Raw genomic sequence first — 72,089 nt, 5'->3', positions numbered from 1 at the left:
GGTATAAAAAGTTTGGTGGATGGCTGTAGTGGGTTTTGACGCACTTCATCCCCATAAGAGACTTCATCATGGATCATAGTACATCCGTTAGTTCATAGTAAATATCATCAACCGGTTTCTTTTCAAATGTTAAAAAAATCTAAGAAAGAGAGGCCGAGGTTGGTTGAATCCAGACTTCCCCCTTGCTTCATGGAAATTACTTTTGCTGTCGATAGTGTGGAGGGGCCACGCAACACCATGGACAGCTGAGGTAATTTCCATGGAGCGAGTGAGTAGTCTGGATTCCAGCAACATTGCCCTCTCCCTCTTAGATTCTTTTACTGCTACCAGCAGTGATTGGACTCAGAATCATAGGAGAAGAAACCAGTTGATGATATTCAGTAAAAACTAACAGATGTACTATGATCCCTGATGAAGTCCCCTATGAGGACAAAGCACATTGGCTGGGCTGTTATTGTCTGTTTTAAAGAAAAGAAGGAGTGAATTATAAAGATTGATCATGGATTTTTAATTAGTGATATCTAAGTCTCCTTATTGGATGTTATATGTTGGATAACTATGCCTCAACATTATTGACATTTGAAAACGTGTTCTACATAATATGTGATTAGTCAAGAATTGTATTAGACTCTTGAGTGTTTCCCCTTTGTGTAATTATTCTTATATGTGAAACAGGTAGTTGTAGAACAATTTGACCCTGGGGTCTAAGCACAGAACAGATTGAAATTCTTGACGTTATATTTGTGTGGTATAGTGGAAGCATTTCTGCCACAGGCAGTGGGTTCTGAAGCTTTGATTCCATCACAATGGCATTCAGATGTACCATCCATTTGTCATAAATACAGAATGTTAGCACTCTAATTGTTCATCAGACCACTGTGGTGAAGAAGCAGTAGAACACTGGGTAATCAACTGAGAGGCTGCTGCTGGTTTTAGAAGGACATGTTTCACTAAGCATACAAGACTTGTTGTAAAAATCCAGCCAAAAGTTTGATGTAAAAATAAAGTATATTTATTTCCTGGCAGCACAGTACACCTTTCTCTTTCAGCCCCCCAGTCTCCTAATGCCACCACCCGTTCCTTCCCTCTGTATTCCAGTCTCCCCATTCCAAGTTCTACAATCTTAACATTCCTAAAAGGCCCAGAACAAAATACATTAACATGAAACATATTTCCCTTCTTTCAAACAAAACAAAAAAAAATAACATATAGCTATACAATATATACAAAATCCTTCCCTTGTCAAAGGTTAAACAGTTCTGTACAAAATCTACAAACCTGGTGGGGACACATCTTGTTCTAGCATTTGATTTCACTCATGAAGCTACAGAATCATTCTTTATAGCCATATCACAATCCTTATTGATAGTCTTGGTGGTTTCTTCCTCACTTCTAAGTCCGTTCTCCAACCTAAATTGTTCTTGACACATATTTTTTCCATTACATTCAACCGACGGCAACTCCCTTACATCAATTCCCATACCTACTTTTACCACAGAACTACCATCCCTTCCATCCCTAAAACACTCACCAACACCCCTGCACTTAGCCAATCTCCTCACATTCCACACTTTCCCATCCTGTGTAACAACACTCTTGTTGTATAACTTGATTACTCTCAAAGCTTTCCCAAACCTGGATGTGCCTTTCCTGACAAATCCCGGCTTACATATTTTGACCCAATCTCCAACCTCAATCACAGGTTCCTTCACCTTCCATCTGTTGTCATACGCTTCCTTGAACTTCTCCTGTTTCCTCCTTACTCTTTCTCTAACTTCCTCAACACACATGTTCTCCCAACCCTTTCTTTGCTTCTTCTTAAACCACCATGGACACAATTTAGACAAAAAGATGTCTTCCCTTTAATAGTTTCAAGGGACTCACTTCTGTAGTACGTTGAGGAGATATAAGGTACTGCCATAATGTCTCCCTCAGTTTTTCCTTCCATTGTCCACCAAACCCATGTGTCCAGCAAATACTTTCTTTAAGAACACGATTGAACATCTCAACTTGACTATTACCTTGAGGATCATAAAGTGGAGTGGTGACGTATCTAATATTGCTATATCTAAGAAAACATTGCATTTCCTTTCCACTAACCGAACACCATTGTCGGATATCAACACCTCAGGATACCCTTTTCTAGCAAATACCTCTTTGAAGAATTCAATTACAACACCTGATGTAACTTGAGGAACTAACTTCACCTCAGGCCACATAGAATGATAATCAACCAAAACCAAAGCATAACGAGCTTCAACAGCCAGAGTGCAGTACGGACCTGAAATATCAAATCTTAATTTCTGCCAAGGTGAATCCAGCCATGGCACTGGCAGAAGTGGAGCTGGCACTCTCCTTAAAATCTTCTCAGCATTTACACACACACCACACTCTCTCACCACCCTGTCTGCCATTTTATCTAACCCCGGCCACCAAACACACATACGTATCAACCTTTTCATAGAAGACATTCCGGAATGGCCCTCATGGACAAGTTTCAAAATGGTTTCCTGCATACCTTTAGGAGGAATACATTTCCCATTCTTAAACATAAGTTCATTCTCTACCTCTAATTCATCCATCACTTTCTGAAACGGAGCTATTTCTGCTTATATTTTCTTCCTATTGGGCCACCAACACCTCAAATACTTTTTTACATCTTGCAAAACCAAATCTTCCTCATCACATTTCATCCACTTTTCCTCTTCTATACCACTAAATTCACTAGACATGTACTCTGATACGACTGATACTACATCAGCTCCCAAAATGTTACAATGTGCATCAACCTCCTTTGCCCCATCTTGTGGAAGACACGACAAACAATCTGCCACAGCGTTACTTTTACCAGGCACTTATTCAACCTTATAGCAATACTCCTGCAATCTAGAAACTAGTCTCGCTATACGAGCGGTAGCATGTGATCCCCCACCTAGAGAAAGGTTACCAACCAATGGTTTGTGATTGGTTTGAAGAATAAAACATGATCCCCAAATGTAGTTCCGAAAATGTACGACTGCCCAAATACAAGATAGCAGTTCCTTCTCTATCACAGCATACCTCCTCTCTGCATCCGTTAATGTACGAGAAGCAAAATAAACATTCCACGTGTCTTTACCATACTTCTGTGACAATACGCCTATGCCATACATGCTCGCATCCACCGTCACAATACATTGCGCTCCCACGCTAAAATGCCTAAGTGTGGGAGCTTCTACAATCGCTCTTTTGATCCTTACAAATGCACTCTCCTGTTTTTCCGTCCTCACACACTGGACCCCCTTCCGTGTAAGTTCTCTCAGTGGCTCCATTTTAGTCATGAAATTTGCAATGAATTTACTGTAATATTCACAAAGACCTGCAAATGACAAAAAATGTTCTTGATTGTCAGGAGTAGGAGCATTGACAATAGCATTCAGTAAAGATCGTTTAGGTATCACCCCATCTCCTGATATACAGTAGTATGACCCAAATATTCCACAGACTTGGAATAAAATTGGCATTTCTTTTCTTTTAGGGTCAACCCACTCTTCTTCAACACCTCACAAACATTTTTGACATGCTCATTGTGTTCCCTTTCATTTTTTGAAAATATTAGAACATCATCTTGGAAACATTTCACATATTTATCCATGTCTTTAAATAATTGAAACATCGCTCTTTGAAACACTGATGCCGCAGAGGCCAATCCAAAAGGCATTCTTTTAAATTGGAACAATCCCTGTGGCTTGATAAATGCTGTGAGATGTCTAGAGTCTGTCGTCAGCTCAATTTGATGGTTCGCTGACCTAAAATCCAAAGTGGAAAAAATGTTTGCACCTACCAACATGCTGATCACCTCATTTATGTTGGGCAAAGGATGACATTCACCACTCTCAGGTCCACACACAACCTCAAAGATTTGTCCGATTTCCAGGCCAACACAATCGGAGACACCCATTCAGAAGACTCAATTTCTTCTATTATATCCTCCTTAATCATTTCCGATAGAATCTGTTTCAATTCTTCTCTGACCGAGATGGGAACGTTCCTGAGTTTTTGCACCAGAGGTTTGGCATTCGCCTTAACCCTAATCTTGTGACTGTAATTTTCCAACTGTCCCAATTTATCAGTGAAAACTTCTGGAAAGCTAGATGTAATCCACTCCTTTGCCTCCCCATTCTCTATCACCAACACAGGTTCACAACTCCTTGGATTCAATATGATTCCCAATTTCCCCTGGTCTCTCCATCCCAAGACATTAAGGCCCTCATTATGACCCTGGCGGACGGCAGTATTTTGGAGAAGAGTACTGCCAACAGGCTGGCGTAATCTTCCCCAAAATATGGCACAATGTACCACTCTGTCCGCCAGGGCAGGAACAGCCGCCGGGCTGGAGACTTCAGTCTACAGCCAGGCTGCTGTCGCTGTCCCACCCGCGGAATTATGACCCTGCCTACCGCCATGGTTTTTGTGGCTTCCTTACCGCCACGAAAACCATTGCGGTAGGCACTATCAGTGACAGGGAACCCTTTCCCTGTCACTGACAGGGGTCTCCTCCGCCTCCCTTCCCCTCCCAAGAGTCCTACCCCACACTCTCCCTCCCAATCCAGACCCCCCCACGACAGACACGCACCATCATACACACGTGTACACACACTCATACTCACATTCACCCACGCATGCATACATCCATTCACACACACATTAACATACATACAAGCACCCACGCATTCACACAACACAACATACACGCACACTCACAACCATGCATGCACACACACATTCCACATGCCACACACCCGCATGCACGCACACACAAACAGACACCCACACACACAACACCCCCACCACCCTCCCCTGTCGGAGCACCCGACTTACCTGATTGCAGGGGGTCCTCCAGCAGGAAACGGGACGGAGCCCTGCTGCCAGCAGCAGCGTCTGCCAGCAGAACACTGCCGGGCCGTATCATGTGTCATGATACAGTCTGTGGCGGTATACTGGCGTGACGCTGCTGCTGGCAGCAGCTCCACCTTACCGCCATCAGCCGCCATGGCTGAAGCCAGAATTCTGCCATCCTTCTGGTGGAATTCCGGCTAGGGTCATAGCATGGCGGACGGTAGGTAGCTGTGGCGACAGTGTATTGCTAGCTGTCGCCGCGGCGGTAGGCAGTCAATACCGCCGTTGACATAATGAGGGCCTAACTCCTTTAACTGCAACATACAATTTAATATCGGCACACCTTCCTTTAAAAACTATCTCAGTCTCAACAAAACCAATAACATCAATAGACGTGCCATCAAAACTCTCAGCTATTATGCCAGGTGCTTTTAAATCAGTTATTTTCCAAACTCCATTAAATATCCGGGTAAAGTACTCTTGCGTCACAATTTCCCAAGGTGACCCTGAGTCTACCATAACATTTAAACTTTTTCCCATTATCTGCACATCACACTTATGTTGTTTTATAGTTACACAAACATCCACTTCCTCCTCACCATTTTTAAGTGACGAAACCATACCTCTTTGATCTTCCTTCCATCACACCTTTGCCACCCTTCATCATTTCTTCTACTACTCATACAGGACGCTTTTCCTATAATTACTTTTCTTAAAGTCCCTGCACACTCGAGCAAAATGCCCAATCCTACCACATTTCTTACACTCCTTCCCAACCGCAGGACACTGAGGAGAAGTTGCAAGGTGATTCATATTTCCACAGCGATAGCATGATGCCCTTTCCATCCTATCATGTTTATCCCATTTCCTACTGAACATATTACTTCTGGAGTTAGCATTACTATTAGAATTACTCCCTCCTATTGCACTCACATCACATTCCCCATTTTTATGTTTATCCGATTCTTGTACTGACTTAATCCACTTCTCTGACTGGTCCAATGCTTTTGCTGTGGTAATGACATCCTGCAATTTTCGGTCCCCCATTACCCACAATTGTTCATGAATTTTCCTACTTTTAACATGCACTATAATCTGATCACGAATCATTTCATCTGTCATTGTTCCAAAATTGCAATGCATAGATAATCTCCTCAATGATGTGAGAAACTCATCAAACGTCTTATCCACCTGTTGTGTTCCTGTATAGAATTTGAATCTATTCAACGCTATACTTGTTGTGGGTTTGAATCTATTCTCCATCCTCAGTAATGCCTCCTTAAGTACATCCATCTCTCCATCAGGTTGCCCCTGTACTACTACTTGTGGCATAGTTCTGAAAATCATTTGTCCTTCTGAACCTAAATAGTGTAGTAAAATATTTTTCTTCCTGTCCTGTGACATTTCATCATCGTCAATAGCTTTCATGTAAGTCAAAAACTCTTCTTTCCACCTGGTCCAAGGTAGAGGTGGGTCCCCTTTATTTTGCAAACATTTTGCTGGAGGTTCGAATTGCATTTTCCCCCTTTTTAAAGAAAATATATATGTATATTTCATTGCACCAAACATACAAAATTAAATATGCAAATCACAGTCGAATAACACAAGTGCCAGATAAAAGATGTAAATTAATCTGCACAAGAATTGCACATAAAAAAATGTACAACTCACTGTTTAATAATATATAAATATCCCAAACCTCCTCTAACACACTGTTTTACAAGTCTGTCACAAAACCAAATCTTCACTTCTTTCCGTCTTTATATCTCCTTATATATTCTTTTTTAGAAGTCCTTCGTCTCTCCCTATGTCATCTTGAACCAGGAAGTAATCCGTAAAAAAAAAAAACGGAAGAAAGATAACCGGAAATAATTGAAAACAACTTGGATCACCACTATCGAGTTAAGATACGTTGCTGTCCTTTCTTGTTGCCAGGTAACATGGTTATTTATATAGGAACATATGCGTCAGATGCACTCGTCTTTAAATCCTCCATTGAAATGCTGAAGTGTATCACGCGATGCCTCGCATGCACGCGTTTTTAAGCCTTTCGTTGAAATGCCGGCAATAAGGTACGTCGCGCAACACGCGTCCGTAAATTGTTCAATGGAGTGCTGGCAACAAAATGCAATAAAGTAAGTCGCGCTTCGCGTCTTTCAAAAATCGCGTTGGGCGACAGCCAAACAAACTTCTAACGGCAACAGCTACGCGCATTAAGGCCCTCATTACAACCCTGGCAGTCGGTGATATAGTGGCAGTAATACCACCAACAGGCTGGCGGTTATCACCGCCAAATTATGACCATGGCGGTGAGAACTCAGATAGACAGCCACTTTACCACACCGACCGCCAGGGCGGAAACAACAGCCACCACAGCGGTAGCCTCCTACTGCCAGGCGGAAGCCAATGTCCCGCCCACCGTATTAAGAGCCTGCAATCCGCCACCTTTTCTGGGGCAGTACCAATGACATCAAAACCCTGGCGGAAACACTGCACAGAAGTGAAAGGACTCACCATTGGAGACACAGGGAACAACCATGCCACCATAGAGCCCAAACTGCATGTCTTCCCCATGCTCTTCTAGGTGCTGCTCCACCATGAACACCAATGATGGCGAAGACGACGACAGTGAGTACAGCCGCCTAGCACAGAAGGGAGGGGCTGGGGAAAAAGAGAGTAACACACACACGCACAACACCCCCCCCCCCCCCAACACTATACACACAATTAGCTGCAGTAATAAAACATATATACCCTGTACCTCGGATGAATAATGCAATGACAACAGGAATTTACTAAAGTGAGTGTAATAAGATCAACACAGTATAAATAAGAAATATGCAATGTAACTGGTATATTCAAATGTACAGTCCAAGGGACACTGCCCAGTCCTCAGTGTGCGTGGGCCACAGGGCCACAGGCCAAAGTCCAAGGCCCCACTTGTCACCTGCACCAACACGGAGAGAACACTGCAGGGGCATAATTTGGAAAATAGGCAGGCACATAGGGGGACGGGAAACAGGGGGCACCTCAACGGGCAGATGGAACAAGACCACTGGCAACATGCCCCATGCTTGGTTCTGGGGAGTGCAAGGCCACAGTCTATCAAGTGGTTGACTTGCCCACATGCTCTGGAGGGGCAACATGCTCTGTGCTTGGTCCTGGGGAGGCTGGGGTAGGTGGGTGTCTTACCCACTGGTCCTAGAGCGGGCATCGTGCCCTGTGCTCTTGATCCTGGGGAGGCTAGGGTTGGTGGGTGTCTTACCCACTGGTTCTGGAGGGGGCATCGAGCCCTGTGCTTTTGATCCTGGGGAGTGCAAGATCACAGTCTCTCAGTTGGGTGTCATACCCACTGGATTTGCAGGGGCCAGGCCGCACAGCAGCCCATGGAGGCAGGACTACAGCCAGCGGTGACGGGTGCTCAGTGGTGGTGGTGGTGCTGCTGCAGCTGCTGGTGGGGGGAAGTTCCAGCCCATCCCCTGCAACCTCAGATGGCTGCCCACTGGTGGTGGTGGTGGTGGTGGTGGTGCTGCTGCTGCTGATGGGGGGAAGCTCCAGCCCATCCCCTGCAGCCTCGGATGGCTGCCCACTGGTGGTGGTGGTGCTGCTGCAGCCGCTAGTGGGGGGAAGCTACTGCCCATCCCCTTCAGCCTCGGACAGCTGCACAACCATGGTTGGTGGTGGGGGCTCCGTCTGAGTCCCTGCCCCAGACCTCTTGTCCTTCCTGCCTGCTGGTGCTGGCTCCTTACCCTTCCTGGCTGCAGCTGGTGCTGGCTACTTGCCCTTCCTGGTTGCAGCTGGTGCTGGCTCCTTGCCCTTCCTGGCAGCAGCTGGGGCTGGCTCCTTGCCCTTCCAGGCAGCAGCTGGGGCAGGCACCCTTTCCTTGGTGCTGCCTGGTGCAGGCTCCTTCACCCTCTGCCCAAGTGCCCTGGATTCTTTCCCACCACGAGGGGGTGTGAAGACTACTGGGCCCATGGACAGGGTGGCTGAGGTGCTTGCCTGGGTTTTTGCCACCCTGGCCAGACGTGAAGGATGGGGGGGGGGGTAGGGAAGAGGTCAATGGTGGAGGGGAAAAGCTTCTTAGGGACATTGGGACGGGAAGAGGGAGAAGGTTTGGGAGTGGAGGAAGAGGGAGTGATTTTGGGTGCAGGTGCATGGGCTGGATGCTGTTGTGAGGTGGATGTCTGTTGGGTGAGGACACAGGGGACGTGTGTATGGCTGTTGTGGAGGTGTCTGCCAGTGAGGTTTGTGTTCTGCTAGGTGTGGTGGTGATGCTGGTAGTGGATGAGGATGTAGTGCATGCAGGTGTGAGTGTAGACGCAACTGGGAGGGAGGTGGAGGAGGAGGGGAGACAGTGGTAATAGTGGATTTTGGTATGTCTGCATCAGGATGGTGTTTGTGTGAATGCCTGTGGGATGATGTGTGGTGCTTGTGGTTGCCAGTGCCACTCTTGTGTGTTGTCTTGTGTGCATGCTCGTGCATGCTTGTCTGCCTGTGTGCTTGGGATAGGTTGGGGCTGAGGGGAATGGGATTGGGAAGTGGAAGTTGGAGGGGGAGGGTGGAAACAGGGACAATGGCTGCCATCAGAGAGGAGGCCATAGCCTGGATCGATCTCTTTTGGGCCGCCAAGCCTGTGCTGCCAGCCCCTGGATGGCCTTCACAATGGTTGACTGCCCTACAAAGATGGATCTCGGGAGGTCAATAGCCTCTTCACTCAGGGCAGCAGGGCTCACTGGGGCAGGGCCTGAGGTGCCTGAGACGAAGGAGATGCCCACCCTCCTGGGTGAGCGGGCACGGGAAACTCTCTGAGGGGCTGCTGGGAGGGTGATGCTGGTACGGGGGTGGCGTATGTACCTGTAGCTGGGGTGGTCACAGAGGTGTCCTCCACCACCAGGGAGCTTCCATCTGAGGAGGTATCTGTGTCTGAACTGTCCCCTCCACTCTCTGCCGCGGTGTTCCCCTCGCCCTCCATCCCACTGGTGCCCTCAGTGTCGCTGGACTCCACCTCCTGGGTCCTGTGGGATGCAGCTCCCTCCATCGCCGGTGCCTCTGCTCCTCTGCTAGATGATGCACATAAGGACAGGGTGACAAAACAAAAAGGGAGGGGGAGAGACAAAGGATACACTTGGTCAATGGCTGCACCAACACCACTGTTGGCGTACACACCACTCTCACACACAGAGAACAGCCCTGCGCACTATGCATTGCACTACCAGTTATTTTTCTAGCCACCAAGGCATGGGGAGGGGCACACACCGCCAAATGCAGAACACCTGGGGCCCACACAGCCCTGACCAGTTGTGGATGCCTACGAGTTAGGTAGCAGCATTATCCCTTCAGGACCCTTGCCCCAGGGGACCTACTCTGCAGTGTCAGGCCTGGGCTAGGGGCACCCACTGACACACATCCCCCACCTGGATACCACCCTACCAAGCGTAAGTTTTAATGATGGGCACTGTACTCACCCCCTTGTGGCTGCTGTGATGCCCTCAAGTGCCCATCCAGCTCAGGATAGGCCACCGCCAGTATGCGGGCCATCAGGGGGGTCAGGGTTCGACGGGCACCCCTTCCTCATTGGGAGGACATCCTCAGCTGAGCCTCTGCCATCTTCCGTGCCCAGCGTCCCAGGTCCTCCCACTGTTTCCGACAGTGGGTGCTCCGCCTGCCGTATATCCCCAGGGTCCACACATCCTTGGCGATGGCACTCCATATACCCTTCTTTTGATGGGCGCTGACCTGCAGAGGTAATACACACAGGAAAATAGTATGTCAGAGTCCTGCCTGTTACACTTATGGTCCACCATACCCCTTCACATCACCATTTGCACACACATGGCCCAGCACACAACCAATATGCCGCCCAGAGGACATCCACCCACCCCCCTTACAAGAGACCTTCACACACACTACTCCATGCATTTGTGCTCACAGTGCACTCACCTGTTGGTCTGGAGGCCCATACAGCAGTCTGTACTGGGGTAGGACCCCATCCACCAGTCGCTCCAACTCTGCCGAGGTGAAGGCAGGGGCCTTTTCCCCAGTCACACGGGCCATGGTAGGTTCCAGACACAGGTCACAGCAGCACATGCAGTGTAGGTCCTCTCCTGTTGAATGTCAGGTAGCAAGTGAGTGATCAGCTAGAAAATGGCGGTCACGTCTGCGGTGGTGCATAATGTCACCACCGGCGTAGATCACCATTGGCCACTGTACCCCTTAGGGCCCTATGTTAACAAATGGGGAGTTGCACGGCGGTTCCAGACCGCCTCCAGTAAAGGCACACAACGTCAACGGAAGTACTTCACTTCCACCTGTCCCTCCACCCAGGACAGGCGGGCGCCATTTCGGGGGGGGGCAGGCCCTTGATAATAACTGCGTCACAGTTAAAATTTGGACATACAGGACAAATCCCACTTACCCATTACAAATTGACATCATGCATTGTGCTGTTGTGGTTCCAATGTTCACTTTGTGACCGGCTCCTCAATCCTTTGTCCCTTAGATTGCTACCACTGCGAAATGAATAGTAGATGGAGACATACCCCCGTGTACAGACCCATGGTGGACTTCGCAACACTGGAGGACAGGCACATCATCCTCACCTAAAGATTTGACAGGGCCACAGTCACAGAGCTGTGTGCCCAATTGGAGCCTGACCTGATATCTGCTATCCATCACCCACTGGGATCCCCCCTTCTTGTGCAAGTTCTATCAGTGCTCCATTTCCTGGCAACTAGTTATTTCCAAGTTACAGTGGGCTTGGCAGAAGGAACGTCACAGCCAATATTCTCAATAATGCTGACAAGAGTGTTGTCTGCCCTGATTAAACACATGTGCAGGTACATTGTTTTTCCCCAGGTGGAGTATTTGGCCACAGTGAACTTCTATGCAATGGGACATATACCCAACATAATTGGGGCGATTGATGGAACTCATATTGTATTTGTCCCCCCCGTCACAATGAACAGGTGTTCAGAAATCGTAAGAGTTTCCACTACATGAATGTACAGATGGTGTGCTTGGTGGACCAGTACGTCTCCCATGTCAATGCTAAGTATCCTGGGTCGGTGCATGATGCCTTTATCCTGAGGAATAGCAGCATCCCAAATGTGATGGCCCAGCTACAGAGGCACAGGTTGTGGCTAATAGGTGAGCCCTGGTTCCCACCCAGTAGGTATTGGTGTATGGGTATGGTGTGGGCCATATGGGATAGTGTGTGGCTAAATGTTGTCCCTCGATATTTGCAGGTGACTCTGGTTACCCCAACCTATCATGGCTACTAACCCCTGTGAGGAATGCCAGGATAAGGGCAGAAGAACATTACAATGAGGCACATGGGCAAACAAGAAGGATAATCTAAAGAACCTTTGGCCTCCTGAAGGCCAGGTTCAGGTGCCTCCATCTAACAGGTGGATCCCTGGTCTACTCACCCAAGAAGGTCTGCCAGATAATCGTGGCATGCTGCATGTTGCACAACCTTGCCTTGAGATGCCATGTGCCTTTTCTGCAGGAGGAGGAGGCTGGAGATGGCCGTGTGGCAGCAGTGGACCCTGTGGACAGTGAGGCTGAGGAGACAAAGGATGAGGATGAGGAAAACAGAACAGCAGTGATACGACAATGACACACAGGTAAGACAGTGTTACTTCACATTTCATTGTCAATATTTTGTATATCTTTGGCACTGGCATGCTGTTATTTCCCACTTCTATGCAAACTTACTGTACCCTTTGGCAATTCATTTTACAGATGTTGGTGCCCCACTATCACTCCTGGTATGATCACTGCAGCCACATACAGGTCTTTCCTAGATGCACAATTACTGTACAGTTGAATTGCAATGTTTGAACCTGGTTAAGCAAATACATTAGTTAAAAATTTAACATACTCCTCTACTTGTTTTTTTCCCGAGGGTGTTTATTGAAGTGCTAAGAAGAAGAGGAGCAAGTGCCAGGGGATAGGGTGATGATGGAGGAAAGTCCAGGGTATTGTTCCAGTCTATTTGTAGCACAGGTGTATTGTCCAAGGGGACATAGGAAGGAGAGCAATGGCAGTTCAAGGTGGACAGGGTAACTAAGTGGGACACAAGAGTGACAATCAGGAGAGTCTCATTTCCTGGCGGGGGTCTTGGCAGTAGTCTCTGGCTTCTGCCTGGATCGCAGGGAACATTTGTGGGGTGGTTCTACTTCTGCAGGAGGGTGCTGGTGGCCTGTGAGTCCTGTGGTGAGGCGTCCTGTCCACTAGCGGCAATGGAGGTGGAAGGCAGTTCAGATGTCTGGTTAGTGGCAGGGGCCCGCTGTTGTGAGACTGCCTCCCTCATAATGTTGGCCATGTCTTCCAGCACCCCTGCAATGGAGACCAGGGTGGTATTGATGGCCTGCAAGTTCTCCCTGATCCCCTGGTACTGTCCCTCCTGCAGCCGCCTGTTCTCCTACACGTTGTCCAGGATCTGGCCCATCGTGTCCTGGGAATGTTGATATGCTCCCCGGATCTCAGTGAGTGCCTCCTGGAGAGTCGGTTCCCTGGGCCTGTCCTCCCCCTGGCGTACAGCACTTCTCCCAGTTTCCCTGTTTTCCTGTGCCTCTGTCCCCTGAACCGTGTGCCCACTGCCACTGACCCCAGGTCCCTGATTGTCTTGGGTATGAGGTGTGCCCTAGTGTCCCTGTAGAGGTTGACACACTGCTGATTGACGTGCCCTGGGGACAAAGGTGTGGGTATGCTGGGTGGGTGCTGTGGTGGTGTTTCCAGATGGGGGAGGCTCTGTGGTGATGTGTGACTGTACCTGGGTAACCGACTATCCAGCGGTCCCTGATGGGTCAAGTTGGTCATCCAGATCCAGGCAACCAGAGTTGCTGTCATCACTGAGGGTCACTTCAGTTGGGGGACTGGGGCTGGGGCACCTCTTCTCCAGTGACATTGGCTGGGATACCTGTGGGGATGTAAATGAAGTGTTATTGTTTCTGTGTGTGACATATTGTGCATCAGTGGGTTGCCCTATTTAGTTGTATTTGCCCTGGCAGCTTTCACTTGTGTAAGTTGGTATATGGTGGGCTAGCTGATTCTCTCTAGTGTGCATGTTTTGGTGATAGGTGTCCATGCAGGGCTGTGAGTGATGTCCATGCATTGGTAGTGCATGCAGGGCTTGACATTGGAATGAGTGGGATGTGATGGTGGGGTGTGTGGAAAGTGGTGGAGTGATGGGAGTGAGGGTTAGGGTGAGGGTATGTGATGGTATGCAGGTAGGGGGGTAGTAATAGCATAGAGTTGACTTACCAGAGTCCAGTCCTCCTACTCCGGCCAGGCCCTCAGGATGCATGATTGCCAAGACTTGCTCCTCCCAGGTTGTTAGTTGTGGGGGAGAAGGTGGGAGTCCACCGCCAGTCCTCTGTACAGCGAGCTGGTGTCTTGCTGCAATGGAACGTACCTTATCCAGTATTGGATCTTTCATAAATTCACATGCTTGAATCATCCCCGTCGTCGAAGTGGGAGTCCCACAGTACATAAAATAGCAATAATTAACAAATACAATTTTTTCCCATAGGCTATAATGGAAATACCAGCCACTCATATAGCCTATCCAAGTCCTTTTGTGAAAAGGACCCAAACCTGCCTGCTGGCCAATCAGGCACCTGCACCCTCTAGAACACTCTCCAGAGAAGCTCCTTCCCTCAGATTTTCTACCGCACGTCGTGTGAAGGGAGTCTCCCTGAGCTCTGCTCAGTTTTCTACATCTTCAGAAGCATTTTCTCTCAGAGAACTCAAAAAATGTCGGATTCTTCTAGAAAAGGCCTTTTCCGCCCTTGTACGACCTGTGGAAAGAAAAGGCTCCATGTGGATGATCCACATAAGGACTGCTTGTATTGCCTCTACCCACAACACCAGGTGAAAGACTGCAAGATATGTTGTACTTTCTCCACAAAAACAGACTCTTGACATGGTTACACGCAAAATCCTGTACTTCAGGTGAGGAGAGTGGGTCAGAAAGGCCACACAAAAGGTCCAAATCTGAGGACCTGGGCCGGGCAGAAAAATCTAGAAAGAGGCAGAAACTACATCATGGAAAAGACTTACTGACTTCAATTTCCTCTAAGCCATCCTCTCCTCTTCAAAAGAAGGAGTCGTACCGTCTTTCTCCTTCCTCGGAGCCTTCTACCTCTAGAAAGGTAACCATTAAAATTAAGTAGACGACGACACCACCGTCGATGACCGTGACGACGACGACGGTGTTTACATTTACCGTCTCCACCACCTCGTCGACGAGACCATCGTCGGCGACGACTACATTGACGTCAATGGTAAGGGCCCCTATTTCCTCTAGCAAACCTCCGTCGACGAGGATTCCAGAATGGAGTGCATCGTTAGCAACATCGACTCCTTCGACGACGACAACATCGTAGTTGATAACACCGTCAACGAAAGCCAATTCAACTATAACACCACCAACGACAGCGTCGTCGGCTGTCTCACCGTTGACGAGACCACCGTTGACGAAACCATTGTCGACGAGACCACCATCGACGAGACCACTGTCGTCGACACCATTGTCGACACCATCATCGACGAGACCGTTGTCGATGGAAAAATCGTCCTTGATTACAATACCGTCGACTGCACCATCATCATTGACACCATCTACTATGCCAGTGGTGCCTGTGAGACACATAGAGGCTACTCCTACCTCTTCCAGGCCTCCTGATCTTCGGGCCATGGTCAGGATCCTATCTCTGCACAGATCAGAGATTCATCCTACAGACACGTCGCCAAGCAAGGTGTCAACTTTAGTACCCAGTCATCTACTGGACTGGGAGGAATCGGATGAGGGTCCATTCGGAGATGCGCACAGCCCATCACAGCTACACGTTAAATACCAGGAAGAGGACGACGATGATTAGTATGACCAATACCAACCATATTACTCACATCAAGAACGTTATTACCAACCACCTCAGCCAAGAGACTCTATACAGATGCCTTCCTCCTTAATCCAGGACTTACAATCAATGTTACAGGATTATAGGAGGAGGTTCCCAGTTACAGCAGAAGATCAACCTCCACCGCCAGCTTCTCCTGCTACACCAAGAAACGTCCCTACTCCCAGGATGACACCTCACTCCGTTTTAGCTGCCCCCCCTGGAGATGAAGGTTCCACTTCAGGGGAAGAAGAGGAAGAAGGAGAAATTTCTACCCGCAACATCCCACTGAGGAATGGGATGACTACTTAGCCCCCACTCCTTCTCCACCACCTCCTCGCCCTTCAGATTCACCACCCGAGGATATAGGTGGTTTCCACAATCTAATGGACAGGGCTGCCGCATGCTTCCACCTTCCAACATCTGTCTCTCAGTCGGAATGCTTCCTTCATGATTTTAAGGAGCTGTCAAGGAAGTCTGTAAGGTCCATTCCCATTATTGACTTTATATGGAGCGAGGGTACAAAGATCATGCACAACCCGGCAACAGTCCCACCAGTGCCGCAAAAATTTGGACAAGAGATACAAGGCAACTCAGGACTCTCCGGCATGTCTTACTGGCCACCCAAAGCCTGACTCGGTTATTTCGCAAGCGGCTCAAAGGCGTTCTAAGAACCCGTCGACGCCTGTCTCTACTCCTCCAGACAGAGAAGGAAGGAGATTAGATAATGTGGGCAAAAGATTTTCCTCCATGTCAGCAATCACTGTTAGAGCAGCAAATTCATTGGCAATCCTGGGTCGTTATGACCGGCAAATGTGGCCAGATATACAACCTTTCATTGATCTCATCCCTGAAAGCAAGCAAGCAGAGGCACGGAAGATCCTCCAAGAAGGTGAGCGTACGTCGGAGGAGATAATCGACTGCGCTCTAGATATAGCCTCCACCGGCTTCCGTCAGCTGGCTGGTGCCGCGGTGTTACGCCGCCAAGGTTGGCACAAGGCCACATCTTTCAGACCGGAAGTGCAGTCCAGAATCCTCGACATGCCCTACGATGGGGAATCTCTCTTTGGCAAGCACGTAGATGACGCGCTCCAGGCCATCAAGACCGACACAGACACTGCCAAGTCCCTAGGTACCCTGCAGAACCAGAAACAGCCCTTTCGGGGTGCAAGAGGAAGAGGATTTACCTTATTTCGAGGTTCCTTTCACAGGCAGTACCAGCAACCCCAATATAGGCCATCCTATCAACAACAGTATAGGCAACCATCCACGGCCTCATACGCCAGACAAGGAGGAAAGAGAAGACAGGGGTCACAAAACAGAGATCAATCCAGAAAGCAAGGCACCGGCTATGCTTCCCCAATGTTCACACTATCAACAAATAGGAGCAAACATCTCCAACTACATCCAGGAGTGGAAGAACATAACATCAGACAAATGGGTGCTGGATATAGTGACAAGAGGTCATAACCTGGAATTCATACAAAAACCACCGCATCATCCACCAAGAACATCCAGACCGTTCCATCTTTGTCTGCTACAGCAGGAAGTTTTAATTATGCTTGCCAAGGGAGCTATAGAAAGAGTTCCAGTTCAGCAAAGAGGTCTTGGATTCTATTCCTATTTTTTCTTGATAAAGAAGAAGTCAGGGGAATGGCGACCGATATTAGATCTCAGGAAACTCAACAAGTTCCTTCGGAAACAATCTTTTTGGATGATCACGCTGTCAGATATCCTGCACCTTCTCAATCCTGGAGATTTTATGACAACAATGGATCTCCAGCTTATTTCCACATACCAATACATCAGAAACATCGCAAATATCTCTGCTTTACTGTAGCCGGTGCCCCTTATCAGTTCAAAGTTCTCCCATTCGGTCTAAAGTCAGCTCCACGAATCTTCACAAAATGCCTTGCCCCAGTCGCAGGTTTCCTCCACAGCAGGGGTTTCCAGGTGTTTCCATACCTGGACGACTGGCTCATAAAAGCTCTGTCTCCGCTACTAGCCTCCAGGGCTACAAACGCTTGCTTGAAGTTATTCCGCAGTTTGGGGCTAACAGTAAATCTACAGAAGTCGGTCATACTTCCCTCATGCAGAAGAGTCTTCCTGGGTGCAGAATTAGACACCATCAAGAACAAGGCATATCTCACTCCGGCACGGCAGCAAAAGCTAACCAACTTAGCTGTCAGAATTTCCACAAAAGAGTTCGTTTCAGTGCAAATGTTCAAGTCACTTCCGGGCATGATTTCCTCAGCCATCGTCCTAGTTCGACTGGCAATGCTGAGAATGAGACCGTTACAAGAAGAATTACAACTCCAATGGACCCAGTCGCAAGGGTCCTTCAACGACTTAATAACTGTCACGCCAAAAATTCGCCAGGCGTTGAAGTGGTGGTCTCAGGCCAACCATCTCTCCCAAGGTCTTACGTTTCTAACACCAATGACAGACTTTATCATCAATACAGACGCATCTTTGGAAGGCTGGGGAGGCCATTTACAAGACATGCGCATTCAGGGAAGATGGCTGAATCTTCAGAAAGGAATGCACATAAACCTGCTGGAATTGAAGGCGATCCACCTCCAACAAGCAGGGAGGAACAAGATCCCTCTGTTATGTTATGTTATGTTATAATGGTTTATATAGCGCCTAAACTGCCCAACGGCCTCGTAGCGCTTATACTGCCATGGCGGAGACATACTGTTTATGTTCATACATGAGGTTTAAATTTTAAATAGCCAAGTCTTCAGATCCTTCCTAAAAGACATCTCTTGAGAATTTGATCTGATCTTGAAAGGGAGATTATTCCAAAGCAAAGCACCTTGGTATGCTAGTGATCTTCCTCCCCATCTAGCTTTCCTCGCTATTGGGACTATGGCCAGGTTGGCTGAGGAGGATCTAAGTGGCCTGGCTGGAATATAGACCTGTGCCAATGTTTTTAACATTTCAGGCCCATTATCAAATATGGATCTATGAATGTGACAAAGGGCCTTGAACTGAATCCTTTCCGCCACAGGGAGCCAGTGTAGGGAAGCGATTCCTGTCCGTATCGAGTGCTGTCTAGGAGTATTTAACAGCAGACGAGCCGCTGCGTTTTGTACCCTTTGTAATCTTTGAATCACATATCTCGGTCAGCCTATAAACAAGGCATTGCCATAGTCAATCCGAGAACCTATCAGTGCTTGAATAACCAATCTTCTGGCAGAAAACGGAAGAATCGTTAAAACCTTCCTCAAGGTCCTTAGCAGAGCAAATGCGGTTCCTGCCATTCTATTCGCATATTGGGCCATTGAGAGAAGAGGGTCCAACCATACCCCCAGGCTTTTAATAAGACATTTAGGGGGTGGAAGGGTAGGCACCTCTCTCAGTAGGCTAGAATTGATCAAGGGCATTTTATTTCCAAAAAACATAACTTCAGTTTTGTCGTCGTTGAGCTTCAGTTTACTTTCAGACATCCAAGTTGCAACTGCTTTCAGGCAAGGACCTAGTGCTGTGCCCATGTCTGGGTGGGTATTGGAGAAAGAGACTACCAGTTGCGTATCGTCTGCATATGATATCAGGTTCAATCCAAATGGCTCAACTATTCCTGCTAGTGGCCACATCTAGACGTTAAAAAGTAATGGACTCAGAGCCGACCCCTGAGGAACCGACCGACCCCTCTCCCTCTCAAGGGAAGCTCAGTCTCTTTGGGACTGGCTCACACTGCACAATATTTGCCTCAGGGTGGAGCACCTGCCAGGGGTCAACAACGCCCTAGCGAACTCTCTCAGCAGGACGGACGACAACTGCCACGAGTGGGAACTCAACCAGAAGATACTCGACTGCATCTTCCAACACTGGGGTCAAACGATCCTAGACTTGTTTGCCACCAACCTGAACGCCAAATGCCAGTTCTACGGCAGTCGATACCCACTCCCGGGGTCATCGGGAAATGCTCTTTTGATGAGATGGTCTGGGATCTTTGCCTACGCTTTTCCCCCCATCCCGTTGATCCCCAGGCTCTTCAGGAAAATGAAGTCCGAATGCTGCAGGATCATTCTCATAGCGCCAGATGGCCCAGACAGTACTGGTACACGGAGCTCCTACTCCGGTCCGTGGCCAACCCAGTCCGCCTTCCCTGCAACCACGCCATTCTCACGAAGAATCAGGGTCAAATTCTTCATCCCGATCCAACTTCTCTTCAATTGCATGCTTGGCTCCTGAGTTCAGAGAGTTTCAGGTTATGAACATTGATCAGGAATGCAGACTGATTTTATCTAGGGCACGAGCAGGGAGCACAAATAAGACGTACAAACTCAAGTGGAAGAGATTTTGTGTTTGGTGCTCTCAGAACAATCTCCACCCGTTACAAATTAAGCCTGAACAAATTATTTCATAACTTCTCACACTCTCAAAGGCTGGTCTTTGCCATGCATCAGTCAAGATTCACCTAGCAGCTATAGCCTCTTATAGGTGATCCGCTGAGATGACCTCAATCAGCTCATCCAGAATCATTAAGCAGTTTATGAAAGGCCTCTTCCGCACTTTCCCTCCCGTGCGTCTACCTCCGCCAGAGTGGCATCTCAATATAGTTCTGTCCCAGCTCATGAAAGCTCCTTTCAAACCTATTCACAGGGCGGAACTCAAGTATATCACATGGAAGGTGGCAACCCTGCTTGCTCTCACTTCCACCAGGAGAGTCAGTGATATACAGGTTTTACTACTAAAGAACCTTTTCTGTTTTTTTCGGATGACTTTGTTATGCTCAGGACCAACCCCAGATACATTCCCAAGGTGCCATCTTCATTTCATCTCAATGAGCCTGTGATGCTGCGAACCTTTTTTCCAAATCTGACTACAATCGCAGAAAAAACTCTGCATTCTTTGGACATCAAAAGATGCCTCACATTTTACCTTCAAAGTACCAAACAAATAAGGAAATCAGATCAGCTCTTGGTATCTTATTCTCTTGGACGACAAGGAATAGGGGTCACAAAGGCCACTATAGCCCGGTGGATTTCCTCTACAATTCAGTTCTGTCACACCAAGGCAGGAAAACCGTTGACTAGGCGCCCGAGAGCCCACTCTACGAGAGCAGTCTCCACATCGGCTGCTTTGTTTCAGGGTATTGCCCTAGATAAGTTATGCCAAGCTCCGACATGGAAGACTACGCACTCCTTTACGCAGCACTATTGTTTGGAGTCCTCGCAGAGAAGTGACTCTTGAGTTGGACAAGCTGTTCTACGTCATCTCTTTCATTAAGGTGAGACCTTTTTCCTTGGTTGTTTAGAAACTATTTGATATGCAAATAGTCTATAATTGCTATGCAATATACTTTGACATGCTCTTATATATATATATATATGTGTATATATTTATATATATTTATATGGATGTTCATTATATATGTGTATATGTACATAGGCGGTCATTCCAACCTCGGCGGTAAAAGCCGCTTACCGCCAGTCAGAAGACCGCCATAACACCGCTGCGGTCGCGGTAAACCGCCACGGTCATTCTGACCCACAACAGGCAAACCGCCAAAATTCCGACATCCACAAAAGTCCGCCACACCAAAGGTCAGCGATAAACTGGCGATGACCAAACCTCCACCGTCACGCCAACAGAAATACGCCCATGCCATTACGACCCACGAATCCACACGGCGGTCTTTCAACCGCGGTATTCTATTGGCGGTACACACCGCCGCGGGCGAAATACACATACTCGTACAAAACACAACCACATTGGACTATTCGAAATACGCACACCTGATACACATACACACACCACTCCCACACACCCAATACAATATAAAACACACACCCACATCACCCACAAACCCCTACGACCAGAAATTCAGAGAGAAGGCGAGAGAGAGACACCACAGTCAACTACCAAGCATCCACAGGCACATAATACCAATACCCACAGAACTTCCACGCACCTCACACAACACACCACTAAATAGCACCCCACCTATCACTACACACTCCACCCCACACATCATCCACACCACCCCATGGCACCTCAAAGACACCCCAGGTTCTCAGATGCTGAACTCAGGGTCATGGTGGAGGAAATCCTACGAGTAGAGCCCCAGCTGTTCGGGACACAGGTGCAGCACACCACCATTGCCAGGAAGATGGAGCTATGGAGCAGAATAGTGGACAGGGTCAACGCTGTGGGACAGCAAAGAGAAATAGGGACGACATCAGGAAGTGGTGGAACGACCTACGGGGGAAGGTGCGTTCCATGGTATCAAGGCACAACATCGCGGTACAGCGGACTGGCGGCGGACCCCCACCTCCTCCCCCAGAGTTTACAACATGGGAGGAGCAAGTCTTGAACATCCTGCATCCTGAGGGCCTCGCAGGAGTCGGTAGAGGAATGGACTCTGGTAAGTCTCATCTTCACTACTTCATCCCCCCCACCCCACCTGCATGCCAACTCATGCCCCCACCCCCACCCTCACCATTACCCCCATCACAACTACCCCTTGCAAATGTCTCACCATCACAACCCACCCATCCCAAAACTTAGCCCTGCATGCGGCCCCAAAGCATGGACACCCATCACCAAGGCATGCCCAATGCACATACCCATCACCCCCCCCCAAAATACCGTCACAACAGCGCCCACAAAGGAATGCCAGCACTGGGGTACACGGGCACCCACCCATTGCACGCCATTGGCACACACAGAAGCAATAACCATACTTTTATACCCCTGCAGGACCCGAACGCCAGGTCACCGCGCAGGAGGGTCCACAAATGTCTCCTCCACCCCCAGAAGAGGCCCACAGTGATGACAGCAGCTCTGTCTCCCTGGATCTAGATGACCAGCCCGGTCCATCGGGGACCTCGGGACAGTCGGTTCCCCTCGGACAGGCACAGGCCACAGCAGACCTTCCCCCCTCTGGGAACACCAGCACAGCACCCACCCAGCGGGCCCATACCCCTGTCCCCAGGACACGTCAATCAGCTGTGTGCCCACCACTACAGGGAACCCAGGCTAACCCACCACCCCAACAACAACAGGGACCTGGGGGCAGTGGTAGTGGGCACACGGTCCAGGGGACGGAGGCCCAAGGAAACAGGGGAACTTGGAGGGCAGCTGTGCGAAAGGGGGGGGACAGGCCAAGGGAACCCACTCTCCACGAGGCCCTCTCCTCCATCATGGGAGCATACCACCGCTCCCAGGAGACGATGGCGACGGTCCTGGGCAGGTTTCAGGAAATCCAGCTTCTGCAGGAACAACAGTATATGGGGTTCAGGGAGGAACTGAGAAACATCAGTACCGCCATGGGTACCATCGTAGTGGCCCTGAATGAGTTAATCTCCACATTGCGGACCACTGTGGCACCTCAAAGGGCCCCTGACACTAGCATGGACCAAGAACAGGCTACCACCTCTGCCGGCGCTAGTGGACAGGAGGCCCCGACAGAAGACCAACAGGCCACCAGAACCCCACTCCCTGCAGAAGGAGAACCACCCCGCAAGCGGGCCCTGAGATCCAGGAAGAAGACAGAGTAACATGTCAAGACCCCCACCAGCAAAGGATACCGCCCTGATTGTCATCCCACTGTCCCACATTGTCACCCTGTCCAACCTTAAACTGCCCCTGCTCCACTTCCCACAGGCATTTGGACAATGCACCTGTGAACCTGATAGTCTGGACTCTGCCATGGACAATCCTCCACCATCACCCCTCACCGATTTGCAACCACCCATCCAAATTAGAGCACTTGAATAAACACACTTATTGCACATAAACAATCTGGAGTCTGTCTGTGATTTTAACAAATGTATTAGACATGACAGTGCCAAAATTGTTATTCACATTGTGATGCCAACAAACCGCTGTCACACAGCTGTAGTCCATGGGGTAACAAAGCAGATGTCACGCAGTGGGGCCCACAGCTCTGAAAACGGAAGGGAAAGTCACAACACAGTTACCATACACTGGGGGAAAAAGTCAGACAGTAGAGAGGTAGGAGTCTTTAAGTAAATGTAAAATGCCGGTGTGTACTCTTACCTGTGTGTCACTGAAAATATTGCTCTATTACTGTGTTCCTGTTGTCTATGTCGTCCTCTCCGGCTTCCTCTTCTTCACTCTCCACAGGCTCCACAGCTGCTACAACACCACCATCTGGACCATCCTCCTGCAGAAAAGGAACCTGGCGGCGCAAAGCCAGGTTGTGAAGCATACAGCAGGCCACGATGATCTGGCACACCTTCTTTGGTGAGTACATTAGGGATCCACCTGTCATATGGAGGCACCTGAACCTGGCCTTCAGGAGGCCAAAGGTTCGCTCGATCACCCTCCTAGTCCGCCCATGGGCCTCATTGTAGCGTTCCTCTGCCCTGGTCCTTGGATTCCTCACTGGGGTCAGTAGCCAGGACAGGTTGGGGTAACCAGAGTCCCCTAATAGCCACACCCGGTGCCTCTGGAGTTGACCCATCACAAACGGGATGCTGCTATTCCGCAGGATGTAGGCGTCATGCACTGACCCAGGGAACTTGGCATTCACATGGGAGATGCACTGGTCAGCCAAACACACCATCTGTACATTCATCGAATTATAACCTTTCCTGTTCCTGTACACCTGTTCACTCCTGCTGGGGGGTACCAAAGCCACATGTGTCCCATCAATGGCACCTATGATGTTGGGGATATGTCCAAGGGCATAGAAATCACCCTTCACTGTAGGCAAATCCCCCACCTCAGGGAAAATGATGTAGCTCCTCATGTGTTTTAGCAGGGCAGACAACACTCTGGACAACACCTTGGAAAACATAGGTTGAGACATCCCTGATGATATGGCCACTGTTGTTTGAAATGACCCACTTGCTAAGAAATGGAGCACTGACAGCACCTGCACTAGAGGGGGGATCCCTGTGGGTTGGCGGATGGGTGACATCAGGTCTGCCTCCAGCTGGGCACACAGTTCCTGTATAGTGGCTCGGTCAAGCCTGTATGTCAGTATGACATGTCTTTCCTCCATTGTCGACAGGTCCACCAGCAGTCTGTACACGGGAAGATTCTTCCATCTCCTCGCATTGCCCAGCGGACGGTGCCTAGGAAGGACAACAGCGAGCACAGAGTCAATCAACCCACAGGTACGTTTCCACAGCCTGCACACAACACGATTCACTATGCATTGAATGGTTTGTATGAGTGTTGAGGAAAGGCCTAGGTATGTGTGACGCAGTAGAAATTAAGCCATGTGGGCCCTTGAAATGGCGGCTGCCTGACCTGTGAAGTGTGACAATGGGATGTGAGGTCAATGCGCTGGTGTGGCACACCGTGGCGGTAGGCGGTCGAAGACCGCGGCGCAAAGCCGCATTGGTTAACATAGAATCCTATGGGGCTCCTTACCCTTCTGGTGCTCACTCCCACTATCCCCTATGGGCAGAGTGGCTATAGCAAAGATGATAGTGCTGTCCCGTCTACTCTATTATTTTATGGCATTGCCTTTGATACTCCCGAGCTCATTCTTTAAACTACTGAATAGCTTATTAACGGATCTAATATGGGGTAATGGCCGTAGACACGTCGCATTGACAAAAGTGCTCCAACCGCTCCAGGTGGGGGGACTGGGCGCCCCCAAATTTGAAGCGTACTATGCGGCTGCCCAGATACATTGGATATCCACATGGGGCGGTAACCCACCTGGGGCTGAAGCTCAGAAGGTGCTGTTAGAGCTCGGCGGTACAGAAATAATACAATGCCTCATGAATCGAACCGACCCAGCACACACTAGCAACGTGCTGCTGTACACGGCACATTGGGCCTGGGGCCGATATGCGTTGCAAAGCGCAAAAGATCAGCAGTACTCACCGAGGATACCACTGTTGGCTCTCCTGAAATTAGCAAAAATAGCAGCCAAAGTGGGCCTAAATGCGTGGGGTAGCAGGGGCATACACACACTGGGAGATATTTGCCAGGACGGACAAATCCAAACCTATGAGGCACTAGCCGACAGGCACGCGTTGGGTCGGGGAGGATTCATAGCCTATGGTGCAGTTCGGCAGGTACTGCGAGAATATTGGAGAAAGGGCAACTCTGAACCAGATGTCTCCCCTCTGTTACATGAGCTGTTGGAGTGTACAAACGCCCCATCAAGTATATCGAATATATACAATATCCTCACAGCCCAGGCGGAACACAAACAGGAACAAGCAAAAAATAAGTGGGACCATGTGCTGCCGGAACCACTGTCCCTAAATGCATGGGAGCAGGCGATGAAAATGATCCGCGAGGTTTCACGTAATCCCCGCTTCCGATACACACAGTTTAATTATGTGCATCAGACTTACCTATCACCACACCGCTTAACACGCATGTTCCCCCGATCACCGCAAACATGCCCCAGATGCGACACAGAAGAGGCCACTTTCTATCACATGACATGGGAATGCCCCCCGATTCGGAACACATGGATAGAGATAATAACGTTGCTAGCTGAATGGACAAACACCTCACTAACTTCCACTCCTGAGGTGTGCCTATTGGGTATAACACCCCACCCCAAGAAACGCAAACGCACATATAAATGCATTGCCCTGGCGTTGGTGCTGTACAGACGCCTCATTGCCATGAAATGGAAGGCCCCTGGCGCCCCCAGTATTACCCAGTGGCGAGAAGAGGTAACACTATGGACCAAAGCAGAAATACAGACATAACAGAATTTACTGGATAAGGGTATACTAGCTAAAGGCCTAGAGGTATGGAACTTATTCTTGTTAGCCGCAGAAAACAAAGACAATGAACGCCCTCCCTAAACAGACGAGAATGTGATAATTGACAAACATTAATGACCATAGTAAAACATTATCATATCGATCGATTGAGGTGCACAGAGGAGAAAAAAAAAAAAGTTGAACTAATTTAAAACTTCGGTGCACCTGGCGTATGCCCCTGGGCGCATCGTGGGAGCCCCGTGGTGCACCAATGGGCATGGGGGCCGGGGGGACTTGAACCCTGCTGATCCCTCCTGTTGTGGACGGCTGCCCATGCACGGCAGCCCACGGCTAACGGTGGGCTGGTCCCCTGTGGTCCTGAGACAACAAGGCTGGGCGCCGAGGCGGCGTTATTGCAGGGATGTACGCGCAACTGCTTTGCATAGCTCGTGGAAGGCACCTCTGGCCTCTCTGGTGACCGGCTCTCCCCCCCTTTCTGGGGTCTCCCCCTCCTACTGCTGGTCCCCCCCCCCTCGGAATGGGTCCTCCGGTGCCGCCTCAGCTCCTATCTTACTCTTTCTCTCTATATCTTTATTTTCCTGAATAACTTAGCACACGTAGAATGCACCTCATGTGTGGATGCGCGGGCCTCAAGGCCCAACTCGGGCAACAGTGCACTTGCACTGGGTTCGCAAAATGTGCATACGCAATAATTACAAATATAATGTAAGATGAAACATAATGTAACCTCATGTATCTCAGTTAAATGTTGCCACTTGGCTGATAAAACAATAAAAATATATATAAAAAAAAAAAAACATAGAATCCTATGGGTTACACGAGCCAATGACGATGTGCGCCGGCGGTTGCGGTACGCACCGCCGCGGTACGCACCGCCGCGGGCGTGACCGCCATTTTCTATCTACTTAATCACTCGATACCTGATCTTCCACAGGAGAGGACCTACACTGCAAGTGCTGCTGTGACCTCAGTCTGGAAGAGACAAAGGCTGCTGCGACTGGGGAAAGGGCCCCTGCCTTCACTTCTGAAGAACTGGAGAAACTCGTGGATGGGGTCCTCCCCCAGTATGCGCTACTCTACGGTCCTCCAGACCAACAGGTAAGTACACTGGGAGCATGCTTTGTGGGCAATGCCTGGGTTGAGTCGGGTGGATGAAAGATGGTGGGGAGGGGAGCGATTGAGGCATGCATCAGACGACAGATGAGAGCATGTGCCACATGGCAAGGGTGGGGATGGGGGGCCACTCACATCAAGCATGCAGAAGGTGATGATGTACATGTCACATAGGTCAGCGCCCACCAGAAAGTCGCTATTTGACGTGCCATCGCCCAGGACGTCCGGACCCTGGGGGTCCACAACAGACGGGGCACCCACTGCCTGAAGAGGTGGGAGGACATCCAACGCGGGAGCAGGAAGACGGCGGAGGCTCTGCTGGGGATGGCCTCCCAACGTAGGCGGGGTGCCAGTCGTCAATTGACCCCCTGATGTCCCGGATCCTGGCGGTGGCCTACCCCGATTTGGATGGGCGCGTGAGGACATCACAGCAGACACAAGGGGGTGAGTACACTCTCATTCTGGTGACTTTGCGCGCAGTGGAGGTGTTTGGGTGGGGGAGGTGGGCTGTGAGTATCTCTAGGCCAGGGCGTTTTCTGTAGGCTAGGCCCCTCCGTAAGGCATGGCCCTGTGCCCCCGCCCCCCACCTCTGTAGGGTGCCAAGTACAGCTATTCATGGCCCTGTGTCATCTATGTGTGCAGTCGTCGTCCATAGGCTTGTAGGCCATGTCCCACGGATTGCGTAGTGGACCCCAAGTGCGCAGCGTAGTGCAGGGGGCTTCTGTGTCTGTCCTCTCCGCCAACGGTAGCGGTAATCCATGCACTCAACATGTCTTTATTTCTCCCCCCCCCCCTTTTTTGTGGTCTTCCTGTTCATGTGTGCATTAGCATCATCAGGCGGAGGAGAAGTGGCATCGGAGCACGAGGGAGCTGCATCTCACATGGCCATGGCGGGCCATGCAACTGACTCGGAGTTCACCAGTGAGATGGAGGGCGAGGGGAGCTCCACAGCGGGGACTCGTGCTGATGTCAGTGGCAGCGACTCGTCCTCTGAAGGGAGCTCCCTTGTGGTGGCGGCAACATCCGTGCCCCCCGCAACAACAGGTACAGCCGCCACCCAGCGCACCAGCACCGCCCTCCCAGCAGCCCCTCAGCTTTTGTCCCGTGCCCGCTCACCCAGGAAGGTGGGCATCTCCTTCGCCCCAGGCACCTCAGGCCCTGCCCCTGTCACCCCTGCTGCCCTCAGTGAGGAAGTCATTGACCTCCTGAGGACCATCATTGTTGGGCAGTCTACCCTTTTGAATGCCATCCAGGGTGTAGAAAGGGAGGTGCACCGGAGTAATGCATACCTGGAGGGCATTAATTCGGGTCAGGCTGCCCATCAGCGATCGTTCAACGCTCTGGCCTCAGCACTGACGGCAGCAATTGTCCCTGTCTCTAGCCTCCCCCTCCAACTTCTTCCACCCAGACCCAATCCCCTGTACCTCTGCCTATCCCAGACACACCTACAGACCAGCCTGCACACACCTCAACACCCAAGGGAAGCTCATCCAGACATAAGCACCACACTTCACACAAGCATTCACACAAGCAACATCCACATGCAGACACACCAACACCCACTGCCTCCACTGTGTCCCCCTCCTCCTCATCTCCCTCCTCCCTCCCTGTGACGTCTCCACTCACACTTGCATGCCCAACATCTTCAACCACTACGTCCATCACCAGCACACCCACCAGAACACTCCGCACACGTGCAGTCACCACCCCCACTACCATTTACACGTCCCCTGTGTCCTCTCCCAGTGTGTCTGTCACCCCCTCTTCCAAACCACACAAACGCAGGCAGCCACCCACCCAACAGCCATCCACCTCACGACAGCCTCCAGCCCAAGCACCTGCACCCAAAGACACCAGACTTCACACTCCTACAACCACATCCTCTTCCTCCACTCCCATACCCACTACACCTAGCCGTCCCTCTCTTTCCAAATTGATTTTCCTTTCCAAACTTGACCTCTTTCCAACAACTCCCCAACCCCGTCCATCGAATAAGACTGCAATCAGCACCTCAGCCACCACCAAACCAGGACCTATCAGGACTGTTGTCCAAGGACTGTGGAGTCCCCCACCCTCAAGGGCAACTAGTTCTGGTAGGAGCCAAGGCACGGCCAGCCCACCCCCGGAAAAACACCCAAAGATCACCAGTGCCCGGCGCGAGAGGCCAAGGACACCAGGGACCAAAATCCCTACCCTGGCTCCGCCTGGAAGTGGGGTGCCCCATGGCACACCGACAAAGGTCGGAAAGGGCCACAGACGACCAGGGAAGGGTGGGAAGGGCAGCACGCCCGACAAGTCCGGCAGCAGGCCAGCTGCCCAGGAGGGCCCCACCAGCCCCATCCCAGCTGCCCAGGAGGGCCCCGCCAGCCACAGCCCAGCTGCCAAGGAGGGCCCCGCCAGCCACAGCCCAGCTGCCCAGGAGGGCCCCGCCAGCCACAGCCCAGCTGCCCAGGAGGGCCCCACCAGCCACAGCCCAGCTGGGCAATGAAGGAGCGCCAGCCACAGCCCAGCTGGGCAATGAAGGAGCGCCAGCCACAGCCCAGCTGGGCAATGAAGGAGCGCCAACTCAAGCACCGCTGAACAGGGCAAGGACCGCTGAACAGGGCAAGGACCGCCAAGGCAAGCACCGCTGAACAGGGCAAGAACCGCCAACTCAAGCACCGCTGAACAGGGCAAGGACCGCCAACGCAAGCACCGCTGAACAGGGCAAGGACCGCTGAACAGGGCAAGGACCGCCAAGGCAAGCACCGCTGAACTGGGCAAGCACCGCCAAGGCAAGCACCGCTGAACAGGGCAAGGACCGCCAAGGCAAGCACCGCTGAACTGGGCAAGCACCGCCAAGGCAAGCACCGCTGAACAGGGCAAGGACCGCTGAACAGGGCAAGGACCGCCAAGGCAAGCACCGCTGAACTGGGCAAGCACTGCCAAGGCAAGCACCGCTGAACTGGGCCCTTCATCTCAAGCACCGCTGAACAGGGCACCACCGTCTCAAGCACCGCTCCGCTGGGCCCTTCATCTCAAGCACCGCTGAACTGGGCCCTTCATCTCAAGCACCGCTCCGCTGGGCATAGCCGTCTCAAGCACGCTGAACTGGGCCCTTCATCTCAAGCACCGCTCCGCTGGGCACCGCCGTCTCAAGCACCGCTGAACTGGGCCCTTCATCTCAAGCACCGCTCCGCTGGGCACCGCCGTCTCAAGCACCGCTCCGCTGGGCCCTTCATCTCAAGCACCGCTATGCTGGGCCCTTCATCTCAAGCACCGCTGCGCTGGGCCCTTCATCTCAAGCACCGCTGAATTGGGCCCTTCATCTCAAGCACCGCTCCGCTGGGCCCTTCATCTCAAGCACTGCTCCGCTGGGCACCGCAGTCTCAAGCACTGCTCCGCTGGGCCCTTCATCTCAAGCACCGCTGCGCTGGGCCCTTCATCTCAAGCACCGCTACACTGGGCCCTTCATCTCAAGCACTGCTCCGCTGGGCCCTTCATCTCAAGCACCGCTGCGCTGGGCACCGCCGTCTCAAGCACCGCTGCACTGGGCCCTTCATCTCAAGCACCGCTGGCCCATTGGCGGAAGGGGCAGTGCCGCATCTGTGTCGGGCAGGGCTGTACGAAGCACTCTGGGCACCAGTCCCCCTCCAGAACCAGTGGACACTGTCATCCACTTGAGAGACTGTGGCTTTGCACTCCCCAGGATGGTACAGTGGGCAAACCACCCACTGTAGAGACTTGAGAGACTGTGGCTTTGCACTCCCCAGGATGGTACAGTGGGCAAGCCACCCACTGTATGGACTTGAGAGACTGTGGCTTTGCACTCCCCAGGATGGTACAGTGGGCAAGCCACCCACTGTATGGACTTGAGAGACTGTGGCTTTGCACTCCCCAGGATGGGACAGTGGCCATGGAGGCCCCTCGTGGATCTGGCGTCGTGTACTCATGTGGCTGAGGTGCCCCCCCTTCCCTTCCCCCTGAGGTGCCTGTAGTTATCTATCTGATACCCCTGCAGTGTTCTCTCCGTTGGTGTCAGGTATCCTGTGTGGGCCTTGCCCATGTGATTTGGGCCCAGTGGTCCACGGACAATGACAGCTAAAATTATCGGACTTTTAATATTTATGTATATATTAGTTTTAAATGTGTGATATTTTTATATGCTGATAATACAATATATTCGACTGTTTATGATCATTTCATTTTGTCTTTGCATTCTTCCGGGGGGTTTGGGGGTTGTAACAGTGATGTATTGCTATGCATTGATGTGTGTGTTGTAGTGGGTGAGGGTGGTGGTGGGTGTGTAGCGTATGTGTGCCCGTAATATTTTCTCCTCCCCCCTCCCCTGTGTCGTAGGTGCAGTACTCACCGTAGTCTTCTGCGCCGGCGTTCGTGCTCCTGGTAGAGGAGCAGGAAGACAATGGCTGGTAGGATGTGTAGTTCGGGTTCCATGCTGTCCAGATTCCTCGTGGGGTGTACGGAGGTGAGCGTTTTCCGTTTGAAATGTCTGTTTCCGCCGTGTTTTTGTCGGCGGGGCTACCGCCCCAGAAAAGGTGGCGGATTGGTGGGTTGTGATAGGGTGGGCGGTACATTGTCTCCCGCCTGTCTGTTGGAGGTGACCGCTGCGCTGTTTGTTTGTCCCGCCGTGGTGGTCGGAGTGTTAAAGTGGTGGTCTCTGTTGGCGGTTTCCGCCAGGGTCAGAATTCCATTTTTTACACCACCAGCCTGTTGGCGGGTTAGCCGCCGCTTTAACACCGACCACCAGGGTTGGAATGACCCCCAAAGATCTATGTATATTTGTTTGAAGTTCATAATACAAGATTTATGAGCTAGCTATTTGATACAGGTTATAAAGGATTTTCTATGCTTGCACTCTCCATCCACTGCGAGTATGATGCTTATCAACAGTACTGCTGGCTATTCAGATTCAAGCATGTGAATTTATGAAAGATCCAATACTGGATAAGAAAACAAGTTACTTACCTGTAACTACAGTTATCCAGTATTGGTATCTTTCATAAATTCACATGCGACCTACCCTCCTCCCCTTAGACGCTCGCATTTCCTCTCAGGTTATAATCTTTTCACTCTCGTGCTGGAAAATCTGAGGGAAGGAGCTTCTCTGGAGAGTGTTCTAGAGGGTTCTGATGCCTGACTGGCCAGCAGACAGGTTTGGGTCCCTTTCACAATACAAAGGTATTTCCAGTATAGCCTATGGGAAAACATTTTTATTAGTTAATTATTGCTATTTTATGTACCGTGGGACTCCCACTTCAACGACGGGGATGATTCAAGCATGTGAATTTATTAAAGATACCAATACTAGATAACTGTAGTTACAGGTAAGTAACTTGTTTTCTTCCCCCATAGGTCGTTCCACCTCTTCCTGATGTCATCCCTAGTTCTTGGGTGTTGTCTCACGGCGTTGACCCTGGTGTGTGTTATTTAAATTAACCAATGTAATGTTGTGTGTGTATTTTGAGCGCGGCGGTTTGTACCGCCAATGGTTTACCGCGGTTGAATGTCCGCTGTGGTGATTCGTGGGTCATAATGTGATGGGCGTTGTTCTGTTGGCGTAACTGTGTGGGTTTAGATACTGCTAGTTTATCACTGACCTTTGGTGTGGCGGACTTGTGTCTGTGGCTGAATAGTGATGGATTGGAGTGTGTGTGTCATAATATGGTGAACGGATATCCAATGTGGCGGCGGTATGTTGGCGGCAGTCAACCTGGCGGTAAGTGGGATTTACCACCAATGTCATAATGAGGGCCAAAGTCTGTTAATATAAGATAAAGATGCGCTTCTCAACGAAGAAGAACGAAGTGTACAGATCCTATAAATACATCACCTGCGTTGATCGGTCACGATGTATTTTGCTGTATTCATTCCTTGTATGGGTTTGAAGATGACACAGCTCTTGTGCTGCCCAAACCAGTAGTAACAGGTGTCTCTCCAGCTCATCGCCACTTGTAAAAATCCAGCCAAAAGTCTGATGTAAAAATAAAGTATATTTATTTCCTGGCAGCACAGTACACCTTTCTCTTCCAGCCTCCCAGTCTCCATATGCCACCACCCCTTCCTTTCCTCTGCATTCCAATCTCCCCATTCCAAGTTCTACAATCTCAACATTCCTAAAAGTCCCAGAACAAAATACATTTAACATGTAACACTCGTTCTCGGACATTGATGAGGAAGATTTTTGAGAATATATAGAAAACGTGTCCTCATTTTAACTTTCTATAATTTCTATATCAAAATGATCCCCTCATTTTGTTAATTTCTAAAGGAAATGCTGTCAGGTTTACAGCTTTGATTCCATCAAGATGGTGTTTAGGTGTGCCACAGTTTTGTCATAAATAAAGAATTATAGCGCATTAGTTGTTCTTTAGAACACTGTGGTGAAGCTGCAGTAGGACACAGCGTAATCAACTGACAGGCTGCTTGCTATGTGAACATTATAGTTTGTAATGTCATTGGAAGAAGATATGTTCTTTCCTATTCTATGCCATTGATGTACTTTCATTTTGGAATGTGATATATGTCATAGTGGTGGGATTCTGGAATGTGATTGTTGCAACCTCCCCAGTCCAGTGGCTGGCACAAGAGCACACCACATATGGAGCCCATAGTTAATGTTTCACTCATCAACGTACAGCATTCAACTGAACTTTCAATATCCCTATAACCATTAAAGACCACACATTGACATCTCCCAGATCGATTATATACTTCCTTCATACACCGGCCCCTAGTCACAGGGTCCTAACGCTTACAGTTCTAAGACACTACATTGCCCCCTTGTTAAATAAAAAGATATAAACAAAATATATGAATAAATAGCAGCATTACATTTATTTCATCAGCCATCTAGGTGCTCATACAGGTCCAGACCCTGTGGTGTGAGGTAGGTGAGCTGTACCCGGGTTGGATTCCAGGGGTTCAGAGTCTAATGTATGATCAGAGCCTTCAGGTGGGGCAGTTTCCTCTGAACCTGTAGAGTGCTAATGATCGATGAGACAGATGTCTGAAGTGGGATGAGTCCCTTGTAATGGATTTGCCGGGACAATGCGCCATTATCATATATCCCTCATGGCTCTCCTGAACATCAGCTGGACTTTCACCTGTAATGGAATGAGGAGTTGACCGGTAAGCACAGAGGGCTTGGCATAACGCCTGACTCAGATCAAGTCCCTCTATCGATGAACATTGGATCACCCAGTTCAGGTACCCCATAAATTGCTCCACAACACCGTTGACTTAAGGTCACAATGGTGTGCTTTTCTGATATGTGATGTTAAGACCAGCTAGAAACTCCTTGCTGTTGAATGGTGGACCATTGTCATACTTCAGAATGTCTGGTATGCCCCACATTACAAAGATGTTATCTAGCCAATTAGTTTTTCATGGGTTGTGGATGACATCTCTTCTACCAGAGGATACCAGGAATGTTCTTCAGTGATCACCATAAGGTGTACTCCATTAGCCAAACAAATCAACAGCAATTCTTTCCCACCCATGTGCATGGAGATCAGACATTGTCAGGGGATGCTGGGTCATCTTGGGGGACAGGCAGTTGCATAAATGACAATCCTTTAGTTCCCCAGCCACTTTTCCATCCAAGCAAAGGAACCACACCCGATCCATCAATGCCCCCTTGGTGGCCACAATGCCACAATGACCTTCATTGGTGAGTTCAATAATTTGCTGTCTCAAACTTGCAGGTATAACAATCCAAGATCCACTTAGCACAATACCCTCTTTAGAAACAGACAGTTCATCTTGGACTTCGCAATATTTTTTTAATTTGACATTGTCACTTAAAGGTCGAACACTGATTCCAGGACTGGGCTGCAATAATGTCTTTAAGGGCACACATGTCCTTATCAGCATTAGTAGCAGCAGCAGTCTGCTCAATGGACAGAGCTGCAGGCATTCTGAACTTTACGATGAAGTTGATGTACTCCTCAGCAGTTTTCAACATTGAACTGTGCCACTGTAGGGGTACTCGTTAGAAATAATCTGCAGAGTTTTGATTCTTGCCTGGCTTGTGCACAGTTGTATAGTTGTACTCTTGTACTTGCAATCCCTACCTCTTGATGTGAAGAGGCATCTTGGCTTTTGGATAACTGAAAATGGTGAGTAACACCTGGTAGTCAATGACGATTGTGAAATGCTTTCCATACAGAAACACATGAAAATGCTCATAAGGCCATACCACCACCAGACTCTCCTTTTCTGGCTGCGAATAGGCATGTTCTGTGTCAGACAAACTTAGACTGGTATATGCTACAATGTGCCTCCAAACATTTGGATGTCTCACAACCCCACCAATCTCACATCAACAGTGATCTCAGTATGCAACTTAGGATCAAAGATAGCCATCTCAGTCACATTTTTCAAATGCATGTTTTATATTTTTGAAACTGTGGTCATATTCAGCGGACCATCAGAACTGGACATTTCAATTTGTCAGGTCTCGCAAAGAGGCACTCACTGTAGGAAAGTAATGAATATATCTCAAACAATAGCCACCCATGCCCAAGAAAGACCGTACCATGGTGACATATTGTGGAGGACTGGTGACTGATAGTGCTTGTACTTTGTCAGGATCAGGAGTCATGCTTCCTTCAGAAAATACATGCCCAAAGAACTTGAAATTTGTGTTATGAAATTCACATTTTCCGGCATTTAAGGTGAGGTCTGCATCTATAACTAATTGATACACTTCTTTGAGGGCTTTCTCATGCTCCTTCCATGTTACACCAAATACCAGTATATCATCACTATAATTGAAAGCATATGTCACAGGCTGAATAATCCCACATATAACATCTTGGAATAGTTCTGCAACAGAGGACACTCCAAAGCTTAATCTTGTGTATCTAAATAAAACAACATTAGTTGAATTAATGTACCTGTAGTTCTCTTACAGTTCGAGCTGATGGTAGCCCTTGTTTAGGTCAAGACAGGAGAATACCTTGACTCCAACTGCATGATAATATCCACAATGTGCAGAATGTCTCTCTTTCTCGCTTTGTTGGCTTTGCGCATATCCCTGCAGATGTGCACTGCACCTCCACTGTCCTTTTTCGGCACTACCACAATAGTCGACACTCATGGTGTGGGACCAGTAGAGCGCTCAATAATGTCATGTTTCAGCAAAGCTTCTAGCTCCTTCTTGACGCTTCTTGTAGATGAAACGCTATCCTGCAGTGTCGCTGTGCAACAGGCCTGCTGTTTTCATTAATGTGAAGTTGCACCTTCATCTTTTTGAGCCTTCCTACCATGAAACAGTGAAGGGGAATGACTCACAATTTCAAGTTGCGCATTTAGGTTGTAATTGATGGATATCAGCCCCAAGTCAACAGCAGTTACAAAGCTAAGTAGGCATGCACTAGATGGAGTACCTTGAAGAACGTGAATTAGGGCCTGCACAGACATCTTCTTATGCCACAGGGAATGATCCTTGACTCAACCGTGGTTTGGTAGCAGCCCATGTGTACACCTTTGCACTTCAAACTTTGAGTCATGGTACAGGCGATAAATTGTGAAGTTGTTCAACTGGCATGATGTTGATCGATGCACCGCTATCGATTATAAAAGTTACAGGGCAACCGTTGACTTTAAGTTTGATTTTGGGACAATGTCCATATGAGTTATTTTGCTTTCTCAGCTCACTTGTTTCTGCCTTTCTTTCATATTCCATACAAATGGCAAAGCCCACTTGTGCATGCCGTTCCCTTTTATCTAAGATCATTGCACATTTACCCTCTTCACTGTCCCTCGATGGTGATGTCAAGGAACTCTTGCAGGATGAACTGGATGGCAATCAACTTCGTTTAGTGTTGACCTGTTGTAGTTAAGGTCGTCTTTTGTCTTTGTGGGTGTGGCAGTACTGCTTCTAGAACCTTCTGCCATCCATCTTCTCTTCCTGCCATGACACATTTGGGCCCAGATTTAAGAGGGCCTAGCACCATCTAACGATACATTAGCGTCATTTTAATACTAATGTGGCGTTAGATGGCCAAAAATGCCATGCCATATTTACAAAGTGACGCAATGCATGCATTGCGCCCCTTTGTAACCCCTTGTGCCACATTATGCCTGCGCCAGGCATAATGTACACAAGGGGGGTCTTCTCCCATTAGGGGGACCGAAAAAATGGAGTAAAGAAATCTAAAAGATTTCTTTGCATCATTTTTTTTCCAGCATTTTAATGCCTGTTCAGAGCAGGCGTTAAAAAGGGGCACACACCATTGGTTACAATGGGCCCCTCTGTACTGTTCAGGGTTAGTGCCAAAATGAAGGCGCTAACCATGAACAGTACATCAATAGTGCCAAAAATGTTGACGCTATTGCCCCCTACCCTGCGCCATGGTGCACCGTATTTTAAATACCGCGCACACATGGTGGCAGTAGGGGTGCACTAAGGGGCGCAAGGAAAGTGGCACTGCACTGGGTGCAGCGCCACTTTACTTAAATATGCCCATTGATTTTTTTCCTTCGCTTTACAAACGGTTATAAAGTGGTTCTCCTTTCCTCACCCTTTACATGTTTATTTGATGGCTGAACTTTTATTCTCATGTGGAAATGAAAATCCACATTACAAGGACAGTCTTTCTTTTTTTGAGGATGTTGACTTACGGGAATCTGCGTGGCATTGGTGTCTACTGTTCTTGACTAATGCCAATTCACCTTTTGCTGTTCCCACTTCCATGTCATCAGCTTGCTGATTGGCACGTTCCTCAGCTCTATCAGCCATTAATACCTTTTCTTGACTAAGGGGGTTATTAGAACATTGAAATGCTGGGGGCTCCATTGAAAACAATGGAGTGCTGCGGGCTTTTACTGGCTGGTAAAAGCCCGCAGCGCCAACATTCCAATGTTCGCTTTGTTCACAGCAACAGCTGTGAACAAAGCCTCACGGAGCCCGAGGGGATTTAAATCCCCTCAGGCTCCGTGAACATTTTTTTTTTTAATAGAACATTCTGCCCTGTGTGGCAGAATGTTCTAATAGCCTTAGAGCCCGCCGTAGCGGGCTCTACCGGCTATTAAAGTCCCTCTCCCTTGTTAAATGCCCTCGACTTTGCCTCGGGCATTTAACACGGGGAGCGGGCCTTTAATAGCCGGTAGAGCCTGCTACGGCGGGTTCTAAGGCTATATTACAACTTTGGAGGAGGTGCTAATCCGTCCCAAAAGTGACGGTAAAGTGACGGATATACCACCAGCCGTATTACGAGTCCATTATATCCTATGGAACTCGTAATACGGCTGGTGGTATATCCGTCACATTTGGGACGGATTAACACCTCCTCCAAAGTTGTAATAACCCCCTAAGTGTCTCTTGCAAATTGCGTCTCCTGAACGAGTCCGACAAACAATCATCAATGACTCTGAAAGACATGGCTTCTTCCTCATTAAATTCACTAAATTTGCAATGTTTGATGAGCACATCAAGGCCCATATTTATACTTTTTTAGCGCCACAAGTGCGTCGTTTTTTGACGCAAAATCGGGGCAAACTTACAAAATACAATTGTATTTTGAAAGTTTGCGCCGATTTTGCGTAAAAAACTATGCACATGAGGCGCTAAAAAAGTATAAATATGGGACCAAGTCTTTCACCAAACTCATCCATCATTTCACAAACTTGCTGTCTCACTTGATTGAAAATGTAACTTTCATAGCCTACGTTTCGACGTTTCGCATCAGATTGAACTTGGCTACTAATTCTTCTTAGATTTGACAATATTACATTCTCTCAGTCTGTGAGAGTTTCTTTATTACTTCTTTCACTCCATCACAAGCAAGAGTCTTTAAGTATTTAATGATTTTTTCATAATTTACTTCTTCCAGAGCATCAATGAAATCATCAAAAGTCTCAATCAATGTGGTCCATCTGGTGCCAATATTCTGTTTTTTGGCGATATCAAATGGTGGCGGAGGTTTCAAGAATGCAGCAGCACTATATTCCATGTCTCTTGTGGCAGCTACAGGAAATCTTCCCTATCTTGAAGACCTTATTAGTTGTGATGAAGGCCACCGGGTACCGCCTTCCCTGTCCCCAGCAGCTTCTTTGGGGTCCAACAACTTGTAGAGCACAACCCTTGTGTTCGCTCCCGAGTCACCTTGTCCAGTCTGGGGTCATGAGTAGACTTCACTGTTTTTGACTGGTTGTTGCTGCCTTCTAGAGTTATATCTGGTTGTCGCTGCCTGAGTTGTACCTGGTTGTCACTGCCTTTCATGTTTTCTTTGTATGACTGATGGCTTGGTGTTATGGCGCAGCACTTTCTTTTTTTCTTATCATGGCCGGCAAGTCTTGGCAGCATTTTCCAATGGTGCTCCCTTGTTGGGCCTCAAATTTCTCCACAAGGCCTCGTACAGGTTGGAGTGGAGCTTGCACTCCACATACACCAACTGCAGGCTTCTTCACTTCAGCTTGGGCACATGTGGCATGCACAAGCAGTTTACTATTTCTTGTAAACTCTCAGGGAGAGCACTTCTGTTTCTTCTGGGCTTGTATCCCCTCCTCGCTGCCAGTTGTATGTCCTCAGCAGACCGGTAGCAGGCACAAAAACACACCACACATGGAGCTCGTAGTTAACCTCTTTACTCATCAGCGCACAATATTCAACTGAACTTTAAATTTCCAATAACCATTAAAGGTCACAACTTGACACCTCCCATAATGATTATGTATTTTCTTCATAAGTCTACCCCTAGTCATGGGGTCCTAACGCTTACAGTTCTAGGACACTACAGTGATGACATGCAGTGAGATTTGAAGGCTGAGGAGCTGGAGAGAGGTGTCATGGGTCTTACGCTTGGATTAAATGTTTTGCCTGTGACTTTTGAATCTTCTTTCCAAGAGAATACATCCAACATTTTGGTGGCAAGCGATTTGGGAAGATTTTGATGTGTTACACCCCACCAACAGCATTCAACTTCACTTTTATGTGTTGTCAGCTTGAGTTGTTCTATAGTATTGCAGCATGCTGCCGGAGTAGACAATTTACATGAAGGCAATATTTCACTCATCCTTTTACTTTTACAGGCCTTTTACTCTCATTACTATTACCTTAGTGGCATTTGAAGTTCAATACTGGCACGTGGGAGATCCATACTATTGCTACACATGCTCGCATTTCCTAGACGCTGAAGGGTAGCACGTGCGTGGAGAGCTTTGTGGTCTTCTGTGTCAACTGCGGCATAATGAAGGAAGTTGGATTTGATGCAACAAGCCCAATTTACCTTAGTAACTGTTGTTTAGATACATTTTGGAGGCCATTTTAGGAAGTTGGGAAAAGATTAATTAACCACCTTGGGAGACCGTTTTAATGTACTCTGTAAATGCGATTCTGCCTCATAGTCTATATTTAGTTGCCTATCTGGACAGTGATTGACACATCTTTGCATTTATTACCAGCTGGTTGAAATGTTTTTGCACATAGCACGGTGACAGGCACACCGCTTGTCTGTATTCAACTATCTGTCCGGACAGTGATAGGCACAACTTGATATCTTTTACCTGCCTGTAGAAACTGTTGGCTATATAGTGCGGTGACGGACACACCGTACTTTTATTGCTTTTTCTCGATGTGCTGCTCTACTATTTAATAACTCATATTTATTCAGCTTCCTAATTTAATTGTAATCTTGGTGAATTCAAGTAACGTTATTCAACCACAATCTTTCCTGCAATGCCTTGACAAACCACCCATTTTATGGAAGAAATAGCTCTGGATTTTTGAAAATTATTTGGTGGCAATTGATGCTACAAAATATGATGCTATTCGACATACAGCTTATTCTTTAATCCTTTAGGTGAAGCTGGTCAACAAGTGTTTGATAATTTTCCACAAATGGAAGCCCCTGATAATGTGGGCTCGAGGGATGTTTATTGTGAAGCATTAGCCCCATGGATAAGCAATTTTCTGATAGTTATGCTGGAAAGGCACAATTGCTTTGGAAGAAAACAATTTGTGGATGAGGCAGTGAAGGATTATTTAGCCGTTTTTAAGAGTGCTTGCTGGAGGACACATTTTAACATGTGAATATCTTTCATTAGGTGACGTTATGGACATTCCTAAGAGCATAGAACATTTGTTAGTCTCATCTAAGATGTTAACGGACGATCTTAAAAATAATATTAAAGTAGCCGATGTGTGTGAGTCGGATAATGCAGAAGTTTGTGTTATATCAAACAAAAATAGGTTGAAAAGAAGTTCAGATAAAAATGCATCTGGTACTTGTTATTGATGTAGTTCTAAGTACCATTAGGCTAAGATCTTGGCATGTCCAGTGCAAGAAACAAAACGTAATAACTGTAAAAAGAAATAGGACATTTTCAAGCAGTTTGTAGATCGACAAAAGTGAATCCTAAAGTTATTCAGATTGTTACAACTGAAAATGATATTATAATAAAATAATAATATTTTTTTTATAGAGCGCATGGCTACTCCAACGGAGTGTCCCAGCGCTGGAGCATAAAATGGCAGCCCCTCCAAACCCAAGCCAGAGGCAGTCAGTTATGCCTGCCTAAAGAACCATGTCTTACATTTTTTACGGAAAGCTATTTCTGAGATCCCTGTCTTAAATCCAGGGGCATAAAGTTCCAGAATTTAGTGGCCAATTTAAAAGAGCTTGCCCCCATGTGCACTCTTGTTATTCTGGGAATGACTACATAGGAAGTTCCAGTAGATCTAAGATCTCACTTTGGGATGTACCTTTTTGTAGATTATGCAGAGAATGGGGACCTTTCCCATTTAGAATTCTGTGACAGAAGCACAGAGCCCTGAAAGGGGCTCTTCTAGTGATAGGTAGCCAGTCCAACTGATTTAGGAGAGACCCAGCTGGTGCCCCTCTTGGGATGTTACGCAGAAGATGAGCCACTGCATTTTGGAGACTCTGGAGTTTTGCCAGTCTACCATGTGATACCCCCAAGGTACAACACATCACAATAATCCAGCCTTGAAATCCCTAAAGCCTGGATTACCGACTTTCTGGACTCCATAGGGAGAAAGCCATAGATTTTACTCAAAAGGTTTAGGATGCCAAAACACTTCCCTGCCAAACAGGAGATCTGGTTTTCAAAAGATAGATTACAATCGAACCAGGCCCCAAGATTTTTAACTTTCAGCTGGGGGACCGAGACAGGCCCTAAAACCTCAGGCCACCAAGCGGTGGACCAGATTGAAGGCTGTTTCCCAACAAGTAGTACCTTAGTTTTACCACCATTCAGCTTGAGGCAGCTCTGGGACATTCATTCCGCGAGATCAGCCATGTAGGATTTGAACCTGGAGGCAGATAACCCTCCGTCCTGGGAGAGAGTGATGATAAACTGTGTATCATCAGCGTAGGATACAATATTCAACCCATGCTGCTCAATAACATTGGTAAGGGAATGCATATACAGATTAAACAGAGTAGGGCTCAATGCTGAGCCTTTGGGCACTCCCTGTTGCAAGGGCACCACCTCCGCGATTAACGGTTCTTGGACCACCTGCAAAGAACAATTCTGGAGGAAGGAAGTTAACCATCGCAGGGCCAGTTCAACCACTTCATACTTTCCACAACCGTTACAGCAGCGTGTTACTGGAGGCGATGTCAATAGCAGTGCTCAGATCCAACATAATCTGGGCCACAGTATTCCCCCAGTCCGCAATCTGTCTCAGAGATTCAGATGCCATCAACAGGGAGGATTCAGTGCTGAAAAGAGGGCGGAAACCAGATTGAGTCTCATGTAGCACCTCAATTGCCTTGAAGAAATCCATCACCTGGTCATTCACATGTTTTTCAATCATTTTGGCGAAACACAGGAGTAAAGAGATAGGACTCAGATTATCCAGTTTTGCAGAATCGAGAAAAGTTTTTTTTTTAACAGCGGCACTACAATAGCCTGTTTCCAACTCGCAGAAACCTCCCCCGTAAGAAAAGGCATATTAAGGAGGACACCTAGTCCTGGAGGAATTGCCTCTTTACCGCTCTCCAAAGCCAAAGGGGAGGCAGGGTCCTTAGGAGAACCCAATTTCACCCTTCCCCAAAGTGCCCATAGCTGGTTAAGATCAAGAGCCTTGGGGTCTAGCAGTCCAGTTCTACTCTGCCTATGTTTAAACCATACCTCAAGGCAGGGGGCCCTGGTCACCTCCTTGGGAAAGAAGTCACAGATGCCTAGGGGCATAATTATAAGCCCCTATCGCCAACTTGTGCCACATTAACATCATGTATTTTTAAGCTAATGTGGCCCAACGAGGCCCAAAAAATCCTCGCACCACATTTACCAAGTGGCACAATGCATGTATTGTAACCCTTTACGCTACATTATGCCTGCGCAAGGCATAATGTATCCAAAGGGGGTGTTCCCCTGTTAGGAGTGGGGCAAACAAATGGCGCAAGGAAATCTAAGAGATTTCCTTGCGTCATTTTTTATGGCATTTTTAACACCTGCTCACAGCAGGTGTTAAATGGGGACTTCTATTATTTATAATGGGCCTCTATGTACTCTGCAGGAGTAGCACCAGTATTTTGGCCCTACTCCTGTAGAGTACATCAATAGCGTCATGAAAAATGAAGCTAATTCCACCTACCCTGTGCTATGGTGTGCTGTATTTTAAATACAGCGCACATATGGTGGTGGTAAGGAGACGGTAAAGGGCGCAAAAAAATCGGCGCTGAACACAGGGGCATATTTAAGAAAAGTGGCGCTGCACTAAGTATCTTAACACGGATAAAGTGGGCAATTTACTTACATCCTTACTAAGAAGGAATGTTAATCGGGTAACCCTTTTGAGGGAAACTAATAACTTTACAATGAAGAATAATTCTCTTGACGACTTCTGTGCTTGGTCGATTTTGTTAGCACAGAAAAGGCACTGTGTTTTCCTAAACTACTTTTAGTAATCTTTCAAGGCTGTGCAGTAGCGAACTTCCTCCTGCAGGTTACAATTGCGGCACCAGTGCCACTCAAGACATTTGCACTGCTTTTTTAGAGTCAGTGTGGTTCATTAAACCATTTGTCTGAGGATTTAAGCCGCTTAACCAAGTTGTACGTAACTGGTGCAATATGATCCAGCACACCTGTGATCCAGTTAGTTCACCTCGTCTACTTTAGCAGATAAACAAGGGCAGTGCGAAGCAAGGCTTTCCAAAAAAGCAGAGGGGGTAACCATCCTCCAATTACAAGATTTAGTCCTGCTCTGCCACGCCGGTGGTGGCAGCCAGACTGCCGACAGTGTGGCGTGCAGGACCGCCAAATTTTGACAATGGAAGTGAACTGGCTGTATTGCAGGCAATTCACCACCTGTACCGCCAGGGTAGTAGGACTGCCTGGCTGAAGGTCGACCACCTTCAACCCGGCGGTCCATCTAACACCGCCCGCAGTATTTTGTGCATCCTTACTGCCAGGGATTCCGTGGCGGTAGCCCGCCACAGAATCCCTGGCATTAACAATACTGGTGACAGGAATGCTCATTCTGTCGCCACTGCAGGACTCCCCAACCTCCCCCATGTAGGACCCTCACCCCACCCCGACCCCATCTGAAGCCCCTCATCCCCCCAAGCAGTGACACTCCCCACCCCCGATCCCCATTCTAAAACCCCCCTTCCTCTCCCCCTCATTACGGAATCCCCCCAACCCCGTACACCCACCCAGGCACACATCACCCATTCATACATACACGCACACATTCACAGACACATGCACACAGGGCCTCGACACCCCACCACCCCCCCATACACGCATTCACCCCCCCCCATTCACGCACACACTTGTGGTTGGCTGGACTTCAGCGGTCTAAAGATTGGGAATTTTACTTAGGCAAGGTCATGATATGCCAGTGGTTTTAGGTGACATGCCTATTTTGTCTGCGGAGTCACCACATGTATGTGATGAAGGTGAAGTTATTGATATAGTACAAAAAAAAAAAAAAAAAAAGGGAGCACACTGCCTCACACTCCAGCAAAAAGTTGGCCCCAATGCATCTTGGTAAATGCAGTCAGATTCATTTCACATTATTAAAAGTAATCAAAGTCTTTCACCTTACTAGGTGCAGCAAGTGCTGTGTATCTCTGGACACGTGTTTCTGGGTTTCGCCCGTCATCAGCAGAGAGCAGCAGCATATTTTGTGGGGTTGCTTGAAATGCCACCAAATGTCTTCTCAGGTTTATGTACCACTCTGGTGCGCAGGTGCCTCACCAAGGCTCGTCAGCCCGTTAGCTCAAGGGAGCCGTCATTCGACACAGTGCAAAAAAAAGGGAGCACACTGCCTCACACTCCAGCAAAAAGTTGGCCCCAATGCATCTTGGTAAATGCAGTCAGATTCATTTCACATTATTAAAAGTAATCAGTCTTTCACCTTAGTAGGTGCAGCAAGTGCTGTGTATCTCTGGACACGTGTTTCTGGGTTTCGCCCGTCATCAGCAGAGAGCAGCAGCATATTTTGTGGGGTTGCTTGAAATGCCACCAAATGTCTTCTCAGGTTTATGTACCACTCTGGTGCGCAGGTGCCTCAACAAGGCTCGTCAGCCCGTTAGCTCAAGGGAGCCGTCATTCGACTCAGTGCAAAAAAAAAGGGAGCACACTGCCTCACACTCCAACAAAAAGTTGGCCCCAATGCATCTTGGTAAATGCAGTCAGATTCATTTCACATTATTAAAAGTAATCAAAGTCTTTCACCTTAGTAGGTGCAGCAAGTGATGTGTATCTCTGGACATGTGTTTCTGGGTTTCGCCCGTCATCAGCAGAGAGCAGCAGCATATTTTGTGGGGTTGCTTGAAATGCCACCAAATGTCTTCTCAGGTTTATGTACCACTCTGGTGCGCAGGTGCCTCACCAAGGCTCGTCAGCCCGTTAGCTCAATGGAGCCGTCATTCGACACAGTGCAAAAAAAAAAAGGGAGCACACTGCCTCACACTCCAGCAAAAAGTTGGCCCCCAATGCATCTTGGTAAATGCAGTCAGATTCATTTCACATTATTAAAAGTAATCAAAGTCTTTCACCTTAGTAGGTGCAGCAAGTGCTGTGTATCTCTGGACACGTGTTTCTGGGTTTCGCCCGTCATCAGCAGAGAGCAGCAGCATATTTTGTGGGGTTGCTTGAAATGCCACCAAATGTCTTCTCAGGTTTATGTACCACTCTGGTGCGCAGGTGCCTCACCAAGGCTCGTCAGCCCGTTAGCTCAAGGGAGCCGTCATTCGACACAGTGCAAAAAAAAAGGGAGCACACTGCCTCACACTCCAGCAAAAAGTTGGCCCCAATGCATCTTGGTAAATGCAGTCAGATTCATTTCACATTATTAACGCTGTAGACCGCCAAAGTCATAATGAGGGCCTTAGTCTGTTTATCTGAATTTGTACATTTTATGGGTCTAGGTGTAACAAGCTGAAAGGGTATAGCACAATGGTTCGACCAAACAAAAATATGTGATAGTTTGAATAATTTAAGTTTGCAAGATCAAGGTAGATTGGGAATTTTACTTAGGCTAGGTCATGATATGCCAGTGGTTTTAGGTGACATGCCTATTTTGTCTGCGGAGTCACCACATGTATGTGATGAAGGTGAAGTTATTGATATAGTACTCAAGAAATATGAAATGGTGTTCAGTGACAGTGTAGTGCTTGTGGAAGGGTTTGAGCACAAAAGTAAATTGAAATGTGAAGCTGTTATTCAAAAAGTGAGACCTGTCCTTGTATCAGTCAATAATGATTTTGGAAAGTTTATTGGATAAGATGTGAGAACAAGGAATCATCACACCTGTTGAGTCATCTGAGTGGGTTTCTGAGGCAGTAATTGCTATGAAAAAATCTGGTGGTATATGTTTATCTGCTGACCTCATAGTATTGAATGGTCACATAGTTGTGGATTTCCATCCTTTTCCAAGAATTCACAATATGTTAGCTAATTTGGGTGGTAGTAAATTCTTTTCATCATATCATCAGATTACACTGGCTAAAGAATCACAGCCATTAACAACTTTTGTAACTCCTTATGGGGAATATAAGTATTTGTGGATGCCATTTGGGCTGGCATCCACTGCAAGTTTGTTTCAACAGATGATTGATGAAATGTTTGATAGGTAGGTTGGTATTCAAACCTTCCATGATGATATTCTCATTAATGCTGAGAGTATTGAACAACATAATGAGAAATTAAAAATTGTATTAAGCAAATTAATGAAACATGGTTTTACAGGGAACAGAGAAAAGTTCCACTTTATGAAGAGTCAAGTTGGTTATCTAGAACACAACATCACAAGTGAAGGTATAAAACCCAAGTCATCATTACTGAGGGCAATAAGTGAATCACCTATTCCTAAAGACAAATATGCACTCAAATCCTTTTTTAGGGATAAGTGAATATTATGCCAGATTTATTCAAGGATATGCTTTTGTCGTACAGCCATGAAAAGGACTTTTGAAAAATGGAGTGAAGTTTGAAAGATAGGATGAAGCGCAACTAGCGTTTGATAAGATCAAAATGTTGATCATTAGTGTTTCAGCTATTAGACCTCTTACAGATAGGGAAAAAAGTTTAACTACAGTGGATGAGAGTTCTCAAGGGCTCAGTGTGGTGTTGAGTCAGATTGTTGATGGGAAGGAGTATACTGTTGCGTTTGCTACAAGGATGTTGAAGACTGTGGAACAAATTACAGCACAATAGAGAGGGGGGTGCTTGCATGTTCCTGAGCAGCAGAGAAATTTCAAATGTATATTTGGGTAGCAAAATTTGATTTGTACACAGAACACAAGCCTTTGATTTACATGTTGGGAGACTGTTGCTCTAACAAGGCGTCGTCAAGACTGACTAGGCTGTTGTCACGGTTACAGGAATTTAGTTTTGATATTAAATATGTACCAGTGGGCAAGAATGTGAGAAGAGATTGCCATCCTCGATTACCAGTTGAGGAAAATGAAGATTAAAGTAAATACAACAATGATGACAAATGTATTATAGCTATTAGAGATGCTACTGAATATTTAACATTACTTAAAATTAATGAAATGAAAATTGTGTACATGAGTCTTTTTGCAAAGTTGAGAAATATATAGTAATTGTTGGACATATGACAGAAATTTGAGTTTAGACACAGTGCAAAAAAAAAAAGGGAGCACACTGCCTCACACTCCAGCAAAAAGTTGGCCCCAATGCATCTTGGTAAATGCAGTCAGATTCATTTCACATTATTAAAAGTATTTTAGAGTTAAGCGCTTTTGCACAGGTGGCTTCAGAGTTATCAGTTGTTAAGTATTTAGTTCTTAGACAAAGGGGGTCATTATGACCCCGGCGGTCGGTGGTGATGTGGCGGTACTACCGCCAACAGGCTGGCGGTACATACTGCCACATTATGACATTGGCGGGTTGGCTGAAGCCAACTTGCCAATGTACCACTCCAACTGCCATGGCAGTAGCAGCCGCCGGGCAGGAGATAAGAATCTCCAGCCCGGCGGCCGCTATTGTATCGCCTCAGTCATTTTGGCCCGGCCTACCGCCATGGTTTTCGTGGCGTTCGTAACGCCACGAAAACCATGGTGGTAGGCCCCATCAGTGAAAGGGAATTCCTTCCCTAAAGACTCCCCAGACGCCCCCACCCTCCCTCCATCCACGCGCCCCCTTTCCAATCCCCCACCCCACCACACACACAAGCAGACACGCACCATGCATACACACACCCACTCACAGAGGTATACACGCATGCATCCATTCATTCATGCACACATCCGCACCACATTCACACTGACACGCACACATGCATTCTCAGACATGCATACACACACGCAAACAACACTACACATACATTCTCATTCACGCACGCACTCACCCACACATGCACACACCCCCCACACACACAAACACCCCCTCCCCTGTCGGAAACCCGACTTACCTGAATCCAGGGGGTCTTCCGGCAGGGGACAGGACGGGGGGCTGCTACCGCCAGCAGCGCCTGCCAGCAGAACACTGCCAGGCCATATTATTTTTCATAATACGTCTGGCGGCGGTCTACTGGCGTGGCACTGCTGGTGGTAGCAGCGCCACCTTAACACCATCTGCCAGCATGACCACAGCCGGATTTCCGCCCTTCTTGTGGCGGAAATCCGGTGGCGGAAATCCGTCTGGGGTCATATTATGGCAGACGGATGTTAGCTGCGGCGATGGTCTTTTGGTGGCTGTCGCCGTGGCGGTAGGCAGTTTTTATGGCCAATGACATAATGAGGGCCAAAATCTGTTTATGCCACCTGTTAGTTTGGAAGGAAAAATAATTGCTCTAATGCATGAAGTGCATTTAGACATTTCTGCCACTGTGAAAAAAAATAAACAGCATTATTCGTGGCCACGAATTGGCAGTCAGGTTAAAAAGTATATTGAAAGGTGCAGAGAGTGTTTGTGTTCTGGCAAAAAATAGAAAGTGAACACATCTCCTTTGTGTCTTGTCACATGGCCAGGAGGACCTTGGGGAAAAATGTGCAATTCATTTTGCTGGACACTTTAACATCCTAGGTAGTGAAAACAAATATCTTATTGTGGCTGTGGATTATTTTTCAAAATGGTCGTATTTCGCTTTTGTCAAAATGGCTGGCACAACCAAAGTGATAACGTTTTTGGGTCGCTTGTTTCAGGTGGAAGGTGCGCCAAAGAAAATAGTGCTGGATAATGGTACGCATTTTGTTTCTTCTGCAATGGTGGCTTTTCTTTGAAGGCATGCTGTGCAACATATTAAGGTGCTACTTAATAGCCCTTCTTCAAATGGTCTTTTGGAAAGGGTTAATCGTATGTTGAAGGAAGGTGTAGAAACTGCTGTTGTTAAGTTAAATGTGAGAGATTATTTACAGGGTGGAGTTCCAATATTACTCTACATAGTACCACAGGAGTTTCTCCTTTTTTTTAATGGTAGAAAAACGCTGTCTGCTTTGAATCATGCATGGTTGGGTGATAAAGTAAGTTTTTGTATTGATGAATGCTGAATTCTGAGGAAATTCATGAGCATGTGAAGATAAACAAAATGCTGGTAAGAGGTATTTTGATAAAGTACAGCATGTAAAAGAAATGGATTTGATTCCTGGTGGTTGGGATTTAGTTTAAAGAACCTGTAAGAGTTGTGAAAAGAGAGTCTGCTTTTTCTAAATCAAACAGAGTTGTAAGATCATCTAAAACAGCAGTGTTGTTAGCAAATAAAGGATGATGGAAAAAAAATTAACTAGTCAAATTTAGTGAAGAGCAAGCATGTCTCATGAGTGACAAACAAACAAGATGGATGGAATTCTGAGGGTGGTGAAGTGAGTAGAAATGATTGGAATGATTATGGTACTTTGTCTGATAATGCTCAAAACAGACAAAATGCTGATAATGCTGTACACCAGGCAGTGGGGGATGGTGGTGCAAGAAAGTTGATGGCAATGCTTAAGAGAACAGGTGACAGTGACAGCAGTGGTTTGATCAGGAGCAGTAGAGTAATAGCTGCACCAGTCAGATTAAGGGATTATATAATTTATTGAATTTGTTTTATTTTGTTTATTGTCAAAAAGAGATGTTATGTGAACTTTATAGTTTGTAATGTGATTGGAAGTAGATATGTTCTTTCTTATGCTATGCTATTGATGCACTTTCATTTTGGAATGTATATATGTCATTGTGTTGGGGTGCTGGCATATGATCACGTGCTAGGGGATTTGAAGGCTGAAAAGTTGGAGGAAGGTGCAGTAGGTCTTATGCTTGCATTAAACGTTTATTTTGGAGCTCTACATGTAACACTTGAATCTTCTTTTCCAGAGATTACATACAACAATGCTGCTGCTATTGAAAGTACATGTTTTACTAGTAATATCAGACTTTTTTTCTCACATGGCTGAGAAAGTGGTTAGCTTATAGAAAACAGTTTCTTATGCTACTGTCTGGAGCACCTTCCAAAACCTCCATCATGACAATCATGAGAGAAAATGCTTTCTCTCAAACATGGTTCTTCAAATCCCAGCAGGCAATTTGCACTTTTCAAAAGGTAAGATCACCTTAGAGCGTACCACAATTCATAAAATTAGGGTTGTACCACCAACAAACAATCTATATTGTGATTAAAATCTGTTATCACCCATATGTGTTCCTTTTCGTGACCCTCTAAAACAGGCTTTCAATGCAATGCATTTCAATGTGGACAATGTCCCTAGCAATGGCTGCCACAATATGTAGTCTATGTTGTGACCAGCCAATCAAGGTAACTTTTGAGACCCATCCACTCCCCCACATCACATGCTTCTTGGGGTCAGGGAGTGCTCATTCTGCTCACTTAGATTTTTTTTATTCATTTTCAGGAAACAAGGACCAGGTCCATGCATCCTGTAATCCTGTAATGGCTGCCACAGCATATAGTTCATGTTGAGGCCAGACAATCAGGATTGAACAGTTCCCTTTAAAGTGGACAGTAAGAGCATATCTGGACAAGTCAAGATATAACTATCTTTTTCTGGCAGTTAAACCCTTCATGCACAACCCAAGCATCTCTTTAAACAACGCAAATTCCTCATAAACTTCTCAATGGATTTACACTAACAAAAAGCACTCTTTCTGAGTAAAATTATAACTTTGTGCCAACGTTGGTGTAAATCTGATCAGTTGTTTTTCTATATCAGAAGCAGACTTTCCTGTGGGAACTTAAAAAAGAAATTGATGTTTGAGCACCCCACTGTTTCTTGGCCCTGCTTGACAGTTCACTGCCAAATTTTCCATGAAGGTTCCAGAGTGGATGAACATTTTTCATGCAGAACAGATTTGCCACCAAACGTAAGAAAAAAAATGCCTTTCCTATGGATACCCTGACCTAATTATAACTACTCTATCACTAGCAGAATAATAAAATATATATATATATATATATATATATATATATATATATATATATATATATATATACATCCAAACGTTGTAAATCTTCACGGAAACCAAAGTCCCACAATGAAGAACAACTCGCCGTGATTCCAAGTAGAAAAACTTGCTTTATTTAATGATCCTTACGTGTTTCGGAGCTATAGCTCCTTGATCACAGGTCATATCCCCTGCTGGATTATGCAAACATTTAAAGACTAAATAAACAACATCAAGAAAGGACTCAAGGACACTTGTTGAAAAATATATGGCAGCCATTTTGAAGTGTGTTCTGTACACTACATTATCACAACCTCTTACTATTTCCATGTTCAAATTCAACTTAACAAGCATAAATCTTCTTCTATTAATACTATATAATCTAATATAACCACCAGGCCTATTACTAACACATCCACCACATATAAGGGATATTAAACTTCAAATGAAGTTATAAACCATATACACATATTACAATTTGAACGGAGCATAAATAAATAAAAAATATAAAATATAAATAAATATACATATAAACAAAAAAACAAATAAGTCCGTAAATTATACTTATCTAACTCAAGATATATGCTCCAATGGTACCAATGGCTCCTAACACTTCTGACCCATATCCATATTTTCTATTCCATGCTATAACAATCCTGGTTGATGATAATAGCTCTTTTGCATTGCCACCTCTCCAATGTACCTGTAACAAAATATAACATTACTTACACATATAAAAATAAGCACATATGTAAACAATATACCAGCTTTGTTTATAATCAATTTCTGTGTTTTTTACAACAAAACATACCCTTCTAAACAACTTGAATCGAACTGAGATGAACATAAAGTTCCTCATCCTGATTAAATCCATCTGGGACACAAGTAGAATATTTAATGATTAATTTGGATTCTAATTGTCTCAATTGGAATTCTCTATTGCCCCCTCTTATACTCACTGGGACATTGTCTAGTACACAGAATCTTAATAAGTCTCTATCTCTTTGATGAAATAAAGCAAAATGTCTAACCATAGGGTAAGTTCTGTCATCATTAGTTATAGCTTGCATGTGTTCCTAAATTCTTAATATTCAATATTGAGGGGACGCCGCCCTGCTGTGATTCACCGTCTAAGTAAGTGGCCGGAGTGAAGGCGAAAGCGCAGCATTATATATATATATATATATATATATATATACATATATATATATATATATATATATATATATATATATATATATACACACACATATATACAATTGTACACGTACATACATATACATGGCATATACATGACCAAGACCGTGAAGGTTGAAATGCGTTGGTGTTTGTTCAGATCACACTGCACATTAAAATTAAAAACTAAGGCCCGGATTTATACTTTTTTTGCGCCGCATTTGTGTCGTTTTTTGACGCAAAAACGGCGCAAACTTGCAAAATGCCATTGTGTTTTGTAGGTTTGCGCCGTTTTGCGCCAAAAAGCGGCACAAATGCGGCGCTAAAAAAAGTATAAATACGGGCCTAAGTATCCTGTGAGTGGCATGTCTTTGACAGAGATGTCGAACTTGCGAGAATATATATATATATATATATATATATATATATATATATATATACACACAAAGGTTAAAAGTATAGTAAGGTGAAAATCGTGAAAATGTCAGTCAAAACATACCATTTTGAATTTACAAAACCATTTAAATGTACCAGTTATAGGTATCTCAAGTAACTATAACTTGTGCCCTAAATCAACTATAACTCGTGCCATACGGGCGTGGGATTGGCATCCTGCATTCACCACTAAAGGCCGCATGGCCAAAAGCCTGTTGCAGAAACTCAAGGCAGACACTCAGGCCCAGCCCCCTTTTCAGGACAAATTAGAACACCTTTGCAGGAGAACAGTCATAGCCTAGAATGGTGGTATTTGCCATCTCTGTGGCTATCCTTTCTGGACTCGTTACTCCTGCTCTTCTTTCTGCGGTCACCATAGCCTTAGTCATAGTCATCTCGGTCCATCCGGTAGTGGTGTTCAGAAGAAGGATCACCATTGCGCGCAACTCAGGGTTTAAGTCTCCATACTGCCGGTCCCAACTATAACAGCGGTTGTCGGTTTGATAGTAATAGGGGCTCTGAGATGTGTGCCTATTCTTCCACTAGGAAGACAATACATCACAACTGTGCTGCGTTTGTGAAGTGGTATTTTGACTGTAATAATTATACTGCTGGGAAGAAGGAAACCCAGACACTCCTGTATACGGCATCTGCTGCCACAAAATGTTGTTCATCACAGCTTGTCTTTGCAAATCATCTGGAGAAGAGTAGGATCTCTGCGTCATCTGAGGGATTGTAAACCCAGGAGACTCTCAGCTGTCAGCGCTTCTGACAGTGCCGTGTCCTGTAATGGCAGCCACAGCATTTCTCTTCATGTTGCAGCCAGTCAATCACAGTGCGAGCTCTCACGGGAGCCCTCGCTCCTGTGGAAGCAAGACGCCCAAAGAGCAAAAAAAACCTCAGCCAATCAGATGGTTCTTTTTTCAATTTTGAGCTACAAAGTTTTTGAACCTTAATTTCTCAAAAAATACAGAATGGATTTACACCAAATCATAAAAATCCAGCTTTCTGGACAAGAGCTAGCTTTCTGTGAAATCTGGTGTAAATCCATTCAGTCAATTGGGCTGTGTCTGTATTTTCTACGGAAAATGAGTTTTGAGCCTTATTCTCGGCCTGCTTGGCAGATTGTCCAGACACTTTCAAGGAAGGAGCTTAAGTAGATTAATCTTTTTTTGGAACGTTTTGAGAAAATTTGTCAAATGGGACCAAAGTTATGAGCGAACTAATAAATTATTTTACTATGGAAACATGGTCCTAAATATAACTACCCAGTGGCGACCATCACTTGGTAATATATATTGAATATATATTGGAGAAATATATATATATGTATGTGTGTCCAATTTCCCATGTCAACTGCATTCCTGTTCGGAGGTCAGCACTACCAGCTGACTGCAGTGCCGGCATTTACCTTTGCTTGGTACATTACCACCCTTGAAAGGATTGACGATTTATTCCTGTATAGTACAGAAATATATCTTTATTTCAGATAGGATTAGATGCGGCAACAGCCCCAAAGTTATTGGGGATATAGCAGAAGTGGTAATGTAGTTTGCAACTGCATTTGCACTTTGTGAGGTATTTGCCATGATTAATTATATATGTGAATATTTGCTCACAAGCAAATAGAATTCAGAATTTTGGGATAACTGTTACAATCTTCTCTTCTACATAGAACTCCTGGGGTTAAAAACATTCTTGAGACTTGTTTGGCGGTTCTAGCAAGGGGGCACTGCTACTCGTAAACACAGGAGACAAACCCTGCGAGGTAGAGCTGTCCTCTGCTACCGAGCACAGAGGTTCAGGATGGGGACATAGAGAGGGAAGACAGAAACTAGGCCACCTAGCACCCCCGATCCGCTGAATCAACACTAGCGATCAATGGAGTGACCGATGTCGCAGTCAAATCGTCCTCACATCCGAAGTTATTTAACTTCAACAGCGTAATATTATTCATGCAGCTTTTAGTAAACCTAGATTATTTCTGATTGTATAGGAAAGTGACTAAAGTGCATATTAGACCAGGCTATGATTAGGACTTGAACACAATTGTAGGTGCAAGTTGCTCACCAGCGAAATATGGATTAAGCAAGATAAGATAATTACCAAATCGTCAATTCCCACCGTTGCAGGAGTTGGAATGGGAAAATGCGTGCAGATTGTGCATTCTTCCAACTGGGCCGAAGTGCCCACACTGACAATTAATGACAGTTGTCCAAAAAATATGCATTGGGTTTTACCAGGCAAAAACTGTCGGGCAAACAAATATAGTTAATACCATTTGTACCCGACATTTAATCTTGTTTTGAGCGAAAACAGAAGTTTGTACTCGCACCATGATTACAGTGAACCAGGATTACAGCATCAGTTGTTGTTATGACATATTGACAGGGTAGGAATCTGCACACATCACAAAAAACGTCGACAGAGCATGGTTGGTTCCAGTAAGAATAAGACATCAGGAGAATTGGAGGCGATGGCAATCAGAACAGCTGGAGGTTGGTACTCATAGTCAGGTTGGTCCCCATTCCAAGATGGTGGGGCTTACTTACAGACTTCCTATTTCCACACTAGTACCCAATCCACGATAACATCTGTCACTACAAGTCATTACACTACAAAAGGAAGCAAGATGCAAACACTTATTGCCAGTGGCGTACCTTTTGCCCCCGCAGCCCCTGCAGTGCGGGAGGTGGAGCCCCAAGCTCCAGGAGGCCCCCCCCGCACTTTCCCTGGCCTGAGAGCTCCTGGCAGAGTCTGGGAGGGGGGCCCTCCATGTACTTTGCTGGGGGGCCCTCAAGTTTGGTTATGCCACTGCTCTTTGCCAGGCAAACTTGTGTCTTGCTGGGTTCTCCAACTCTCATATTAGTTGACACCCAGCACACTCCCTCACTGCACCTTTGTTGTTATCTTTTCTTTTCTTGGGTCCCATTCAGGCTCCATATGTTACAGATGTGTTGTGCAGGTCTCTTGCCCTTAGTCACTCTGCAGTTTTTTGGATACTCTCACTGAACCAATCTCCGTGCATCCTCTACGATCAGAAATGCCCAGGTTCTGGTGGAAGTAAGTGTGTTATAAATATTTGTTGAATGCAACATCTACACTATTATATAGGCATTGAATAATCAAATAAATCTATTTAACAGGATCGTAGGTCATGAAGGAAAACACTGGAAGTGTGGCAGGCACCAGGATCACAGGATCATCAGGAAGGTTTGGAAGACTAGAGAGCTGGAAGTTTCGGGCAACTCAGGAGGTAGGTGCAGGGATGATGCCTGCGCAGGACTGGAATGAGGCCAAGCACTGATGCAGGTTAAGAGAGGGTATTTATGCTGGAAGAAGAGAGTGTTCCAGAAGGCACGTGTCCCACTTGGAAGCATGGAATATTCCAGTGAACCTGGGGAAGATCACGTGTTACATACAACGGATTTGGGGCCTTGCGAGAGGCAGGTGCAAATGGTAATTGTCAGCAACAAACAGGTGCAATGGAAACCCAAGTGCATGATGGTACAATTCAGTGCTTCACATTGGAAGTTATAATCTGCAGGTGCAAAACAGACTAAATTTGCATAGCAACAGAACAGGAGGGTCAATGGTTCAAGCTTCCTGGGAGGGGGATCACGGAGTGCTCGAGACTAGAAGGCACCACAAAGGATGAATGAATTGGAGTATTTGGGACAGGAAGGCGGTCCTGTGCTCCCCATGCCACTGGAGTTCAGCTAGCCTGGCTAAGGAGGGGTGATACCCCGAAACCGGTCCCAGGATGCTTGTTTCCAGTCCAGGGAAGACCTGGCCTGGCAGTTCGGGCTGGACTGTTCACATGGGGCACAGGGTCAAGACTGATTTGCATATGGCAGGGGCAGCAAAAAAAACGATGGCTTTAGGCCCAGATCTCTGTACTGTGGGTGAATGTTAGACATTGTTCAACATTCCGCCCATCACTTCTTCTTTTTGCGCTTTTAGAAAGTTAGCATTTTCTGCCTTAGCCATTTCATGCTTGTACCCTATCTCTGGGTCACATGACTAGGTGTAGTTGACAGTTAGGCTTTGTGTAGTCCTCCTAGACAGCCACACACAATGAAGAGCTAAGGTATGACTGGATGGGCCATCACTGGCAAGATGGGAGGGAGCAGCTGGGCCCAGCCCTGCTGCCACTTGAAAAGGCTATGCCCTGCCTTAAAACAAGGGCTGTATACCCCCTGTAGTTATTCTGGAACCAGGAGGGCAGGGAACCATTGCACTTCAAAGGCATGTCTCTAGAAGCTTCTCCCTACTTTAAAGTCACAACTGGGTATAAATATTGGATCTCAAACACTGGACCCACTTATGCTAAGCAAAATGGGATTTAAAGTGCTCTGTTCATAGGGCCTAACTGGGTCCATGTAAGTGGCCCGCGCTCCATCATGGTTAGCCTGAACTTGTGAATTTGTCCTGGATCGGTACAACCAGATATCCACAGTTGTCTCTTTGTGCTTTTTGGTGCTATTCTCACCAAAATCTTTAAAACTGCATATCTCCGGATCTACTGATTGGATGTTTGTCATTTTGGTCTTATTTTATTTATGAAATAAAGTTTTATTTTTCTTGTTTCTTTTGTTGATGTGAGATCCCTGTTATGTGGTATTTCCACATTATTACTGTTTGAAGTGTTGCACAAATACTTTACACATTGCCTCTACGTTAAGCCTGACTGCTATATGCCAAGCTCCCATAGGGTGGAGCACAGTTAATTTGCTTGTGCCTCACCCTGACACCCCAGTCAACCAACAACCCAATTTCTTATGTGCCAATCCTACTATCTTTAGAAAGTTTGTTTGAATTGTACACAACATGACTCAACTTTATGAATACTTCTCAGTATTTCCAATGCCCTAAGAACAAGTTGAAAGGAAGCAAATGTTCGTGCAAAGGAAATCCTAGATCTGAACAACATGGTCTTGGCTGCAGCAGCATTGTTTTACAATTGCCAAACAAAGACACCATAGGCCACAAAGGATGTTACATAGATAAATTTAAAGTGCCCACCACATATACAAACCAGGTGAGAGCTCATGATCTGCTGAGAAATTTAGCACATTATCAGGGCACTATCACATATGGCATTTTCCACACAAAAAAGCCTTTCTACAGGCAACTCTGACACTGCAAGGACTGCCAGCCTTTGCTCATTTAGGAGTGGCGAACGAGTTGGTAGTATCACTCACTCATAAATTCCAAGACGTAACTTTTAGGCTATATTTCCACCATACTTCCTGACAGTGTACCCTCCCAAAAAGCGTAAATTTAGTATGAAAGTCAGAAAGAGTTCCCATGACCATGTGTACCCAAAATTCACTTAAAGTGGTATAGGATGCAAAGCAAGGCGTGTTTTTCCAGAACAGGGTTTTAAAAAGATACATGAAATAACAAACAGATTTCCAATGAATGAGGAAATTTCAGTTGTACAATAACTGGAATCACAATCTGTTCAATCGTCAATAGACTCAGAATATTAGCTGCTATTTAAAAAAAAAATCAGATGCCATTTTTTGGTGAGTAACCATACCTGGATGTTAGGATTGCAAAATACTGATTAATTAACCTAATGAAAAAAATTAGCAAAGTCCAAAAATGTTTGAGTAGCCTTTATTGAAGTTGGTGTGGGTCACTGAACAATTGCTGACATTTCATCCTTGCTAATACGCACTGCAAAAACTCTACAGTGCTCTTTTCAAACCAGCATTTAGCCATCTTAGTGAAATAACGATGGTATCTCAATTGCTGTAGAACTGCTTTACCTTGCGACATGTGACTTTCTAAAGGAGTCTAAATAAATCAAAATGGCATCAAAATGCACAATACAGAACATAAAGATTCTATGGTGAGCATTGTCGTCTACACACGTTCTCATCTTAACCCTCCGCCATCTTTTTTTTTTTAGGAGTAAAAAAATAAAGCAGCTGAAGCAGGAGACTGTGAGGGCATAATAACTCCACCAGCTACATGTTCATCTAATTATTGTTTGAGATATTCTAATATTAAGTGAGTGGATACTCTTGATGACAATATTTTCATGCACCAGGTTCCAGTCCGAATTTACAATCATAATGTCTGTTCGGAGGTAACACTTTGGACCAGATTTATACTTTTTCACGCAAAACTGCATTAGAGCAGTTTTGCGTGAAAAAGTATACCACCGGCTAGTACCATTCCAAGACGCCAGCCGGGCACCATATTTATGGATTGGCGCTAGCCGGTGCTAATGCCCTGTTAGCGCCCTTGTAAAGGAAGCAAACAGGTTGGGAGAGGCATAGGGGAAATTGGAGCTTGTGCGCCGAATTATGGCGCTACACTGTGTAGAGGCCAAAAAATGCCTCTAAGCACTGTAGCACCATTTTCTGGCACACAACCCCATGGGCATGACTTCTGTCTCAGTAAAGACAGGAGCCATGCCCACCACCCTAATGGCCATGCCCAGGGGATAAATGTCCCCCGGGCATGGCCATTGGGGCCAGCGCCATGCAGGGGGCCCCAAGTCAGGGCCCCCTGGTGTGAAAAAAATAAAAAAATAAAAATAATTACCGGGACTTACCTGGGATGGGTCACTCATCCTGTGGTGTCCCTCTGGTGTGGGTGGGGGTGTCCCTAGGGCCAGGAAAGGGCACCTGTGGGCTCTTTCCATGGTCTCTGACCATAGAAATATGCCTACAGGTCCTCTAACACCTGCCCATACCCAGGCGTTAAATAATGGCGCTAAGCAACCTTAACGCCATTATTTAAGACCCCCGTGCTGGATTTTAGCACAGGGCGGTAAATATGGCACTAAGGCCATATCGTCCTCTTCTGGACGGGAACGCCTACCTTGCATCTCATTGACACAAGGTAGGTTTTCACGTTCAGAAAACAATGTTAACTCCATTACATTGGCGCTAGACGTATCTAGCGCCAAAGTATAAACATGGGGGTAGGTTTGCGCTGAATTAGTGTAAAAATAAATGACACTAATTCAGCGCAAACCAAGTATAAATATGGGCCTTTGTATTGCATTCTTATTTGTCTTTGTCAGCTATATAACTGAATTCTCATGGCAAGAGGTAGGGAGGTGGCACAATTTATACATGGGAAAATAACTATTCCTGCAAGAACTTTAGAATGACGACTCTTTCTGAATTTACATGAGCTCATGCAATTAGACTGACAATAATCTGAATTCAGTTTAACTGTTCTTGCGGCCCACTTAAAACAAGGATTATTTTAAGGCAATCAAGGCAGTCCCAAAATTACTTCGAACTGAGAAACATCTAGCAAACCAAAGAGAAACGTTTCATGATGATTTCCAAACCAGACCAAAGAAACCATGTGTGTTGGACACCTCACTGGATTAGGGGATAGAACAAAAGCATCAACTGAATTAATTTCCTCATCAACCGTATTCTTGATTATAGAAATTTTCAAAGATTGAACAAAATTTCCAGAGGATCCAGAAACTAAAAGCCCCAACATGACTTTCTTCTGACAAAATAACCTTACAGGAACTATCATGAGCCACAGTGGATCGCAAGATAATCCCTACTCTTTTGGGAAATAGTTTAACCTCTTCACTCCGAACGACAGTTCTTTCCATAGTCAAAAAATCTAGGGGCTGAGTTTAAAAACCCTGAGTGCCTTATTGTGCCACATTAGCGTCATTTTTGTCTGAGGCTAATGTGGCCTAACGAGGCCAAAATCGGCACGCCAAATTTACAAACCCTCTGCGCTACACTATGCCTGCGCCAGGCATAATGTATGCAAAGAGGGCGTCCCTTCCCCCGTTAGGGAGGCCGACAAAATGGCACAAAGAAATCTAAAATACTTTTTGCTTCATTTTTTTCAGCACTGTTAAGCCTGCTCAGAGCAGGCATTAAAAAGAGGCCTGCCATTTTTTCAGTAAGCCTCAATGGGCTTTGCAAGATTAGCGTCAACATTTTCGACGCTAATCCTGCAAAGCTCCGAAAGCTAACTACCGCCATGGTGCACTGTATCTTAGATACAGCGCACACATGGTGGCTTTAGGGGGGCGCTAAGGGGTGTAAGAAAAATGGAGCTGCACTGGGTGCAGCGCCACGTTTCTTAAATCAGGGCCCTAGTTTTCCACCGGCTGCTGTCTTTTGGTGGGTCACATTACCAACACTCTAAGGCATATTCATCAAATATGTGCTGCACTGTGCTGCGTGAAAGGGATAGGACAGGAGTGTCCTGTACTTAACAATATATGGCGCATTTCTGCTCTCTGCCTGCGCTAGCTCACAAACTGCTGCCTAGTGCCAACGCAAGCCCCCTTGCACAATGGTGCAAGGATGCTTGTAAAGTAGACAGGATTGTTATTGCGCATCAAGAGACACCTTACTGCATAAAAACAATCCACTGAGGCTTTTTCTTCTTTCTATGTGTACTGCACAATGAAGCACATGTAGAATGAGGAAAAATTAGGAGTAATACCCACACTCCACCCATGGACTGCCTCACTGGGGTGGAGTACAACACAGCAATGACTTGTGCTGCCTTGCGTTACTCCACATTTAACAAGCCATGCAGGGCCATGCACGGTGGCATTGCATGGCTTGGTAAGTGTCATTCTAGGTTATGTGTCACCCTTGTGCCCCATTGCATCTTGCAAGGGCAACGCAAAACCATGATAAATATGCCCCTCTACTTTTAAAGTTCCTTGTTACTTCTACAATCCTTTGGAATATGACTTGATCTTCTAAAATACAAGCATAAACTGTGTATGTCTTCTTTTCTCCCTTCTTTAGATGTAGGTCCGATTAAACTAACCACCTGCATTAGGTTAAAAAAATTAATACCTTTATTCTCTTCTACTTTAGGCAATACTACATATACTTGAACCTTATCTGAATGAAGTTCAGATAAGTGATGTTCCAAAAGCACTACTTACTTTATGAGTTTGTCACACTTAGTGGGAGGATTAACCACATGTGCTAAAACATACTCCAATTCGCTTCACAGCCTTTACAAGTATAAGGATGATCTTTTCGCCTCTGGCCAATCAGTTTCAACTACTAAGTGAATAAATGTGGTAATATAACCTAGTTGATGTTGATGGCTCTTGATTAAGTTTAGTAACTAATTGTCTGAAGTAAGAGTGTGAGTTATTTCCTGCCAAACAATGTTCTCATCTGATCAACGATTGCAGAAATTGTATAAAGCAAAGAATTTCTCTTGACGAAAGGAATACTCCAGGTTATGCATAATGCATTTAAATATGCAAAAACAAAAGCTACCTTGTTTGGATCTTCAGTCCAAGTCATAGGTTTTCACAAGTGTAAATGACTGATTAAAAATAATGCAATCTTCTATGGGTCTCCCACAAACCTTTCTGGAGATGCTAAGAGGATAATTGGCATCAGCACAGAAACAGTGTGCAAAAAACTTGATATCACTCAAAGAAGGTGGTAATGCCCATGAATTTAGGGTTCTTTAAATCTTTTGGCAAATGACTTTGAAATATCTGTTATGTTACTGCAGTTAATTCTGAAAGCAGTACTTTATTAATGGATTTCACTAAAATTACCCCTGTTGTAATTTCATTATAACTCCTAAAATCTGAGACAGAGTAGTGTCAGAATCAATTGCTTGGGTTGGATGATAGTGTGGGCTAGGCAATCTGTCAGAAAGGACTAACCTTGTACTATAGATTCAGTGGGAGTGATGCATTCTTACGACTCTCACTGCTTCCAGCAATGACCACATATAGAAGAATATGAGGACAGGTCTTAGAAATACGGAAAAGGGAATGGGAATAGGAAAAGAGAGAAAGCATTGGACTCCACCACTATGACTTGTTGCTTCTGCTGAGCACTGATGTTTACAACGCAGTGGGTGTCTAAAGGCAAAGCAATGTTCATACCAGTTTGCCATAAAATTCCTATTCATCTAACTGTATAGTGAATATAGATATGTTAACAATATCTCTGTATAACTACCTCACTAAGGCCCTCATTACAACCCTGGCGGTCAGTGATAAAGAGGCAGTAATACCACCAACAGGCCGGGGGTAATAAATATGAAATTATTACCACAGCAGAAGCTGCTCAGGCAGACAGCCACTTTAACACACCGACCCCCAGGGCGAAACCAACAGGCACCACGGCGGTAACTGCCAACAGCCAGACGGAAGACAATGTACCGCCCATTGTATAATGACAGTCCAATCCGCCACCTTTTCTGGGGCGGTACCAACGACATCACAATCCTGGCGGAAACATTGCACAAAAGGGAAACAACTCTCCTCTGGAGACTCAAGGAAGAACCATGCCGCCATGGAGCCAGAGTTGCATGTCTTTTCCCCATGCTCTTCTACCTTCTGCTCCATTACGATCACCAACGCCGGCAAAGACGCCCACGGTGAGTACTGCCGCCTAGCACACAGGGGAGGGGGGAGGAAAAAGAGAGTGACACACACACACGCAACATGCAACACCCCCACCCCCAACACCATACACACAAGCAGATGCAGTAACATTACATATTCACCCAGTACCCCTCTGGAATAATACAAGGACACCTACTATAGTGTAAAAAGGCTGTAATCAAATAAATATAGGTGAAATTCGTGCATCCAAATAAAAAAGTATATACATATTTACAATGCAAGGGACACTGCCGAGTCCTCAATGTCTGTGGGCAACAGGGCCACATCACAAAGTCCAAGGCCCAACCTCACTCCTGCAACAACATGGAGAGAACACTGCAGGGGCATCAGGTTGAAAATAGACAGGCACCTCAGGGGGATGGGGAATGGGGGGCACCTCCACTGGTCCTGGAGAGGGCAACATGCCCATCACTCTGTCCTGGAGAGTGATGGCCACAGTCTCTCAAGTGGGTGATTTGTCCACATGCTCTGGAAGGGGCAACATGCTTGGTCCTGGGGAATGCAAGGCCACAGTCTCTCAAGTGGGTGACTACTTCCACTGGTTCATTGTGCCCAGTGAGCTTCATCCTGGGTATGATGGGGTGAGTGGATGGCTTTCCACTGGTTCTGGAGGGGGCATGTGAGCTTCATCCTGGGACGGACCCAGTGGGCTTCATCCTGGGACGGATGGGGTGAGTGGATGGCTTCTCCACTGGTTCTGGAGGGGGCATTGTGCCCTGTGATGCAGATCTTAGGGAGTGCAACGTCACAGTCTCTCACCTGGGTGTCAGACCCACAGGATTTGCAGGGTGCAGGCCGCACAACAGCCCATGGACGCAGGACTACACACTGTCTGCCGGAGGTGACGGCTGCTCACTGGTGGCATTGGCGGTGCTGGCAGTGGTGGGGGGAGGCCCCAGCTCTTCCCCTGCAGCCTCAGATGGCTGCCCACTGGGGCTGCTGCTGCTGGCAGTGGTGCTGGTGGCGGTGCTGGCAGTGGTGATGGTGTTGGTGCTGGCAGTGGTGGGTGGAGGCTCCAGCCCTTTCCCTGCAGCCTCGGACAGCTGCCCACTGGGGCTGCTGTTGCTGGCAGTGGTGCTGGTGGTGGGGCTGGTGGCGGTGCTGGCAATGGTGGGGGGAGGCTCCAGCCCTTCCCCTGCAGCCTCTGATGGCTGCCCACTGGGGCTGCTGCTGCTGGCAGTGGTGCTGGTGTCGGTGCTGGCAGTGGTGGGGGGAGGCTCCAGCCCTTCCCTTGCAGCCTCGGACGGCTGCCCACTGGGGTTGCTGCTGCTGGCAGTGGTGCTGGTGGTGGTGCTGGTGTCGGTGCTAGCAGTGGTGGGGGGAGGCTCCAGCAGCCATCCCCTGCAGCCTCGGACGGCTGCACCACCATGGTTGGTGGTGGGGGGGGGGGGGGGGGGGGTCTGACTCAGTCCTAGCACCAGGCCTCCTGTCCTTTTTGCCTGTTGGTGCAGGCCCCTTGCCCTTCCTGCCAGCAGCTAGGGGTGGCTCCTTGCTTCTTTTGGCAGCAGCCGGGGATTGCTCCTTGCCCTTCCTTTTACTAGCTGGGGTGCCTCCTTGCCCTTTTTTGCAGCAGCTGGGGGTGCCTCCTTGCCCTTCCTTACAGCACTTGGTGCAGACACCCTATCAGTGTGGCTGCCTGGTGTCCAGGATCCTCTCCCACCTAGTGTACCTGTGGACACTACTGTGCCCCTGGACTGGATGGCTGAGGTGCTTGGCTGGATTCTGACCATCCTGGCCTGACGTGAGGGACGGGGAAGGCTAGGGAAGAGGTCAAAGGTGGAGAGGAAAAGCTTCTTGGGGACATTGGGGTGGGAAGAGAGAGATGGTTTGGGAGTGGAGGTAGAGGGAGTGGTTGTAGGAGGTGTCTGTCTGCTGTGTTTGGGTGCAGGTGCACGGGCTGGATGCTGTTGTGAGGTGGATGGCTGTTGGGTGTCTGAGTGCTTGCATTTGTGTACTTTGGGAGGAGGGGACACAGCCATAGTGGTAGAGGACACAGTGGACGTGTGCATGGGAGTGGGGGTGGTGACTGCCAGTGAGGGGTGTGTGCTGATAGGTGTGCTGGTGATGGGGGTAGTGGATGAGGATGTAGTGCATGCAGGTGTGAGTATAGACGAAACTGGGAGGGAGGTGGACGATGAGGAGGAGGGGGCCACAGTGGAGGCAGTGGTGTTGGTATGTCTGCATCTGGATGGTGTTTGTGTGATTGCCTGTGGGATGAAGTGTGGTGCTTGTGTTTGCCATGTCCACTCTTGTGTGTTGTCCTGGGTGCCTGCTCGTCTGACTGTGTGCTTGGGATAGGTTGGGGTTGAGGGCAATTGGATTGGGTGGAGGAAGTTGGAGGGGGGAGGCTAGAAACAGGGACAATGGCTGCCATCAGAGAGGAGGCCAGAGCCTGGATTGATCTCTGTTGGGCCGCCATGCCAGTGTAAATGCCCTCCAGGAATGCATTTGTCTGTTGCATTTGGGCTGCCAGCCCCTGGATGGCATTCACAATGGTTGACTGCCCAAAAGAGATGGATCGCAGGAGGTCAATAGCCTCCTCAAATAGGGCATCAGGGCTCCTAGGGGCAGGGCCTGAGGTGCCTGGGGCAAAGGAGATGCCCACCCTCCTTGGTGAGCGGGCACGGGAAACACGCTGAGGGGCTGCTGGGAGGGCGGTGCTTCTACAGGGTGGCAGCTGTAGCTGAGGTGGGCACAGAGGTGTCCGCCACAACCAGGGAGATTCCATCGGAGGAGGATCTGTGTCCGAACTGTCCCCTCCTGTCTCTGCCATGGTGCTCCCCTCGCCCTCCGTCCCACTGGTGCCCTCACCATCAGTGGATTCAGCCTCCTGGGCCCTGTGGGATGCAGCTCCCTCCGTCGCCGGTGCCTCAGCTCCTCCACCAGATGCTGCTAATGCACATAAGGACAGGGTGACAAAACAAAAAGGGGGGAGAAACAAAGGATACACTTGGTCAGTGGCGGCAACAACACCACAGTTGGCGTACATTACGCACACACACACAGGGAACAGCCCTACGCACTAGGCAATGCACTACCAGTCACAATGATAGTCACCAGGCCATGCATAGGGGCACCTAATGCCAATTGCAGCCAACATGAGACCCACAGACCCCTGCCCAGTAGCGGATGCCTACTAATTTGGTTGGAGGTATTTTACATCAGAACCCTGCCCAGCATGGGACCTACTCTGCAATGTCAGGCCTGGCCTAGGGGCACCAACAGGCCCACACCCCCCACCTGGATCCCACCCCACTAGGCGCAAGTTGTATATTGGGGCACTGTACTCACCCCCTTGTTGCTGCTGTGATGCCCCAAGCGTCCATCCAGCTCTGGATAGGCCAACACACACACACACAGGGAACAGCCCTACGCATTAGGCAATGCACTACCAGTCACAATGCTAGTCACCAGGCCATGTATAGGGACACCTAACGCCAATTATAGCTTACCTGAGACCCACAGACTCCTGCCCAGTAGTGGATGCCTACTAACTTGGAGGTATTTTACATCAGAACCCTGCCCAGCCTGGGACTTACTCTGCAATGTCAGGCCTGGCCTAGGAGCATTCACAGGCCCACACCCCCCACCCGGATCCCACCCAACCATGCGCAAGTTGTATATTGGGGCACTGTACTCAACCCCTTGTTGCTGCTGTGATGCCCCCAAGCGCTCATCCAGCTCCGGATAGGCCACTGCCAGTATGCGGGCCATCGGAGGGGGTCAGGGTTCGAAGGGCACCCCTTCCTCATTGGGAGGACCTCCCCAGCTGGGCCTCCGCCGTCTTCCGTGCCCAGAGACTCAGTTCCTCCCACCGTTTGCGACAGTGGGTGCTCCACCTGCCGTAGACTCCCAGGGTCCGCACGTCCTAGGCGATGGCACGCCATATTCCCTTTTTCTGATCAGCACTGACCTGCAGGAAAATGGACACAGGGAAAGGTATTAGTCCAACCGCCCTGCCTGTTACACTCATGGCCCACCATGCCCCTTCCCATCCCCATTAGCACAGACATGGCCCACTATACATGCAGCACGCTGCCCAGGGCCCATCCACCAACCCCCCCACTACATGAGGCCTTCACACACAGCACTCCATGCATTCATGGCCCATGCATCGTACTCATGGTGTACCCACCTGTTGGTCTGGAGGCCCATACAGCATTCGGTACTGGGCTAGGAATCCATCCACCATTCACTCCAACTCCGCCGAGGTGAAGGCAGGGGCCCTTTCCCCAGTGACACGAGCCATGGTCAGTTCCAGACACAGGTCAGAGCAGCACTTGCAGTGTACGTCCACTCCTGTTGAAGGTCAGGTAGCAAGTGAGTGAACAGATAGAAAATGGCGGTGACGTCTGCAGTGGTGCATACCGTCACCGCCGGCGTACATCACTGTACCCCATAGGGCCCAATGTTAATCAATGAAGAGTTGCACGGCGGTTTTCGACCGCCTCACGCAATGGCACACAACGTCAGCGGAATTACCTCATTTCCACCTGTCCCTTCGCACAGGACAGGCGGATGCCATTTCGGTGGGGGGTACAGGCCATGGCTCCTAACTGCGTCACAGTACACATATGCACCATTTGGAGCTCTCCAAAACAATAATGTTACAATCACAACATGCATTGAAATGTAGTGAATGGAAATAAGAGATACTGACTAGCTGCTCACCATTTTGCCCCATAGATTGCAACTGCTGCGGATGAATAGGAGATGGAGACATCCCCCATGTACAGACCCCTGGTGGACTTGGCAAAAATGGAGGGCAGACACATTATCCTCACCTATAGACTGGACAGGGCCAGAATCACAGAGCTGTGTGCCCAATTGGAGCCTGACCTAATCTCTGCTATCCGTCACCCCACCGGGATACCCCCTCTTGTGCAAGTGCTATCAGTGCTCCATTTCCTGGCAACTGGCTCCATCCAAGTGACATTGGGCTTGGCAGCAGGAATGTCTCAGCCAATGTTCTCAATAGTGCTGACCAAAGTGTTGTCTGCCCTGATTAAACGCATGCACAGCTACATCGTTTTCCCTCAGGTGGAGGATTTGGCCACAGTGAAACCTGATTTCTATGCAATGGGACATATCCTCAACATTATTGGGGCAATTGAAGGAACACATATTGCATTTGTCCCCCCCCCTGGCGAAATGAACAGATGTTCAGAAATCGAAAGAGCTTTCACTCGATGAATGTGCAGATGGTGTGCCTGGCGGACTAGTACATCTCCCACGTCAATGCAAAATGTCCTGGGTCTGTGCATGATGCCTTTATCCTGAGGAATAGCAGCATCCCTTATGTCATGGCTCAACTTCAGAGGAACAGGGTGTGGCTAATAGGTGAGCCCTGGTTCCCACCCAGTGGATGTTGGTGTATGGGTATGGTGTGGGCCCTAAGGGTTGGCGTATGGCTAACAGTTGTCCCTCGATATTTGCAGGTGACTCTGGGTACCCCAACCTCTCATGGCTACTGTCCGCTGTGAGGAATCCCAGGACAAGGGCAGAGGAACGTTACAATGAGGCACATGGGCGAACAAGAAGAATTATAGAGAGGACCTTTGGCCTCCTGAAGGCCAGGTTTCGTTGCCTCCATCTAACAGGTGGATCCCTGTACTACTCACCCAAGAAGGTCTGCCAGATCATCGTGGCATGCTGTATGTTGCACAACCTTGCCTTACGACGCCAGGTGCCTTTTCTGCAGGAGGATGAGGCTGGAGATGGCCGTGTGGCATCAGTGGACCCTGTGGACAGTGAAGATGAGGAGGCAGAGGATGAGGATGAAGACAACAGAAGTGCAATAATTTGTCAATACTTCCAATAACACACAGGTAAGACAATGTAACTTCACATTTAATTGACAGTTTTGTGTTTGACATTGTCACTGGCAGGCTGATTTTCCCACTTCTACGGCCACTCACTGTAGCCTTTGGCATCTCCATTTTCAGATATTTGTGCCCCACTATCGCTCCTGGTGTGTTGACAGCAGCCAACTACAGGTCATTTCTATGTATACATTTCTGTACAGTTGATTTTCAATGTTTCAACCTTGTTAAACGAATACGTACTTAAATCATTTGGCATACTCCATACTTGTATTTTTTCAAAGGGTGTTTATTTCAGTGCTAAGAGGTAGAGGGGGATGTGCAATGGGCTGGGGGGGGGATGATGGAGGAAGGTCCAGGTTGGAGTCCAGTCTATTTGTATCACAGGTGCATTGTCCAAGGGTGCATAGGAAGGTGAACAATGGCAGTTCAAGGTGGACAGGGTGACAGAGTGGGACACAAGGGTGGCAATCAGGAGAGTCTTATTTCCTGGCAGGGGTCTTGGCAATAGTCTCTGGCTTATTCCTGGATCGCAGGGAACGTTTTCGGGGTGGTTCACCTTCTGCAGGGGGAGGGGTGCTGGTGGCTTGTTGGTCCTGTGGCGGGCCTCCTCTCCACTAGCGACAGCAGAGGTGGAGGGCTGTTCATCTGTTTGGCTAGTGGCAGAGGCCCGGTGGGGTGCCACTGCCTCCCTCATAGTTTTGGCCATGTCTGCCAGCACCTCTGCAATGGAGACCAGGGTGGTGTTGATGTCCTTCAAGTCCTCCCTGATCCCAAGATACTGTCCCTCCTGCAGCCGCATGTTCTCCTGCAACTTGTCCAGTATCTGGCCCATCGTCTCCTGGAAATGGTGGTATGCTCCCAGGATTGCTGTGAGTGCCTCCTGGAAGGGCGGTTCCCTGGGCCTGTCCTCCCCCTGTCGCACAGCAGTCCTCCCAGCTTCCCTGTTGTCCTCTGCCCCTGCCCCTTGAACCGTGTGCCCACTGCCACTGACCCCATGTCCCTGATCATCCTGTGTTTGTGGGGTGCCCTGGGGTCGCTGTAGTGGTGGACACACTGCTGATTGACGTGTCCTGGAGGCAGAGGTATGGGCCCGCTGGGTGGGTGCTGTGGTGGTGTTTCCTGAGGGGGGAGGCTCTGTGGTGGTGTGAGAGTGTGCTGGGTAACTGACTGTCCAGAGATCCCTGATGGGCCAGGTTGATCATACAGATCCAGGAGATCACAGCTGCTGTCATCACTGTGGGCCTCTTCTGTGGGGGGACTGTGTGCTGCTGGCACCTCTTCTCCAGTGACATTGGCTGGGGGACCTGTAGGGATGTAAACATAGTGTTATTGTTCCTTCGTGTGACATCATGTGCATGGGTGTGTTGCCCTCTATGGTTGTTGTTGCCCTAGCAGATTTGCCTTTCAGTGAGTAGCTATTTGGTGGGCTAGGTGATTCTCTCCAGTGTACATGCAGTGGTGAAAGGTGTCCATGCAGGTCTGTGATGGGTGTCCATGCACTGGTGCTACATGCAGGGCTTGGTATTGGGATGAGTGGGTTGTGATGGTGGGGTATGTGGGAGGTGGTGAAGAGATGGGAGTGAGGGTACAGGTTGGGGTTTGTGATGGCATGCAGGTGGAGGGGTGATAGTAATAGAGATTTGACTTACCAGAGTCTAGTCCTCCTACTCCTGCCAGGCCCTCAGGATGCATGATTGCCAAGAATTGCTCCTCCCATGTTGTTAGTTGTGGGGGAGGAGGTGGGGGTCCACCGCCAGTCCTTCGTACAGCTAGTTTGTGTCTTCCTGCTGTGGAACGTACCTTCCCCCGTAGGTCGTTCCACTTCTTCCTGATGTCG

Source organism: Pleurodeles waltl, chromosome 6, assembly GCF_031143425.1.
Source record: "Pleurodeles waltl isolate 20211129_DDA chromosome 6, aPleWal1.hap1.20221129, whole genome shotgun sequence".
Classification (NCBI taxonomy): Eukaryota; Metazoa; Chordata; class Amphibia; order Caudata; family Salamandridae; genus Pleurodeles; species Pleurodeles waltl.
This window is presented reverse-complemented; position numbering follows the sequence as displayed.